Raw genomic sequence first — 72089 nt, forward strand, 5'->3', positions numbered from 1 at the left:
GTGAGATAGTACTTTTGCACATATAACACACTGTGGCTGAGGAAAGGCACTACTCCCAATATAAGTGAATCCAAAATCAATGTAGTTCTCATATTTGCGCCTCTTCGATGGTCCAACATCCCTGTCTGTTGTTCGGTGCTTTACCCGGTAAGGGGGCAGTAGCTTTTCTGCTGCATCAGATTCACAACTGTCAGTGTCCATGTTAGCTGGGCTAACAACAAATGTAGAATTACTGACGCTAGCATTGAATGGGCTCGTGGAAGCAACACAACTTGTGTAGTCGACAGGTGCAGGTGTAGTACTGCTGGTAGTAGCAGTACTACCAGTAGAGCTGGTATGTGTCTCTATGGACGCAGAACAGATTGTGTCGTCGACAGGTGCAGGTGTAGTACTGCTGGTAGTAGCAGTACTACCAGTAGAGCTGGTATGTGTCTCTATGGACGCAGAACAGATTGTGTCGTCGACAGGTGCAGGTGTAGTACTGCTGGTAGTAGCAGTACTACCAGTAGAGCTGGTATGTGTCTCTATGGACGCAAGCCTTACTTTTTTTTAACCATTTATAAATGTTCGAGCAAACGGAAAGTTTGGCCACATATGGACCGTTAGTGGAATTCCAGCGAGAGAGTAACAGTTAATGTGGTTGGATGTTAATTATTTGATGAGGCTACCTGTATTTGACATTGTGTTGTTATTTTGCTGAATACTAGATGGTTGAATTTTTTGGGGGACAGTGAAATGAGGCTACTCAGGCGAGAAGGAAATCTCACCCAAATGTATAACCCCGTTGGAAAATATAAATGGACTATTTTAAAATGTGAAGATTTTTTTAATGATTATTATTATTTAAAAAAATATATGTGAATCACATTTTTATTTGGAGTACCCTCGACGTCAGTTTGGGAATACCTGTTCTATTGCAAACTGTCTGGGACTCATTGTTGTTTACCTGTTTATACTCAAATACACTCACAGACATTTTACTTACTAATTCAAAGACTAAATTAACTGCAATACACTGGTCTCAAGTATATTAGCATAACTAGCCTACATAGAAGCACGGCCGAACCATTGTACAATTATATATTTGTATAATATTAAAATGTGTCCCAGTCCAACATGCCTAGCTCTGCCCATTGGGGCGTGGCTTACGGAGTGCTCCTCGCATCTTCGCATTCCTCCGGATCAAGTTCACCACACCTTCTTCTATGATATCATGGTTGTCCGCAAACAAGCGTTTAAAGTGCATAGCGCCACTTACTGTGCTGGAATGTATGATCAATTATGTTCTCCCCAATTCTGTACTACCATTAAAATAAAATTTAAAAAACAAACAAATCCATACTAACTTCTACCACAACCTCCCCCTTCCCCCAAAAAAATCCCCAGATCCCCCTATCCCATTAAACTTAATCTATATCATGCTGAAACACTCCATCCTTAGGATCGTTCAGCATGTCAACAACCATTTCAACAGTAACATCTGTCACTCCCAATATCTCTTTTGGCATCTCCACAATAACCTTCAACCTGGCATTTCTGCTTTTTACAACCTGAGTCGTATTGATAGCCTTACCAATAAAAGCTATGAAGTCGATTTTATTTATTATCAAAGAGTCCATTGAGAAATATTTCTGAACAGGCCTCGAAACCATGCCAGGACCATCAGAAACATGTGCCCCGACAGTAGACCTACTTACTACATGAACATCCATGTAAGCTCCATCCGTCCACATTGTATTTCTTCACTGCCTCAGCATGACACCTTCTGCGTTACGGTGTTTCTGGCCACCTCCACCTGCCTCTCTCGCACTGGACACTTCCGATCCCCAGCATCATGGGCACTCCTACAATTGACACACACAATTGTATCCACTGAAACTACACAATCTTCTGTCCCATACCCTCCAGCAACCCTTCCCACATCTTGAAATCTCCCTCCTACACACTGCTGGAACATGACCATAAATGATGCACCTGAAACAACACAAAAGCTCTAACAGGATAATGGATATATCCTAACATGACATTGTCAGGTGTTGTGTTCTATTTATTAGAGAAAGAACTTGACGGACACTGTGAAAGCTTAAACCAAGTTTATTCTATCCAAATGATTGAACAGCTGAATCGACAAAAACATGTTTACAATAGTGGTGGTATTTGTACCCCACTTTGGGTGGAGTCTCCTCCTTCTCGCTAAACATTGTATCTTTATTGCTCGGGAGGAAACTAAGTGATATGGCAATAAACTTTTCTTTCTCCCTTAACGTGACCTGACCTCAGCCCCCTTCATCACTAATCCATGGCTCTCTCCCGTTATCAATACCTGCCACATGTGATTGCTTTCTCTACACTCAGTACATTCCAAGCTTAATTGCACCCACCATATACCTTCCTCCTAAAGATAACCATTAACCTCTGATGTAGTCCCTTGGCTATGGCACCCCTCAGGTCTCTATTATAACTGATTATTAATAACATTTAAAGTTCAGATAATCCAAACCCATCACAGGTAAAAACTCAGACTCAAAGCTCGAAAGGACTGACAGTGACTCCTCTGTTTCACCACTCTCACCATTGAGTCTGCGTCGCACCAAACGGCAGGCATCACAAACACCAGGAATCTTCAACTTCAATTGCTCCACCTGCACACTTAACACTACCCCAGAAATCACCCCTTTCAATGGTGCCCTATTCATTACCGCAAAGCAAGAAACAGATCTTGACCCAAGTTGCGTGACACGGAGCTCCCGCTCCCTCAGGTCCAAAGAAACACAAACAAATATCACAAGTCCACTAAAGGTTACCTTCACTGATTCAACTGCACCCAACTCCTTTCCAACCTACCCTGAAACCACAAATGGATCAATTTTTCTCCAAAAGAGTCACTCCTACTGGACCAGATTATTTTTTATCATGTCCATCAATGCCAGGCTCAGGCTCAGAGCTCTTCATCACACCTTCCACCTGACATAACTCGTCCTCGTTCATTTCCATTTCACCTCCAGAACTCAGTCTGGAGCACGGTTCACTCTGTTTGCACTTGACACCAATCTTCTTTGACGACCTATCTATTTTTATCGCCATTTTCTGCAAATTCAAATCCAACCTCTACTTTCCTCACTTTTTTTGACCTCTTCTTCCTCTGTTTACCCCTACATTCCACCTCAGAAATCTACCTTTCTGTGTCCCTGTCCCAATATTCCTCTTCTACCCACGTTGCTTCAATACCGTGCTTGTCATCTCCCCCTGATAGTTCCTGAAAGTGACATTTGAAGTCATTACAGAATATAGCATTGATTACTCATAGGTGAGCTACGTCAGTAAAATACAGTTTTGTTTTCATTCTAGCAGTGGAGGCTGGTGAGGGGAGCTATAGGAGGATGGGCTCATTGTAATGGCTGGATAGGAATCAGTGGAACGGAGGTTTCCATATCTTTGATCTGTTTGATACCATTCCACTGATTCCATTCCAGACATTACAATGAGCCCATCCTACTGCAGCTCCTTCCACCAGCCTCCACTACAGGCTCGTGATATGTATGTGCATATATATGTCGTGATTTGTATGAATACTTCCCTAAAACATGTATTTTCTCTGCAAATTAAGGCTATCAAAATTACTACCAAAGGGGATTATGAAATGTAGCGTATTTCCTCATTTCTAGCTTTGGAATCTTCCGGTGTTTGTTCATGAGGGAAATGCATAACGCCAATGTGCAGATAACAGAGCAAGTCACCCATACAAACCATGATAGCTGCTCAGCTTCTTCAAATTGTAATGACCTGACTAGATCATAAATGAACAATTGTCCAGACAGAGGCTTGAGTTTGCGAATTGACGGTTTATTAAACCCACTTTACACAGGCTACTGTTTGGGCCGTAGCACACGCCAAAAAGATGACAGATAACCCACAAGCCAATCGTGACCTTCTCTTGGGAAGCCCAGATGTAAGAGAGAGAGAACAAAAAGCTGAACCTGGTCTTAACTTCCAATGCTCCACCCCCCTGCCCAACCCCCCTCCACGCCACTCCGCCAACCACCAGGATGCCCGGCATCAGAACATTCCAGGCATTCCCGTGATTGGCAGATAGCAGGTTGATTGACATGTCGGACCCCGCGAACACCGGGTACTGGTCAGTACAACACAACCACCTCCTAGCCTAACACATAACACACAGCTGTCTGTGCGGGTCGCTACACAGCCCCCCCACCACAAAGTCCCTTGTCCCCGAGGGAACAAACAAAGTCTCTGAAGCGACCCGGAGGTCTCCTTTGCCTGCGTGTCCGTGATGGTCGCAGAGTGCCCCTCTGGGAACCAGGGGATGAAGGCAGGGATATGGGGGACAAGGAAGCGGGAACGGGTAATACAGTCCGTGGCTCTGGGGAACCACGCGGTGACACAGGGGGGGAGACAGGGGGAGTGGGCTGTCTGGAGCCTTGTCTGCGGCACCTGAGGGTGGGTGCCTGGAGAATGTCATTGCCAGAGAGGGGAATTGTGGGGGTTCCTGGGGTTTGGGGAAAAGAGGCCCCTCTGTATGGGGCTAAACTGTCCCTGTGCAGTGCTACCTTTCTCCCCCTGGGAGGAAGCTGCACCCGGTACACAACCTCCCCTACCCTCTCCAGGACACTGCAGGGTCCCACCCAGTGACTGTCCAACTTGGGGCATCTGCCTTTTTTCCTTAGGGGGCTGTAGACCCAGACCAGCTCCCCAGCCACAAAGTGCCTTCCCCGGGTGTGCACGTCATACTTCCTTTTCTGCCTCACACCTGCATTCACCAGCTGCTCTCTGGCGAAGGTGTGGGCTGTCTCCAGGCGGTCCTGGAGTCTCCGGGCATACTCCGGCCCCGGAGGAACATGAGGGCTATCCAGGGGCCGACCAAACGCCATCTCCGCAGGGGTGCGGATCTCTCCCCAGCATGAGGAGGGCAGGCGTGCAGGAGGTGGAGTCTTGGACAGTGGAGCGGCATGCCATGAGGACCATAGGCAGGTGCTTGTCCCAGTCACGCTGGTGTTTGGAAGAGACGATGGCCAGCTGCTGTCCAAGCGTTTTGTTGAAGCGCTCCACAAGGCCATCACTTTGAGGATGGAGAGGAGTAGTGCGGGTCTTGTGCATACCCAGCCTCTCACACATGGTGGCGAACACACGGGACTCAAAGTTTCTGCCTTGGTCGCTGTGGATGGACTCTGCAGCTCCAAACCTGCTGAACATCCCCGCTGTCAGGGCGTCGACGATGGTCTCTGCCTCCTGGTCAGGCAGAGCATAGGCCTCGGGCCATTTTGTGAAATAGTCCATGGCCGTGAGCACCCAGCGGTTTCCACTGTCTGTGGTGGGGAACGGCCCAACTACATCCACTCCCACCCTCTCCATGGGAGCCCCCACTGGGAACTGTTGGAGCTGAGCATGAGAGCGGCCTGGGGGGCCCTTTCTCGCTGTGCAGTTGTCACAGCGGCGACAAAAGTCCTCCACATCCCTCTTGTGCTGCCCCCAGTAGAAGCCCTGACGGAGACGGCGCAGTGTTTTTGTGAACCCAAAGTGTCCAGTCCCCACCCCCCCATGAGAACTCTGGAGCACAGCCTCCCACAATGCTTTTGGGACCACCACCTGCCACCTCTCCTCTCCCGTAGCTGACTCCTTCCATACACAAAATTATTACAGACTATACAAAATATTAAATATCACAATCAAATAGTGACAATTTTACATCTCGCCAACTAAAAACTTTTATTGTTGTGATGGTAATTGCAAGATTGCTTATGGAAGTTTAGTTAGCTACTACGTTACTCTGTATACAGTTAGTTCGCACTGGCTAGCTAGATAGTCAAACTGCACGTGCCACTTGATGAGGAAATGGTGCCAATTAAATGTGCTATTTTACTCAGATTGCTGCTATTGTTGAATAGCTACACACACGTAGCTTCATTGATTAGTGTTCACCCCAACTGCATTTGTGGATAGTTAGCGACATTGTAGATTACACTTTTATTTTGCTAATGTGCGCTGATTCAAGACTCCTTGTTATTGTCAAATGTTTTGTCTTTGTCTTACTTCTTGCTACACTATATATACAAAAGTAGGTGGACGCCCCTTCAAATTAGTGTATGAGGCCACACCAGTTGCTGACAGGTGTATAAAATCGAGCACTGTCACATTGGTATGAAGGATCGGGAGACAGGCTCATGAATGCGTAATAGGATTTTTTATTATACCCCAAATTACGGCGTGCTATGAAAGGGCACGGGACGAAGGCCAAACAAACACGTAACAAAACACACAGGGTAGAAACCCAAAACAAAAGAGCGAGGAGTACCTCAATTAAATAACAAACAAACACAATGATTAACACAAGGGACGAGACCTGTAATCATCTGCGCAATCCAGAAGGGCACGAAAGCCCAAAACACACAGCACAGGTACTCACACGCACCAACAGACATTGTAACAATAATCGACCCCCAATGGAAACCAATGGGCACATATATACAAATACTAATCCGTGGGAATAGGGGACTGGTGTGCGTGATAAAAGTTCCGGAGGGATCCGTGACAAGCACAGGGACATGCAATGTTCATATACAAACATTAGCAGTAGAATGGCCTTACTGAAGAGCTCAGTGACTTTCAACGTGGGCACAGTCATAGGATGCCACTTTTCCAACAAGTCAGTTAGTCAAATTTGTGCGCTGCTCGAGCTGCCCCGGTCAACTGTAAAATCCCTAACAGGGATTTTTCAGCCTGTATGTGGGTGTCTGAAGAAGGATGTTTTTATTGTGCTATTGCACTGTGTGCATGAGCCACATTTGTAGATCCCATTTGGAGTGAGTGTCTGAGTGGGCTCAGGAGGCAGGTCAAAGCTCACCAAGCTATCTCCAATATTGTGACCAGCTTATAGACCACCAGTGGGGGTTCCTTGAAGAGGTGTGCAATTTTTTTTTGTCTGATTGCAGAATATGCCAGTGCTTTTTAATTAAGGATTGCTTTCATTTTCTCTGAACCCTTGGTGTACTTGGTGCAAAAGATGGTTTCGTTGTTTTTCTTCTTTTATTGGGTTTTTAGTAACTTCACTCTTGGTTTTTGAGATATTTTCATAATTGCAGCATCAAGAGTTTTGTCCTTGTAGCCTCTCATTTTTAATTTATCTGTCATTTTTTTTGCATCGCTGTCAAAATCTGTCTGGTGGCCACAGATTCATTGAACCATGCATAACTGGCTATATGGTATACCATTCTTGAGGGGAAGGGGATGCATACTATCCACACATAGCAAGTATAGTATAACAATAATAACAACATAACAATAATAGTATTGTGTCTGTAAGTCTGTGTGTAATGCATCATTCTCTTTGATGATCCAGGTAGTTTATTTTTCTCTCATCAGTCTGCATGGTGAATTTGAGGTATTCAGAGCCCTTGTTTACTATAGTTTGGAATTAATTTAGTTCCTGCTGACTTCCTTCCCAGAGCACAAAGACATCATCTATGTATCTCTTCCATAGGAGGATTTGAGAAAGTAGGGGTTTAGAAAGTAGGAGTGCTTCCTCAAATTGTCCCACATACATGTTTGCATAGTTGGGGAAAAAAGGGGAGCCCATGGCTACACCCTGAATTTAAAGGAAAAAGTCGGACTCAAATACAAAGTAGTTATTGGATAATATCAGTTCAGTAATTTGTAAGACGCAATCATTGGATGGAGCAAGAGTAGAGTCTCTCTGCTGAAGGACGTGTTGTAGCACCTGCAAGCCTCCCGTGTGTGGGATGTTAGTTTACAAGCTCTCCACATCAAAAGTGGACAGCAGGGTGCCCTTTGGTATCCTTCCTAAGCCCTCTATCAATGAGATCATGTGACTAGTGTCTTTGACATAAGATGGGAGATTCTCAACCATCGGTTTAATGTGGTAATCCACAAATGTAGAAATGTTGGATGTCAGAGAGTCGATTGGGGCTACAATGGGTCTACCTGGAGGAGGAGATACTTATTTGTGTATTTTAGAGGCTGTATAAAAAGTTGGAAATTTGACACAGAAATTCCACTTCTTTTTTGGTGATTTGTCCTGATTCCAAACAACTTTCCACTGTGGATGTGATATTAATGAATGCTGGAATTCTAGGGTATGGTCTTAATTCAGTTTGCGATAAAAGTTACCTTTAGATGGTTGTCGGCGACATTCATTCACATAGTAACATTTGTTTTGTATACAAAATGACACCCATTTCAAATGGGTCTACAAATGTGGCTCATGCGCACAGTGTAATAGCGCTATTAAAAACATCAGACAACTGCACACAGGTAGAAAAATCCCTGTTAGGGGTATCATCTCATGCAAGACCAAGGGAGTAATCTATCTCATCACCAGGTTCATGTGGAAACGCCTAAGTAGTGTTGAAATGTTGAAATGGTTGTTGACATGCTGAACAATTCTAAGGATGGAGCATTTCAGCGTGATATAGTTTAATGGGGTAGGGGGATTGGGGAGGGTTTTTTGGGGAAGGGGGAGAGTGTGGTAGAAGTCAGTACAGATTTTTTGGGTATTTTATTTTAATGGGAGTACAGAATTGAGAAGAACGTTTTAATGGGAGTACAGAATTGAGCAGTACATTCCAGCACGGTAAGTGGCACCATGCACTTTAAACGTTTGTTTTCAGAACGCCATGATATCATAGAAGAAAGTGTGGTGATATATTGTAACTCGATCTGGAGGAATACGAAGATGTGAGGAGAATTTATTTCAAGGAGCACTCCATGAGCCACGCCCCAATGGGCAGAGCTAGGCATGTTGGAATGGGACAAGTTATACAATTATAAAAACATATAATTGTACAATGGGTCGGCCGTGGGTTCTGTGTAACCTAGTTAGGCTAATATATTTGAGACCAGTGTATTGCAGTTAATTTAGTCTTTGACTTAGTAAGTCAAATATTTTTGAGTGTATTTGAGTATTAACAGGTTAACAACAATGAGTCCCAGACAGTTTGCAATAGGACATACCAGAGGGGGGCATCGTTTACTAAGCGGCCTATATTATTGGGATCATCTGGTTACCACCAGCGTTTGTAATACATTGAGTTTGTTGACCAGTGGACGCCTTTTCATAAGGAGATGTATTTAGAGCATTCATGTATTTGTTAGTAGCAGCTATATCAGCCAGGGAAACTAATTGTTCTCACTTTGATACAACATTCAGATTTTTCTGCCTGACTGTGGTGCTCTTCACCACTGGTGGTAACCAGTTGCACGACTGAGTAACAGCTGCTATGTTATTCTAGCTGACATACTAATGTTGTGTTGATGTGTCTTTGTCAGATGTTCTTCACACTCTCAATTTTGGATTAATTTATAAGTGCCCTCTCAGAGAATCTTGTTAGACATTTCTCTTGGCTTCTACTCTGGAGATGTTCTCCCTGAATTCTTGTAATAAAATGAAATGATTTAAATTCATATTTTATATCTCCCTTTTGTTCACCTGGAAAATCCCCTTTACAACCATTAATGTTATGGTTAATGTTCCGCTAGCGGAACCCCTCGACAACATCCACTGAAATGGCAGAGCACAAAATTATTATTATTTTTATTTTTAAATATTTAACTTTCATACAAGTATAACACAACAAATTAAAGCTTAACTTCTTGTTAATCTAGCCATCATGTCAGATTTCAAAAAGGCTTGACAGCGAAAGCACACCATACGATTATGTTAGGTTAGCGCCGAGTCACAAAAAAAACATACAGCCATTTTCCAGCCAAAGAGAGGAGTCACAAAAAGCAGAAATAGAGATAAAATGAATCACTAACCTTTGATGATCTTCATCAGATGGCACTCATAGGACTTCATGTTACACAATACATGTATGTTTTGTTCAATAAATTTCATATTTATATCCAAAAATCTCAGTTTACATTGGAGCGTTTTGTTCAGTAGTTCCAAAAACATTTGGTGATTTTGCAGAGAGCCACATCAATTTACATAAATACTCATCTTAAATGTTGAAGGAATATGTTTGAGGAATTTTAATACGAGATTTCTGTTGTTTGAATTTGGCGCCCTGAAATTTCACTGGCTGTTGTCATATCGATCCCGTTAGCGGGATCTCAGCCCAAAGAGGATTTATTAACCAAGTGGTCACCCGGTCTATTTACATTGACCCCCCCCTACACCCTTCGTTTTTACACTGCTACTACTCGCTGTTTATTATCCATGCATAGTCCCTTTACAAATTACCTCGACTAACCTGTAAACCAGCACATTTACTCAGTACCGGTACCCTCAGTATATAGCTTCGTTATTGTTACCTCATTTTCATGTCTTACATTTTGATATATATATTTTTTTACTTTAGTTTATTTAGTAAATATTTTCTTAACTCTATTTCTTTAAACCTCTTGAAACTCCCCATCCCGGATCCGGGATTGTGACTAAGCCTCAGGCTCATTAGCATAACGCAACGTTAACGATTTCTGAAAATCGCAAATAAAATTAAAATAATGCGTTTGCTCTCAAGCTTAGCCTTTTCTTAACAACACTGTCATCTCAGATTTTCAAAATATGCTTTTGAACCATAGAAATTGACTAATTTGTGTAAGAGTATGCAAAGCTAGCATAGCATTTTGTGTAGCATGTAGCACGCAACATTTTCACAAAAGCCAGATAACCAAATAAATAAAATCATTTACCTTTGAAGAGCTTCTGATGTTTTCAATGAGGAGACTCCCAGCCACATACCAAATGCGCAGTGTTTCCTGAAAGCGTCTGTGTGTAGGAGAAATCGTTCCGTTTTCTACATTGCGCCTGGCTACCGAAACGAACCGAAAATGCAGTCACCTACAACGTGAAACTTTTTCCGGATTAACTACATAATATCGACCGAAACATGGCAAACGTTGTTTGGAATCAATCCTCAAGGTGTTTTTTCACATATCTCTTCATTGACATGCAGTTCATGGAAGCTTGCTTCTCTCTCTGTGCCCCATGGAAAAATAGTGGCAGGTGACTTTTGCGCACCAATTTCGGCGCAGGACACCGGGCGGACACGTGGTAAATGTGGTCTCTTATGGTCAATCTTCCAACGATCTGCCTACAAATACGTCACAATGCTGCAGACACCTTGGGGAAACGACAGAAAGGGCAGACTCATTCCTCTTGCGTTCACAGCCATATAAGGAGATCATGAAAGACAGAGCCTCAAAAATCCTTGTCATTTCCTGGATGCCAAGTCATCTTGGTTTTGCCTGAAGCTCACGTTAAAGGGCACGCACAGAGAAGATATTTGTATTTCTGGACACGTCAGAGTGTTTTCTTTCGAACAGTAGCAATTATATGCATAGTCGAGCATCTTTTTGTGACAAAATATCTTGTTTAAAACGGGAACGTTTTTCTTCCAAAAATGAAATAGCGCCACCATAAGTGTAAGAGGTTAAGTACAGTGTCTTGCGAAAGTATTCACCCCCTTGGTATTTTTCCTATTTTTTTCTCTTACAACCTTGAATTAAAATAGATTTTTTGGGGGGGTTGTATCATTTGATTTACACAACATACCTACCACTTTGAAGATGCAAAATATTTTTTCTTGTGAAACAAATAAGAAATATGACAAAAAAAAACGGAAAACTTGAGCATGCATAACTATTCACCCCCCAAAGGCAATACTTTGTGGAGCCACCTTTTGCAGCAATTACAGCTGCAAGTATCTTGGGGTATGTCTCTATAAGCTTGGCACATCTAGCCTCTGGGATTTCTTCCCATTATTCAAGGCAAAACTGCTCCAACTCCTTCAAATTGGATGGGTTCCGCTGGTGTACAGCAATCTTTAAGTCATATCACAGATTCTCCATTGGATTGAGGTCTGGGCTTTGACTAAGCCATTCCAAGATATTTAAATATTTTCCCTTAAACCATTCGAGTGTTGCTTTAGCAGTATGCTTAGGGTCATTGTCCTGCTGGATTGTGAACCTCCGTCCCAGTCTCAAATCTCTGGAAGGCTGAAACAGGTTTCCCTCAAGAATTTCCCTGTATTTAGCCCCATCCATCATTCCTTCAATTCTGACCAGTTTCCCAGTCCCAGCCGATGAAAACATCCCCACAGCATGATGCTGCCACCACCATGCTTCACTGTGGGGATGAGGTTCTTGGGGTGTTGAGAGGTGTTGGGTTTGTGCCAGACATAACGTTTTCCTTGATGGCCAAAAAGCTCAATTTTAGTCTCATCTGACCAGAGTACCTTTTTCCATATGTTTGGGGAGTCTCACACATGCCTTTTGACAAACACCAAAAGTGTTTGCTTAATTTTTTCTTTAAGCAATCTTCTGGCCACACTTCCGTTGTCATGTCTTATTATGTCTGTTCCTGTCCTTTCTCTTCACTCTGTCTCTCTCTGCTGGTCTTATTAGGTTACCTTCTCTTTCTCTCCTTCTCTAGCTGTTCCTCATCTCCCCTAACTAGCTCATTCACCCTTTCCCCACCTGTTCCCTTTTTTCCCTCTGATTAGGTCTCTATTTCTCTCTCTGTTCCTGCTACTTTCGGTGCCAGATTCTCGTTTGTGTTTCTCATGCCAGAAGCAAGCTATCGTCTCGTTTGCTTCCTCCTAGTCCTATCCTGTCGGAGTCTGCCTGGCAGGTGCATCCTGCACTCTACTAACTATCTTTTGTTTGCACCGTGTCCAGTTCATCATATGCTACGTGTGATCAGCTACCACCGTTCCTCTGTGACCCGCACCGACCCAGAGCGACCTGCAGCCTGTCGCCGCTACCCAGCTATTCATCAGAGGGACTTTATGTTTCATTTGTCACCCTCTCTGCGGGTATTCTATTGTGCCATTGACAACGTCGGAAGAGGATCTATGCCATTCCTGTTTTTTCATTAAAAGAACTCTGTTTCTGTTAAAACCACTTTTGGGTCTTCACTCAAGTACATAACAGAAGAATCTGACCAAGAATGGACCCAGCGGCTCCGGACCCTTTTCACTCCGCCGTCGAGATCCAGGGAGCGATGCTAGGCAGACACGAGGAGGAATTGTCTGCTGCTCGACATGCCGTTGAGACCCTGGCCGTCCAAGTCTCCGACCTCACAAGACAGGTTCACCAACTCCACCTCGATCCACCGCCCACTTCCAGGGTTTCCGAGTCTCCGGAGCCCAGGATCAATAACCCGCCGTGTTACTCTGGGGAGCCCACTGAGTGCCGCTCATTCCTCACTCAGTGTGATGTGGTGTTCTCTCTCCAGCCCAACACTTACTCCAGGAGCACAGCCCGCATCGCCTACGTCATTTCTCTCCTTACCGGACGGGCGCGTGAGTGGGGCACGGCAATCTGGGAGGCGAGGGCTGAGTGTATTAACCAGTATCAGGACTTTAAGGAGGAGATGATACGGGTTTTTGACCGTTCTGTTTTTGGGGAGGAGGCTTCCAGGGCCCTGTCTTCCCTATGTCAGGGGAATCGATCCATAACGGATTATTCTATTGAGTTTCGCACTCTCGCTGCCTCTAGTGACTGGAACGAGCCGGCTTTGCTCGCTCGTTTTCTGGAGGGTCTCCTCGCCGAGGTTAAGGATGAGATTCTCTCCCGGGAGGTTCCTTCCAGCCTGGACTCCTTAATAGCTCTCGCTATTCGCATAGAGCGACGGTTTGATCTTCGTCGCGGAGCTCGTGGAAGGGAGCGCGCGTTCTCCGTTGCCCCCCTCTCCGCATCACTGCCACCTGCCACATCACTGCCACCCTCCTCCGCCGGCTCGGATGCTGAGCCTATGCAGCTGGGGGTATCCGCATCTCGGCCAAAGAGAAGGAACGGAGAATCACCAACCGCCTCTGTCTCTACTGCGGCTCCGCTGGTCATTTTGTCACCTCATGCCCAGTAAAAGCCAGAGCTCATCAGTAAGAGGAGGGCTACTGGTGAGCGCAACTACTCAGGTCTCTCCTTCAAGATCCTGCACTACCTTTCCGGTCCATCTCCGCTGGACTGGTTCATCTGCTTCCTGCAGTGCCTTGATAGACTCTGGGGCGGAGGGCTGTTTTATGGACGAGACCTGGGCTCGGGAACATGACATTCCTCTCAGACAGTTAAGGGATCCCACGGCCTTGTTCGCTTTAGATGGTAGTTCTCTCCCCAAGATTCAGCGTGAAACGCTGCCTTTAACCCTCACTGTCTCTGGTAATCATAGCGAAACCATTTCTTTTTTAATTTTTCGTTCACCTTTTACACCTGTTGTTTTGGGTCATCCCTGGCTAGTTCGCCATAACCCTTCTATTAATTGGTCTAGTAATACTATCCTATCCTGGAATGTTTCTTGTCATGTGACCTGTTTAATGTCTGCTATCCCTCCTGTTTCCTCTGTCTCTTCTTCACAGGAGGAGCCTGGTGATTTGACAGGGGTGCCGGAGGAGTATCACGATCTGCGCACGGTGTTCAGTCGTTCCAAGGCCACTTCTCTCCCTCCACACCGGTCGTATGACTGTAGTATTGATCTCCTTCCGGGAACTACTCCCCCGGGTAGATTATACTCTCTGTCGGCTCCCGAACGTAAGGCTCTCGAGGATTATTTGTCTGTATCGCTTGACGCCGGTACCATAGTCTCCTCCTCCTCTCCCGCCGGAGCGGGGTTTTTTTTTGTTCAGAAGAAGGACGGGTCCCTGCGCCCATGCGTGGATTATCGAGGGCTGAATGACATAACAGTTAAGAATCGTTATCCGCTTCCTCTTATGTCTTCAGCCTTCGAGATCCTGCAGGGAGCCAGGTTTTTCACCAAATTGGACCTTCGTAACGCCTACCATCTCGTGCGCATCAGGGAGGGGGACGAGTGGAAGACGGCGTTTAACACTCCGTTAGGGCACTTTGAATACCGGGTTCTTCCTTTCAGCCTCGTTAACGCTCCAGCTGTCTTTCAGGCACTAGTTAACGACGTCCTGAGAGACATGCTGAACATTTTTGTTTTCGTTTACATGGACGATATCCTGATTTTTTCACCGTCTCTCTCGATTCATGTTCAGCACGTGCGACGCGTCCTCCAGCGCCTTTTGGAGAACTGTCTTTATGTGAAGGCTGAGAAGTGCACTTTTCATGCCTCCTCTGTCCCTTTTCTCGGTTCCGTTATTTCCGCTGAGGGCATTAAGATGGATCCCGCTAAGGTCCAGGCTGTCATTGATTGGCCCGTTCCTAAGTCACGCGTCGAGCTGCAGCGCTTTCTTGGCTTCGCGAATTTCTATCGTCGTTTCATCCGTAATTTCGGTCAGGTGGCAGCTCCCCTCACTGCCCTTACTTCTGTTACGACGTGCTTTAAGTGGTCCGTTTCCGCCCAGGGAGCTTTTGATCTTCTCAAGAATCGTTTTACATCCGCACCTATTCTTGTTACACCTGACATCTCTAGACAGTTTGTTGTTGAGGTTGACGCGTCAGAGGTGGGCGTGGGAGCCATTCTTTCTCAGCGCTCCCTCTCTGACGGCAAGGTCCATCCTTGCGCGTTTTTTTCTCATCGCTTATCGCCGTCAGAACGTAATTATGATGTTGGTAATCGCGAACTGCTCGCCATCCGCTTAGCCCTAGGCGAATGGCGACAGTGGTTGGAGGGGGCGACCGTTCCTTTTGTCGTTTGGACTGACCATAGGAATCTTGAGTACATCCGTTCAGCCAAACGACTTAATGCGCGTCAGGCTCGTTGGGCTCTGTTTTTCGCTCGTTTCGAGTTCGTTATTTCTTATCGTCCGGGCTCAAAAACACCAAGCCTGATGCTTTATCTCGTCTCTTCAGTTCTTCTGAGGTCTCCACCGACCCCGAGGGATTCCCCCTGAGGGGCGTGTTGTCGGGTTGACTGTCTGGGGAATTGAGAGGCAGGTAAAGCAAGCACTCACTCACACTCCGTCGCCGCGAGCTTGTCCTAGGAACCTTCTGTTCGTTCCCGTTCCTACTCGTCTGGCCGTTCTTCAGTGGGCTCACTCTGCCAAGTTAGCCGGCCACCCCGGCGTTCGGGGTACGCTCGCTTCCATTCGCCAGCGTTTCTGGTGGCCCACTCGGGAACGTGACGCGCGTCGATTTGTCGCTGCTTGTTCGGTCTGCGCGCAGACTAAATCTGGGAACTCTCCTCCTGCCGGCCGTCTCAGACCGCTTCCCATTCCCTCTCGACCGTGGTCTCACATCGCTTTAGATTTTATCACCGGACTGCCTTCATCAGCGGGGAAGACAGTTATTCTTACGGTTGTCGATAGATTCTCTAAGGCGGCTCATTTCATTCCTCTCGCTAAGCTCCCTTCTGCTAAGGAGGCTCAGATCATTATCGAGAATGTTTTCCGAATTCATGGCCTTCCGTCAGACGTCGTTTCGGACAGAGGCCCGCAGTTCACGTCTCAATTTTGGAGGGAGTTTTGCCGTTTGATTGGGGCTTCCGTCAGTCTCTCGTCCGGCTTCCATCCCCAGTCTAACGGTCAAGCCGAACGGGCCAATCAGACTGTTGGTCGCATCTTACGCAGTCTTTCTTTTCGTAACCCTGCGTCTTGGTCAGAACAGCTCCCCTGGGCAGAGTACGCCCACAACTCGCTTCCTTCGTCTGCTACCGGTCTATCTCCTTTTCAGAGTAGCCTCGGGTACCAACCTCCGCTGTTCTCTTCTCAGCTCGCCGAGTCCTGCGTTCCCTCCGCTCAGGCTTTTGTCCAGCGTTGCGAGCGCACCTGGAAGGGGGTCAGGTCGGCACTTTGCCGTTATAGGGCGCAGACTGTGAGGGCCGCTAATAAGCGTAGAACTAAGAGTCCTAGATATTGTTGCGGTCAGAGAGTATGGCTCTCCACTCAGAACCTTCCCCTTAAGACAGCTTCTCGCAAGTTGACCCCGCGGTTCATTGGTCCGTTCCGTATTTCTCAAGTCATTAATCCTGTCACAGTGCGACTTCTTCTCCCGCGATATCTTCGTCGCGTTCACCCGGTCTTCCATGTCTCCTGTGTTAAGCCCGTTCTTCGCGCCCCCGCTCGTCCCTCCCCCCATCCTTGTCGAGGGCGCACCTATCTACAGGGTTCGTAAGATTTTGGACATGCGTCCTCGGGGCCGTGGTCATCAGTACCTAGTGGATTGGGAGGGGTACGGTCCTGAGGAGAGGAGTTGGGTTCCCTCTCGGGACGTGCTGGACCGTTCGCTGATCGAGGATTTCCTCCGTTGCCGCCAGGTTTCCTCCTCGAGTGCGCCAGGAGGCGCTCGGTGAGTGGGGGGTTACTGTCATGTCTTATTATGTCTGTTCCTGTCCTTTCTCTTCACTCTGTCTCTCTCTGCTGGTCTTATTAGGTTACCTTCTCTTTCTCTCCTTCTCCAGCTGTTCCTCATCTCCCCTAACTAGCTCATTCACCCTTTCCCCACCTGTTCCCTTTTTTCCCTCTGATTAGGTCTCTATTTCTCTCTCTGTTCCTGCTACTTTCGGTGTCAGATTCTCGTTTGTGTTTCTCATGCCAGAAGCAAGCTATCGTCTCGTTTGCTTCCTCCTAGTCCTATCCTGTCGGAGTCTGCCTGGCAGGTGCATCCTGCACTCTACTAACTATCTTTTGTTTGCACCGTGTCCAGTTCATCATATGCTACGTGTGATCAGCTACCACCGTTCCTCTGTGACCCGCACCGACCCAGAGCGACCTGCAGCCTGTCGCCGCTACCCAGCTATTCATCAGAGGGACTTTATGTTTCATTTGTCACCCTCTCTGCGGGTATTCTATTGTGCCATTGACAACGTCGGAAGAGGATCTATGCCATTCCTGTTTTTTCATTAAAAGAACTCTGTTTCTGTTAAAACCGCTTTTGGGTCTTCACTCAAGTACATAACATCCGTAAAGCCCAGCTCTGTGGAATGTACGGCTTTAAGTGGTCCTATGGACAGATACTCCAATCTCCGCTGTGGAGCTTTGCAGCTCCTTCAGGGTTATCTTTGGTCTCCTTGTTGCCTCTCGGATTAATGCCCTCCTTACCTGGTCCATGAGTTTTTTTAGGCAGTCCTCTCCCTTTTTTGGGGTTTCCATATTCTTTCCAATTTTTAATAATGGATATAATGGTGCTCCGTGGGATGTTCAAAGTTTCTGATATTTCTATAACCAACCCTGATATGAACTTCTCCACAACTTTTCCCTGACCTATTTGGAGAGCTCCTTGGTCTTCATGGTGCTGCTTGCTTGGTGGTACCCCTTGCTTAGTGTTGTTGCAGACTCGGGGGCCTTTCAAAACAGGTGTATATATACTGAGATCAGGTGACAGATCATGTGACACTTAAATAAAGTACACCTGTGTGCAATCTAACTAATTATGTGACTTATGAAGGTAATTGGTTGTACCAGATCCTATTTAGGGGCTTCATAGCAAAAGGGGTGGATACACATGCACGCACCACTTTTCCGTTTTTAATTTTTGTAATTTCTGAAACAAGTAATTTTTTAAAATTTCACTTTTAAATTTGGACTATTTTGTGTATGTCCATTACATGAAATCCAAATAAAAATCTATTTAAATTACAGGTTGTAATGCAACAAAATAGGAAAAATGTCAAGGGGGATGAATACTTTTGCAATGCACTGTATATTGTTGGCTTGTAAGTAAGCCTTTCACGGTAAGGTCTACACCTGTTGTTTTTGGCATGTGACAAATTGCATTTGATTTGATTTGTTCCCATTGATCACCCTTGACATGTTTCTACAACTTGATTTGAGTTCACCTGTGGTAAATTCAATTGATTGGACATGATTTGGAAAGGCACACATCAGTCTATATAAGGTCCCACAGTTGACAATGCATATCAGAGCAAAAACCAAGCCATGAGGTTGAAATAATTGTCCGTAGAGTTCGGAGACAGGATTGTGTCAAAGCACAGATCTGGGCAAGGGTACCAAAAATGTCTGCAGCATTGAAGGTCCACAAGAACACAGTGGCCTCCATCATTGTTAAATTGAAGATGTTTGGAACCACCAAGACTCTTCCTAGAGCTGGCCGCCCGGCCAAACTGAGCAATCAGGGGAAAGGGCCTTGGTCAGGGAGGTGACCAGAACCCGATGGTCTCTGACTGTCAGAGTCGTGTGTGTATAGGTGGCAGGAGAGTCAAACAGAGTGTAAATGGAGTCTTTTAATATAATACATGCTCCAAATACTAAATATGTACATTCATAAACGAACATGGGTACGAGGACCCGTCGCGCACCTATACTACATAAAACAACACTTGACATAAAACAATATCTGACAAAGACATGAGGGGAAACAGAGGGTTAAATACACAACAGGTAATGAATGGGATTGAAAACAGGTGTGTGGGAAGACAAGACAAAACCAATTGAAAATGAAAAATGGATCAATGATGGCTAGAAAGCCGGTGACGTCAACCGCCGAGCACCGCCCGAACAAGGAGAGGCAACGACTTCGGCAGAAGTCGTGACACCGACAGAGCTCCAGAGTTCCTCTGTGGAGATGGGAGAACCTTCCAGAAGGACAACCATCTCTGCAGCACTCCACCAATCATGCCCATATGGTAGTAGCCAGACAGAAGCCACTCCTCAGTAAAAAGCACATGACAGCCCACTTGGAGTTTGCCAAAAAGCACATAAAGGACTTTCAGTCCATGAGAAACAAGATTATCTGGTCTCATGAATCCAAGATTGAAATCTTTGGGCTGAATGCCTAGCGTCACATGTGGATGAAACCTGGCACCATCTCTATGGTGAAGCATGGGGGTGGCAGCATCATGCTTTGGGGATGTTTTTCAGCAGCAGGGACTGGGAGACTAGTCAGGATCGAGGGAAAGATGAACGGAGCAAAGTACAGAGAGATCCTTGATGAAAACTTGCCCCAGAGTGCTCAGGAACTTAGACTGGGGCAAAGGTTCACCTTCCAACAGGACAACGACCGTAAGCACACAGCCAAGATAATGTCGAAGTTGCTTTGGGACAAGTCTCTGAATGTCCTTGAGTGGCCCAGCCAGAGCCCGGACTTGAACCTGATCAAACATCTCTGGAGAGACCTGAAAATAGCTGTGCAGTGACGCTCCCCATCCAACCTGACAGAGCTTGATGATCTGCAGAAAAGAATGGGAGAAACTCCCCACATACAGCTGTGCCAAGATTGCAGCGTCATACCCAACCAGATTCAAGGCTGCAATCGCTGCCAAAGCTGCTTCAACAAATGACTGAGTAAATGGTTTGAATTCTTATGTAAATGTGATATTTAAATTGTTTTTTTATACATTTGCAAACAAATCTTTAAAAAACAGTTTTGTCATTATGGAGTATTGTGTGCAGATTGATGAGGGAAAAAAAATATTGAATCCATTTTAGAATATGGCTGTAACGTAACAAAATGTCAAAAATGTCAAGGGGTCTGAATACTTTAAGTGCACTGTACATATCCATTCTGATCAACCTTTCTCTCTCTTATCCTCTCTATCAAGGGGTTCCTGAACTGATGCACAAAGTTCAGGTGTCAGTGCCACTACAGTGGAGGACCCAGGGAGAGTTGGAGACCAGATCAACCCCCCCACAGACACCATGACAGACTGTGTGACTGTAAGGGTGCGTTATTAGGAAGTCATTGCTATTTGTCCAGTAAGTGGATACAATCCTAGCCTGCTTGTCAGTCTGTTTCTGACCGCCCATGATAGTAATATTTTTGGATGTCAATTAGTTTGCAGAAACTGAATGGCACTCAGACGAATACAGCAGTTTACTTTGTGTCACTCAGGGAGGAGGAGAGAGGGTTTGAGTGGAGGCTGCCTCTGCCAGGAGTCTGCCAAATCCTACCGCAAGCCCAGGAAGGCCTGTAAGTAGTCCTGTGTTTCTGTAACACTAACAGCAGTACATTGAAGAGTTTCTACAATGCCTGTTACAGTGGAATCTCTCAAAGTCACCAATCTGTGTATCTCTCTCCCATCCCATTCTCTCCGACCTATACACAATCCAGTTGTGGAAATGTGCCTAAGGAAAGGATTCCAGAATCAGTGGAAATGCCAGAAGATCATGGAAAGAGTAGAGAGGTCAAAGGGTGATCAAGGCAAAAAGAGTTGACCTTTAATCTCATGTTGCTTGCTCAAGAACCATGACTCGTTTTTAATAAAAATGTATTATATAATTATACTCCTTTGTAATACACATTTTTTATAAACAGTTTCAATATGTGTGTGGAGTGATATCCAATGTATTATTTCAGCGTTTTATCATCCCTCTGCTTCTACTTTACTAGATCCACATATTTTTTTGCATTTTACCCCTTTTTCAATCTTGCCTCATCGCTGCAATTCCCCAAAGGAGGCAAAGTTCGAATCATGCGTTCTCCAAAACATGACCTGCTAGATCACGCTTCTTAACACCTGCCCGCTTAACCCGGAAGCCAGCCACAGCAATATGTCAGAGGTAACACACATTTAACCTGACAACCAAGGTCAGACTACAGGCGGCCGGCCTGCACAAGGAGTCGCTAGAGCACGATGAGCCTCCCCCTCTGGCCAAACCCTCCCCTAACCCGGACGACGCTGGGACAATTGTACAGCTGCGCCACATTGGAGGCCCAAGAACCACATTTATTCACAGCGATTCTGACAATAAAGAAATCACCCAAGATTGCACCATTTAGTAATACAGGTGTGAAAAGACAGCACTTTATTTAAGACAATAATTAATGAAGAGGAAATATAAATATAAGACAATAGCACAAGCCTGCATCTCCTCTGAGGATTTACAAGCTTATACATTTAATGTGAATAACAATAATGTTAAACATAAACACCAGCTAAATGTATTATCGTTTGAAACATTTAACTTTAAGGTATTTATAAGTTAAATAAACCAGAATTTGTACTTGAACAGAGTTTACATACATCATCAAACACAGAAAGGGCAATAGTCACAGTCACAAGGGCAGTGAATATCTAAGAACATTTCATTAGAAACAGAAATAGGCAGCGCAGCTGAGCAGTAGATGTTTGCCCATTCAATGACCATGTTGAAGACCAGTTTCAAGATTTTGGTTGTTATTTATAGATATGATTGACATATAAACACACTGTAGAGGTGGGTTCTATTCTAAGGGGATAGACCTCTCCCATCTGACCTCTTGTTGACTCTCTCCTCACAATCTAAAAGCATTGGAAAGGAGCTGAGCATACTAAATCCAGCCCTTTGGTGACAAGATGGGGCAATTACAATATCAACAATACCACTTATTCCTATCTAGTCCTTTTTCAGATCAACAATGTGAGTCAGTGAGGGTAGAGGGAAGGGAGTTATTGGCTCCCAACCAGCAGACAGACATGCAGTGTGCTTACTGTGGTGGTCTCAGTGCTTGATCAGAGGCAGAGAGAGAGAGCTATCAGGGCTGTTAGCATCAGACCAACTCTGGCCTGGAATGGAGGGGCATTCGAGTGGCCTGGGAGAGAAAGGAGAAGTTTAAAAAAAAATGTAAATGGTTTTTATTCCTGTCTGTACCCCCCAGTTCACCAGATGTCTTTATTGCATTTTCATGATGCATGAAAATGATCATTGCACAAACAAGTACACAAACTAGAACCAAATTAAATTCAACATAATAAAAACAACTTTGTGACATTTAATTATTCAGTACGTCCCACCTAGGTCTTACTGCAACAGCCCACCCACTTACCAGTAACATCCAGACTAATGGTCTTGGACATTGAGATGTTGGTCACAGGGTTCTTGGCCACACAAGTGTAGTCCCCTGCATTCTCCAAGGAGGCAATAACAGCGATCATAGGTCCAGTCCCAAGCACTGATTGACTGTTGAATTTCCACCCGTACTCGCTGATTGGCCGGGAGTCGGCAGAGCACTTCAGTGTAACTGTGGTTACTGAGCCAATCACCACTGAGACTGGGCCAGTGATATTCACACTCTTAGGGCCATCTACAGAAGAGGTTTAGAAAGGGGGGTCATAATTGGGAAAAGTCTAAATTGGGTACTTGGGACATCCAAATTTACGTCACCCATTGAAGTTGAAATGTAAAATGGCTAAGGTAAGGGTTAAGGTTAGGGCTAGGTAAAGGTTAAGGTAGGGATAGGGATTAAGGTTAGGGTTTAAGCTAGGGACATCCCAAGTATACCGGATAACATTAACCATCATACCAGTGGTGGGTTTCTGACTGCTTCTACATAATATAAAGGTGTATCTTTTAAAATATTACTAAAACGCTAGTACTTACAGTTCACCAGTAGCTGGTATTTAGGGCTGGTGTTTGGACCAAAGAGGTTGGTGGCAACGCACTGATAGTTTCCATCGTTAGACAACTTGACTGGACTGAAGTGCAGAGAGTTGTTAGAGATGGTGATGTCAGAGTTCAAGGTGTTGTTCAGGACCAGAGACAGGTTGTCCTTCATCCAGTAGATGGTGTCATAGCGCCCGGTGACGTCACAGGTCAGGGTTAGGTTGTCAGATGCTATTGGTAATTTGTTTTGTTTCACCGTCACCGACGTTATAGCCTCTGTGAGGAGAGAGGATGAGTATTGCTTTATGTACAGTATCAAGATTTGTCATTTGATCAAATGGTTAGTTCCAGCAACGCAATAGTTGGATATATAAAACAAATGGTTGTACGATCTGATTGATTGTAAATTACTGTTTTATGTTACTGTTTTAGATATTTCCTGTTTTATATAATTATTTCCTGTTGGTATGCATAGATTGTTTTTACATCTTTAGAGATTGAAAGTAGTGTTAGGTTCAAACTCTGTGTATGAGAAGAGTTGAATTATTTAGTGGACTGCAGTGGACTGTAGAAATGTGTACTCCCAAGCCCTCTCCTGACTGAGGAGCACAGATAAATCCAGGCAGATGGAAAAGTACATCTTTGTGGAAGGAGGGGGTGAGAGCTCAAGGTTTAAGTGGACACTGCACTGAATTGCATTGATGTATTTAGCTGTACTCTTCACTGAGTAAAGATTTTAAATGTTTGGGCTCTTTTGTATGATAAGTATGTCTATTGTAATTCTTACTAGATTGTAAATTAACACAACAGAGAAAAGAATCTGAGGTCTGACTTACCAATGATGGTGAGCATCTTGGAGACAGTGCTGTTTCTGACAGTGATGTTGTTGAAGGCCACACAGGTGTACTCCCCATGACTGGCTAAGGTCAGTGGGCCAGTCTTATACACTGAGCCAGTTGCCACCTGGGAGCCATTGAAGAACCAGCTGAACTGACTGGGAGGCTGAGAGGAGGCAGTGCAGTTGAAGGTCACTGTGTATCCTGTCATTGCTATATCCGGACTCATGATAACAGGTCTCTCTGGGCCATCTGGGAAACACAAGACAATGAAGATATTGAATGATATTAGCTACTAGAACTGACATTAGGATATTTACCGTGGCTTGACCCATGCAACACCCAACCATCCCCTTGGCTTTATTACATTGGTGCCAGAAGCGAGATTAAAACCTACCCAAATTCCATTACTATGAATTCCATCTTGCACTCATTATACAGTGCCTTGCGAAAGTATTCGGCCCCCTTGAACTTTGCGACATTTTGCCACATTTCAGGCTTCAAACATAAAGATATAAAACTGTATTTTTTTGTGAAGAATCAACAACAAGTGGGACACAATCATGAAGTGGACCGACATTTATTGAAATATCCAAACTTTTTTAACAAATCAAAAACTGAAAAATTGGGCGTGCAAAATTATTCAGCCCCTTTACTTTCAGTGCAGCAAACTCTCTCCAGAAGTTCAGTGAGGATCTCTGAATGATCCAATGTTGACCTAAATGACTAATGATGATAAATACAATCCACCTGTGTGTAATCAAGTCTCCGTATAAATGCACCTGCACTGTGATAGTCTCAGAGGTCCGTTAAAAGCGCAGAGAGCATCATGAAGAACAAGGGACACACCAGGCAGGTCCGAGATACTGTTGTGAAGAAGTTTAAAGCCGGATTTGGATACAAAAAGATTTCCCAAGCTTTAAACATCCCAAGGAGCACTGTGCAAGCGATAATATTGAAATGGAAGGAGTATCAGACCACTGCAAATCTACCAAGACCTGGCCGTCCCTCTAAACTTTCAGCTCATACAAGGAGAAGACTGATCAGAGATGCAGCCAAGAGGCCCAAGATCACTCTGGATGAACTGCAGAGATCTACAGCTGAGGTGGGAGACTCTGTCCATAGGACAACAATCAGTCGTATATTGCACAAATCTGGACTTTATGGAAGAGTGGCAAGAAGAAAGACATTTCTTAAAGATATCCATAAAAGGTGTTGTTTAAAGTTTGCCACAAGCCACCAGGGAGACACACCAAACATGTGGAAGAAGGTGCTCTGGTCAGATGAAACCAAAATTGAACTTTTTGGCAACAATGCAAAACGTTATGTTTGGCGTAAAAGCAACACAGCTCATCACCCTGAACACCATCCCCACTGTCAAACATGGTGGTGGCAGCATCATGGTTTGGGCCTGCTTTTCTTCAGCAGGGACAGGGAAGATGGTTAAAATTGATGGGAAGATGGATGGAGCCAAATACAGGACCATTCTGGAAGAAAACCTGATGGAGTCTGCAAAAGACCTGAGACTGGGACGGAGATTTGTCTTCCAACAAGATAATGATCCAAAACATAAAGCAAAATCTACAATGGAATGGTTCAAAAATAAACATATCCAGGTGTTAGAATGGCCAAGTCAAAGTCCAGACCTGAATCCAATCGAGAATCTGTGGAAAGAACTGAAAACTGCTGTTCACAAATGCTCTCCATGCTCTCACTGAGCTCGAGCTGTTTTGCAAGGAGGAATGGGAAAAAATTTCAGTCTCTCGATGTGCAAAACTGATAGAGACATACCCCAAGCGACTTACAGCTGTAATCGCAGCAAAAGGTGGCGCTACAAAGTATTAACTTAAGGGGGCTGAATAATTTTGCACACCCAATTTTTCAGTTTTTGATTTGTTAAAAAAGTTTGAAATATCCAATAAATGTCGTTCCACTTCATGATTGTGTCCCACTTGTTGTTGATTTTTCACAAAAAAATACAGTTTTATATCTTTATGTTTGAAGCCTGAAATGTGGCAAAAGGTTGCAAAGTTCAAGGGGGCCGAATACTTTCGCAAGGCACTGTAGGTCAAAATTAGAATTAAATTGGCAGATATCAATTTTGGATTTTGTGCCATAATAACCACTCACAGTTAACGATCAGTCTGTATTCTGTGCTGGTCATGTTGCTGAGGGGGTTGGAGGCAGAACACTTATAGTCTCCGTTGTCAGAATGCTGGACAGAGTTGAAGGTCAGTGTATTATTGTCAATAGAGAAGTGTATTCGGTTGTCAGCATACAGAGGCCAGCCGTTCCTCATCCACTGAATGGAGTAAATGGTTCCAGTGGTCTCACAGGTCAGAGAGAATGTCTGGTTCAGTATTGGCTGGGACCCCATGGCTTTCACCATGGTGATGGTGACTGGTTCTGTGAAGAAAACGTCAGAGTATCACAAGAATGTTGACTTCAATCACTGTAAGTTGAATGGCTTATATCTACAAGTTAAACAGTTTAGATGTATCTTTCGTCTTACCAATAACAGTGAGAATCTTGGAGACAGTTCTGTTTCTGCCAGTGACGTTGTTGAAGGCCATACAGGTGTACTCCCCATGACTGGCTAAGGTCAGTGGGCCAGTCTTATACACTGAGCCAGCCGCCACCTGAAAGCCATTGAAGAACCAGCTGAACTGGCTGGGAGGCTGAGAGGAGGCAGTGCAGTTGAAGGTCACGATGTATCCTGTCATCGCTATGTCCGGACTCATGATAACAGGTCTCTCTGGACCATCTGGGAAACACAAGACAATGAAGATATTGAATGATATTAGCTACTAGAACTGCCATTAGGATATTTACCTTGGTTTGACCCATGCAACACCCAACCATCCCCTTGGCTTTATTACATTGGTGCCAGAAGCGAGATTAAAACCTACCCGAATTCCATTACTATGAATTCCATCTTGCCCTCATTATAGGTCAAAATTAGAATTAAATTGGCAGATATCAATTTTGGATTTTGTGCCATAATAACCACTCACAGTTGACGATCAGTCTGTATTCTGTGCTGGTCATGTTGCTGAGGGGGTTGGAGGCAGAACACTTATAGTCTCCGTTGTCAGAATGCTGGACAGAGTTGAAGGTCAGTGTATTATTGTCAATAGAGAAGTGTATTCGGTTGTCAGCATACAGAGGCCAGCCGTTCCTCATCCACTGAATGGAGTAAATGGTTCCAGTGGTCTCACAGGTCAGAGAGAATGTCTGGTTCAGTATTGGCTGGGACCCCATGGCTTTCACCATGGTGATGGTGACTGGTTCTGTGAAGAAAACGTCAGAGTATCACAAGAATGTTGACTTCAATCACTGTAAGTTGAATGGCTTATATCTACAAGTTAAACAGTTTAGATGTATCTTTCGTCTTACCAACAACAGTGAGCATCTTGGAGACAGTGCTGTTTCTGCCAGTGACGTTGTTGAAGGCCATACAGGTGTACTCCCCATGACTGGCTAAGGTCAGTGGGCCAGTCTCATATACTGAGCCAGTCACCACCTGGGAGCCATTGAAGAACCAGCTGAACTGGCTGGGAGGCTGAGAGGAGGCAGAGCAGTTGAAGGTCAGGTTGTGTCCTGTTTCTCCTAATGCTGGTCCTGTTATAACAGGAGCTTCTGGTCCATCTATAATACAAATGACAATCAGCTAGACCCAACATTCCAACAGCATACCACCCTGCATACCACTGCTGGCTTGCTTCTGATGCTAAGCAGGGTTGGTACTGGTCAGTCCCTGGATGGGAGACCAGATGCTGTTGGAAGTGGTGTTGGAGGGCCAGTAGGAGGCATTCTTTCCTCTGGTCTAAAAAAATATTTCCTAATGCCCCAGGGCAGTGATTGGGGACACTGGCCTGTGTAGGGTGCCATCTTTCAGATGGAACGTTAAACAGGTGTCCTGACTCTCTGAGGTCATTAAAGATCCCATGGCACTTATCGTAAAAGTAGGGGTGTTAACCCCGGTGTCCTGACTAAATTCCCAATCTGGCCATCAAACCATCACGGTCACCTAATAATCCCCAGTTTACAATTGGCTCATTCATCCCCCTCCTCTCCCCTGTAACTATTCCTCAGGTCGTTGCTGTAAACGAGGATGCGTTCTCAGTCAATCTACCTGGTAAAATAATTCAGTAGAGGTTATTGGCGAGAAATTCAAAGGTTATCAAAATAAGATAATAGTGTTAGAGGTAGGATTGAAACGTTGACTTTACTACAATATTAATAAGGAAGTTCTCAAAGATTCCACATTAAGCCGTGGGGTTAAAGTTGAACTTTATAGCATTTGTGAACTACACTCTTAGAAATAAAGGTGCTATCTAAAACCATAAATGGGTTCTTTGGCTGTTCCAATAGAAGAACCCTTTGAAGAACCCCTTTTGGTTCTAGGTAGAACTGTTTTGGATTCCATGTCGAACCCTTTCCACAGAGGGTTCTACATGGAACCCAAAAGGGTTATCGTATGGGGACAGCCGCAGAACCCTTTTGGAACCCTTTTTTCTATGAGTGTACTCACAGTTGACGATCAGTCTGTATTCTGTGCTGGTCATGTTGCTGAGGGGGTTGGAAGCAGAACATTGATAGTCTCCGATGTCAGAATCCTGGACATAGTTGAAGGTCAGTGTATTGTTGTTCATAGAGAAGTCTGTTCTGTTGTCAGCATACAGAGGCCAGCCGTTCCTCATCCAGTGAATGGAGAAAACCGTTCCAGCGGTCTCACAGGTCAGAGAGAATCTCTCGTTCAGTATTGGCTGGGCTCCAATGACTTTCACCATGGTCATGGTCACAGGTGCTGTGGAAAGCAGATCAAATGTTTTTTCAGCACTTTATATCTCAACTTCCATCTCATTATTCTGTAGGTTCAACAGCACTCGGGCTGTGTCTAAAACCAAATTAACACAAAGTAAAGCAAGTTTTAGTCCCTTGATTTTAAGAAGCAGTTACTGACTCACCAATGATGGTGAGCATCTTGGAGGCAGTGCTGTTTCTGTCAGTGATGTTGTTGAAGGCCACACAGGTGTACTCCCCATGACTGGCTAAGGTCAGTCGGTCAGTCTTATACACTGAGCCAGTCTCCACCTGGGAGCCATTGAAGAACCAGCTGAACTGGCTGGGAGGCTGAGAAGAGGCAGAGCAGTTGAAGGTCACGATGTATCCTGTCATCGCTATGTCCGGACTCATGATAACAGGTCTCTCTGGACCATCTGGGAAACACAAGACAATGAAGATATTGAATGACATTAGCTATTGGAAATGCCATTAGTGCATTTACCATGGTTTGACCCCTGCAATACCCAACCATCCCCTTGGCTTTATTACATTGGTGCCAGAAGTGGGATCAAAACCTACCCCTATTCCATTATTATAAATTCTATCCTGCCTTCATTATAGTTCAAATTTAGAATTACATTTGCCGATACGTTTGGTTTTGGGCAATAATAACTACTCACAGTTGACGATCAGTCTGTATTCTGTGCTGGTCATGTTGCTGAGGGGGTTGTAGGCAGAACACTGATAGTCTCCGTTGTCAGAATCCTGGACAGTGTTGAAGGTCAGTGTATTGTTGTCCATAGAGAAGTCTGTTCTGTTATCAGCATACAGAGGCCAGCCATTTTTCATCCAGTGAATGGAGTAAATGGTTCCAGTGGTCTCACATGTCAGAGTAAACATGTTGTCTGCTATTGGTTGGGCACCCATGACTTTTACCATGGCCATGGTTACTGGTTCTGTGAAGAAAACATCAGTGTCACAATAATATTGACTAAAATCATTGTATGTTGAATGGCCTATATCTACATGTACAAGTTACATTTGGATGACTCCTCAGTCTTACCAATGACAATGAGCATCTTGGAGACAGTGCTGTTTCTGCCAGTGATGTTGTTGAAGGCCATACAGGTGTACTCCCCATGACTGGCTAAGGTCAGTGGGTCAGTCTCATACACTGAGCCAGTCTCCACCTGGGAGCCATTGAAGAACCAGCTGAACTGGCTGGGAGGCTGAGAGGAGGCAGTGCAGTTGAAGGTCACGATGTATCCTGTCATCGCTATGTCCGGACTCATGATAACAGGTCTCTCTGGACCATCTGGGAAACACAAGACAATGAAGATATAGAATGACATTAGCTATTGGAACTGCCATTAGTGCATTTACTGTGGTTTGACCCCTGCAATACCCAACCATCCCCTTGGCTTTATTACATTGGTGCCAGAAGTGGGATCAAAACCTACCCCTATTCCATTATTATAAATTCTATCCTGCCTTCATTATAGTTCAAATTTAGAATTACATTTGCCGATACGTTTGGTTTTGGGCAATAATAACTACTCACAGTTGACGATCAGTCTGTATTCTGTGCTGGTCATGTTGCTGAGGGGGTTGTAGGCAGAACACTGATAGTCTCCGTTGTCAGAATCCTGGACAGTGTTGAAGGTCAGTGTATTGTTGTCCATAGAGAAGTCTGTTCTGTTATCAGCATACAGAGGCCAGCCATTTTTCATCCAGTGAATGGAGTAAATGGTTCCAGTGGTCTCACACATCAGAGTAAACACGTTGTCTGCTATTGGTTGGGCACCCATGACTTTTACCATGGCCATGGTTACTGGTTCTGTGAAGAAAACATCAGTGTCACAATAATATTAACTAAAATCATATTCACTGTATGTTGAATGGCCTATATCTACATGTACAAGTTACATTTGGATGACTCCTCAGTCTTACCAATGACAATGAGCATCTTGGAGACAGTGCTGTTTCTGTCAGTGATGTTGTTGAAGGCCATACAGGTGTACTCCCCATGACTGGCTAAGGTCAGTGGGCCAGTCTTATACACTGAGCCAGCCGCCACCTGAAAGCCATTGAAGAACCAGCTGAACTGGCTGGGAGGCTGAGAGGAGGCAGTGCAGTTGAAGGTCACTGTGTATCCTGTCATCGCTATGTCCGGACTCATGATAACAGGTCTCTCTGGACCATCTGGGAAACACAAGATAATGAAGATATTGAATGACATTAGCTATTGGAACTGCCATTAGTGCATTTACTGTGGTTTGACCCCTGCAATACCCAACCATCCCCTTGGCTTTATTACATTGGTGCCAGAAGTGGGATCAAAACCTACCCCTATTCCATTATTATAAATTCTATCCTGCCTTCATTATAGTTAATATTTAGAATTACATTTGCCGATACGTTCACTGTACTACATTAAGCCTTGGGGTTAAAGTTGAACTTTATAGCGTTTGTGAACTACATTCTTAGACAAAAATGTGCTATCTAAAACCATAAATGGGTTCTTTGGCTGTTCCAATAGAAGAACCCTTTGAAGAACCCCTTTTGGTTCTAGGTAGAACCGTTTTGGATTCCATGTCGAACCCTTTCCACAGAGGGTTCTACATGGAACCCAAAAGGGTTATAAATCTTCATAGGGCTAGGCCCCTTTTTTGTCAATTTCCACCTGAATGATCTGCCCAGAGTAAACTGCCTGTTGCTCAGGCGCTGAAGCCAGGATACGCATAGAATAGGTACCATTGGAAAGAAAACACTTTGAAGTGTTTGCAAATGCGAAACTAATGTAGGAAAATATAATACAATAGATATGGTAGGAGAAAAGACAAAGAAAAACCAACCAGATTTTCTTTATTTTTTAGAGACCATCCTTTTAGAATGGCAAGTAAAAGGTCATATTGACAATTAGCTCCCTGGATGCAATTACTATGGCGTCCACAGGGTGTCAGCAGTGTATGTTCAAGGTTTCAGACTTGTAATTTAAAAAACAAATAAGAAATATCAGTTTTAGTACAGGGACACAGTCTTGGAAATTCGTGTTTGCGCGTGCCATGAAGACAGGATGCACCTGCTAAAATCGATTTCCTATTGAACATTCTTCTTTTCGTAAGATATATTATAGTTTGATTACTTTCTAGGGTATCTGAGGAGTGAATATAAATGTATTTTGACTTGTTGAAACAAAGTTTAGGGGTAGATTTTTGGATTATTTTCTCTGCATGTGGAACGAGTGGATTACTCAAATCGATGGCGCCAACTAAACTGACTTTTTTGGATATAAAGAAGGAATTTTATCTAACAAAACAACACTACGTTAACACTGCTAACACTACTATGTTATAGCTAGGACCCTTTGGATGACAAATCAGAGGATGATTTTCAAAAAGTAAGTAAATTTTTAATCGCTATTTGTGAATTTCTGAAACCTGTGCTGTGGAAAATGTTTTTTTGTGGGGCGCCGTCCTCAAACAATTGCATTTCATGTTTTTGCTGTAAAAGCTACTGTAAATCGGACAGTGCAGTTAGATTAACAAGAATTAAAGCTTTCAACCGATGGAAGAGACGTATATGTTAACAAACCAGACGGGACGATTTTCTTGTTTAAAAATATTGCAGATAGCCAGGGGCAAACTCAAACATCATGTACAAACCAGGCATTTGTGTTTAGTGAGTCCGCCAGATCAGTGGCAGTAGGGATAACCAGGCATGTTCTGTTGATAAGTACATGAATTGTACCATTTCTCTGTCCTGCTTAGCATTCAAAATGTAACAAGTACTTTCGGGTGTCAGGGAAAATGTAAGGAGTAAAAAGTACATCATTCTATTTAGGATTGTAGTGGAGTAAAAGTTGTCCAAAATATAAATAGTAAAGTAAAGTACAGATACCCCCAAAAAATACATAAGTACTACTTTCAAGTATTTTTACTTAAGTATTTTACACCTCTGCAAGCTCCCAACCTTCTAATCTCAGGGCGGATACTCTAACTACAAGGCCACTAAATTGGTTTTATCAGACAAAGATGACCAGCTCTTGTAATACTCACAGTTCACCACAAGCGTGTATGTCATGCTGGTCTTGTTACTGACAGCATTAAAGGCCTCACAGAGATATTCTCCACTGTCAGAAAACTGGATTGGGTTGATAACCATTGTCTTGTTGTCCGTAGAGAAGAATGTTCTGTTGTTTAGGGAGATGAGCTGGCCGTTCATCAGCCAGTGAATGTAGTCTACAGGTCCAGTCACCTCACACCGCAGAGTGAACGACTGATCCAGTATTGGTGGCTTCCCATCACGGTTCAACGACACCGCTGATATTGGCTCTATGGTGAAAAGAAGAGGAAGTGTACATCACTCGATCGGTGGAAAAAATACCATTATATAACTTTGTATTCATAACCATCAATAATCAAATATTCACTACCAACTATACGACATTTCGTAACGATGAATGTTGCCTCACCCACGATCTTTATCATTGTGGTCATGGTGGCGTATCGGAGTGTGACATCGTTGTGGGCTAAGCAGGTGTAACTTCCTGTCTGGTTCTCCCTGGTGTTCTGCAGGCTCAGCTGTGGACTTTGCTCGTTGAGGAACACCCCATTAAACCTCCACTTGTAGGACACAGCGGGTTTGGACTGAGCGGAGCAGGACAGAGTGATGACAGAGCCCATCATGTAGGCTGTATGTCCTATGATCATCTCAGGAACTACCATCATGGTGAGTTTACTTGGGCCATCTATGGGAGGAACGAATAACAATGAAGTGTTGGGTAAACATTACCTAGAATATGTTTCCGTCCTGCTCTATTGTGCAGGCTGAGGAACTAAACACAGTGTACTCATGATCCATGCAAATAATGACCTGGATCATGTGGACACGGAGGAATGATTTGGGATGAAAATAGGCATATTACATCATTGCATAGAATGCTGGCTCTCAATGACAAGGTACAATCCATGTCTGTTGTGTATGACTCATGTGTACTGCATACTCTGACACTCACATCTAACATTGAGGCCAATGGGCTGGCTAATGCCATTGCTGATTCCATTAATGACCTCACAACTGAACGGCCCTTCATCGTATCGTGTCACACTGACTATGAAGAGAGTGCTGTTCCCAACACCAAGCCGAACTCGGTCACTGGCTGCAACCTCTGAGCTGCCATTCATCCAGCGGTAGGAGAGGGAGGTGCCAGAGGAGACGGAGCAGGTGAAAATGGCAGTGTCGTTTAATTCCACTAGATCAGTGGCGTTGGCTCTGAGAGTCACGTTTGAAATGGGCTCTGTGGGTGAGAGAGTAGATGGCAGTCAAGATAAGATGGATGTGTCTCAAGAAAGGTTTTTGTGTGTGTCACTGAATTACAACCATATAGTGGCTATTTCTTTCACAGTGTAAGACTTGTTTTGGAAATCAATCTAAATATGCTATTTTGTTTACTTATCATAAAGACCAGGTTTCGTGATTGAGCCCTGTTAAGCCCTTAGTGTCTTTGAAAACGTAAAACGTAAAATGTCTTGTGTACCTCTTATCTGAAATTGAAAAGAACAGTTTGCTCATACTCTGTGATTTGTATCAGGTATTAATTATGAAGGTCAACTTCACTATAGGTTCAGAAAACATTTTTAAGAGTTAGCTTTCCATGTCAGGAAAATTACTTGTATTATTAGAGATTAAACATTGATAGATAATGTATTTGCATCAGTGGAGGCTGCTGAGCGGAGAACGGCTCATAATAATGGCTGGAATGGAATGGTATCAAAAACATGGTTTTCATATGTTTGATACCATTCCATTCACTTCATTACACTCAATTCCAGCCATTATTATTAGCTGTCCTTCCCTCGTCAGCCTCCTCTGATGTGCAAGCATGTTTGCATGTGGACCTGCGTGCAAGTAAGTATGTGAATGGTAAGTAAGTGTGCAGCTGAGCATGTGTGCAAGGAAGTGACCGTGTGTGCCAATGAGAGGGAGTCTACCATCATAGAAAGATAAACAGACAGGCGGAGGTCAGCTCCTTACCCTGGACAGACAAGGTCACCACAGCGTTCAGGACTGGCTCCATTCCCTGCACGGTATACAGACCTGAGTCGTTGAGTTGGAGAGAGCTTATGGACAGCTCTGCGGAGGATTGGTTGAATGAGACTCTGCCTTGATAACTTGTACTCACAATACTGCCACCAGGATAGAAAAGTACAATGGTTGTAGTTTCATATGACCAGGTCCCTATGTTGATGGGGCTTTCAGGAACTAGGTTCAGGGTGACATTACTGCCCACAGCTAAGGGGTTCATCGAGGGAACCATCACCTGGCCAGAGACATCTAGAAGAGGATGGATTGATGAGTTTAGTTCATATTTAGATATATTATTAATCAGTACAAAAGTCTTTAAAGTCCTTTAAATATTTTAATTGAAATGAATCAAATCTTCAGACTATGTCACTTTAACAGAAATATAAGCTTTTGTTTTCAAATTAGTGTCTTCAAGTTGAACGCACAATTTACAACATGACCTAGTATCTATGTCTAATGTTTACTCTAGACATTGGTTGGTTTTCAATGTCAGATAAATAGAAACCTCCATCTTTCTGACTTGATACTGTTTGACTGAAGTGCATCAACCAAACAGAGACATTTGAATAACCTGTTACTTATCTAACAAAGCGTGTGTGACTTATTGCACAAATAAGCATCAATATATTTCCAGAACGAGCTTATCGTCCAACGTACCTGTATTGAAGTTGAGCAGCACCAGGATGAGAACCAACACCAGAGGATGGTCCATAGTTCTGCCACTTATCAAACACCACAGATCAGAAATGGGACACTTTCCTATGAACCAAATGACTGTCCAGACGTCTTGATAAATCCAAACATGTCGATACTGCACAGTCACAGTCTCCTCTCAATGAGCAAATATTTATTCAGGGTCATGTAATGGTGCTGGAGTCAGGTGGTGCAAATGTACCTACCCACCCTACCTGTCACCAGAACACACACACACACCTACCCAACTACCCACGCCCTGGTATGCCCACATACATTTTTCCCACTGTGTTTTTTGTTGACACACAGGGGTGTTTTCATGGTTTACTGTAAATCTGATCAACTCTGTCTTTCCTATACAGGTCCTGGGAGAAGGCTTGATGGTACATGGCCAATGAGGCCGGGGATAGGTCCTCTGATGCTGTCGAAACTCATGATCCATCCACAGCGGCCAAGGCAATGTGTGCTCATAAGACTGTTCCCATTGAACCTGTCAAGAAAACACTTTTACAGCGCCGTGAAAAGTATTTGCCCCCTTTCTGATTTTCTATATTTTTGCATAGTTTTGATATTGAATGTTATCAGATCTTCAACCGAAACCCAATTTTAGAAAAAGGGAACCCGAGTTTACAAATAACAAAATAAATGTATACTTATTTTATTTATTTAATTTTAAAAGATATGCAGCACCCAATTCCCCTGTGTGAAAATGTAATTGCTCCTTTACACTCAGTAACTGGTTGTGCCACCTTTGGCTGCAATGACTCCAACCAAACGCTTCCTGTAGTTGTTGATCAGTCTCTCACCTCATTTTGGAGGAATTTTGGCCCACTCTTCCATCCAGAACTGCTTTAACTCAGAGACCTTTTGGAGTTTTCAAGCATGAACTGCTCGTTTCAAGTCCTGCCACAGCATCTCAATTGGGATTAGGTCTGGACTTTGACTAGGTCGTTCCAAAACATCAAATTGTGTTCTGCAACATTGTCTTGCAACATGACCCAGCTGCGCTTCAGCTTCAGCTCACAGCCAGATGCCCTGATATTCTCCTGTAGAATTCTCTGATACAGAGCAGAATTCATGGTTCCCTCTGTTAAGGCAAGTCGTCCAGATCCTGAGGCACCAAAGCATCTCCAAAGCATCACACTACCGCTATCATGCTTGACCGTTGGTATGAGGATCTTACTGTGGAATGCAGTGTTTGGTTTTCGCCAGGCATAATGGGACCCATGTCGTCCAAAAAGGTATACATTAGAACATTCTTCCAAAATCTTGATGATCATTCAGATGTATCCAAATGATTGTTGGCCAACTTGAATCGACGTTTTGGATGACATGGGTCCCATTATGCCTGGTGAACCATCAAGACTCTTTCTGGGCAATCGGGGTAGAAGGGCCTTGGTCAGTGAGGTGACCAAGAACCCGATGGTCACTCTGTCAGAGCTCCAGAGTTCCTCAGTGTAGATTGGTAGAACCTTTGCAAAAGGCACCTAAAATGTCTCAGACCATAAGATACAAGATTCTCTGGTCTGATGAAACCAAGACTGAACTCTTTGGCCTGAATGCCAAGCGTCACGTCTGGAGGAAACCTGGCACCATCCTTACTGTGAAGCATGGTGGAGGTAACATCATGCTGTGGGGATGTTTTTCAGTGGCAAGGACTGGAAGACTAGTCAGGAAAGGGAAAGATGAACGGCGCAAAGTACAGAGAGATCCTTGATGAAAACCTGCTCCAGAGTGCTCAGGGCCTCCGACTGGGGCAACAGTTTAACTTCCAACAAGACAATGTGTCATGTCCTGACCTTAGTTCCTTTTTATGTCTCTATTTTAGGTTGGTCAGGGCGTGAGTTGGGGTGGGCATTCTGTTTTGTTCTATGTTTGTATTTCTATGTGTTTGGCCTGGTATGGTTCCCAATCAGAGGCAGCTGTCAATCGTTGTCTCTGATTGAGAATCGTACTTAGGCAGCCTGGTTTCGCCCTTGAGTTGGGGGTAGTTGTTTTCTGTCTCTGTATCTGTACCAGACAGGACTGTTTGTTCCGTTTTGTTCTTTTTGTTCTAGTGTTCAGTGTAAATAAAAGATCATGAACACGTACCACGCTGCACCTTGATCCTCTCCTTCTTCCACCAATGACAACCGTTACACAATGACCCTAAGTAAACAGCGAAGACAACACAGGAGTAGCTTCGGGACAAGTCTCTGAATGTTCTTGAGTGGCCCCGCCAGAGCCCAGACTTGAACCTGATCGAACATCTCTGGAGAGACCTGAAAATAGCTGTGCACCGACGCTCCCCATCCAACTTGACAGAACCTCATCGGATCTGCAGAGAAGAAGGGGACAAACTCCCCAAGTACAGGTGTGCCAAGCTTGTAGCGTCATACCCAAGAAGAATCGAGGCTGAAATCACTGCAAAAGGTGCTTCAACAAAGTATTGAGAAAAGGGTCTGAATACTTACTGTATGTAAATGTCTTTGTCATTATGGGGTATTGTGTGTAGATTGAGGGGAAAACATTTTTTTAAATACATTTTTGAATAGGGCGGTAACGTAACAAAATGTGTAAAAGGTCAAGGGGTCTGAATACTTTTTCAATGCACTGTACATGTACAAATAAATACTGTACATGTACAAATATTCCCATATAGGTACAATTTCCATATAGATATTCATATATAGTTAAAGGCACTATTCAATTCAATTCAAATGGGTTTTATTGGCATGGGAAACATGTTTACATAGCCAAATCAAATCAAATAAACAATAAACAATAGTGAGAAGACACAAAACATTAAAAAAAATTGAAATTAACTTTAAATATTGCACTCACAAAAGTTTTAAAAATATAGAAATTTCAAGTCCTATTTCACCATTTAATAGAAATAGAAAAATATTATAAAACAGCTTTTTCTTCTAGAATCCTTCTTGAATTCCAAAGAATCATCAGAACCCTTTGAAGGATGGTGAAAAGGTTTTCGGGAACCCTTTGCCTTACAAAGAACCCTTTGAAGGATGGTGAAAAGGTTTTCGGTAGAACCCTTTGCCTTACAAAGAACACTCGTCTTCCAAAAATGGTTCTTCAGATGAAAATGGTTATTGGCAGAACCATATCCCTTAGTAAAGAACCCTTTTGGAACGTGTATACTGTATGCCATCTACATCAAAGCTTGTTGCAGTCTTTTTATTACTGCATGTTTGCTCATGGACTGCTTCACACTCAGTAATATTGACTGGGATTTAATAGAGACATGAATCCATCTGTCACTCTGTTTACCGTTTATTATACAAACCCACTAACCACAGGATCTGCCTCCACACACATCACACTAGTCACTGTTTACTGTATCTACACGGTCCAGCAGTAAATAACTTTTCTAAGGTCAGACATACATACCGTAACCATCTAGGTCTGGAGAGATGAAGAGGGTAGCGATACAAGGAAGTTGGAAATTTGCCAATTTCAATACTAATCTCCGGGCTTCCATAGTGGCTTGGGGTTTTGACGTAAATGTACATTACAGTGCCTTGCAAAATTATTCATCCTTTTTGCCGTTTTTCCTGTTATGTTGCATTTCAACCTGTAATTTATGTCACGACAGATTTCCTCTTCATCTGAAGAGGAGTAACAGGGATCGGACCAAAACGCAGCGTCGTGAATTTAATAAACAGAGAACACTTGAACAAACTATACAAAACAATAAACAAATAATAACAAACAACGACCGTGAAGCTATATACGAAATGTGCTGACACAAGCAACTAACATAGACAATCACCCACAACCCACAATGACAAAACAGGCTACGTAAATATGGTTTCCAATCAGAGACAATGACTAACACCTGCCTCTGATTGAGAACCATATCAGGCCAAACACAGAAACAGACAAACTAGACAAACAACATAGAACTCCCACTCAGATCACACCCTGACCAAACAAAACATATAAACATACAAAGCAAACTATGGTCAGGGCATGACAGTACCCCCCCCGGCCGCAAAACCTGAACCTATAGGGGAGGGTCTATGGTGGACCCCACTCCACCATATTCTTAGCCCGCTTATGTGGCCCCCTAGGAACGGCGACCCTCGCCGCCAACCTAGGACTGGCAACCCTACTATAGGGCCCCACTGGACTGAGGGGCAGCTCCGGACTGAGGGGCAGCTCCGGACTGAAGGGTAGCTCAGGACTGCTGATGGCTCTGGCGACTCCTGGCTGGCTGGCGGCTCTGGCAGCTCCTGGCTGGCAGCTCTGGCAGCTCCTGGCTGGCTGGCGGCTCTGGCAGCTCCTGGCTGGCTGACGGGCTCTGGCAGCTCCTGGCTGGCTGACGGCTCTGGCAGCTCCTGGCTGACTGGCAGCTCCGGACAGACGGGAGACTCTGGCAGCTCCGGAAAGATGGGAGACTTTGGCAGCTACGGACAGATGGGAGACTCTGGCGGCTCGAGCAGCTCTGGACAGGAGGAAGCACCTGTAGGCAGAAGATGGAGAGACAGCCTGGTGCTGGGAGCTGCCGCTGGAGGGCTGGTGCATGGAGGTGGCACTGGATAGACCGGACCGTGCAGGCGCACTGGAGCTCTTGAGCACCGAGCCTGCCCAACCTTACCTGGTTGTAAGCTCCCAGTAGCCAGGCCAGTGCGGCGAGGTGGAATAGCCCGCACTGGGCTGTGCTGGTGAACCGGGGACACCATGCGTAAGGCTGGTGCCATGTACGCTGGCCCAAGGAGATGCACTGGAGACCTGATGCATAGAGCCGGCTTCATGGCACCTGGCTCGATGCCCACTCTAGCCCGGACGATACGAGGAGCTGGAATGTACCGCACCGGGCTATGCACACGCACCGGGGACACTGTGCGCTCCACAGCATAACACGGTGCCTGCCCGGTCCCTCTCGCTCTCTGGTAAGCACAGGAAGTTGGAGCAGGTCTTCTACCTGGTTTCGCCTCACTCTCTGTGTGCCACCCCCCAATACATTTTTGGGGCTGCCTCTCGGGCTTCCTTGCCAGCCGTGTTCCCTCGTATCGCTGGCTCCTCTCTCTGGCTGCCTCTGCTCTCCTAGCTGCCTCCACCTGTTCCCATGGGAGGTGATCCCTTCCAGCCAGGATCTCCTCCCATGTGTAGCAACCCTTGCCGTCCAAAACGTCCTCCCATGTCCAGGAGTCCTGACATCGCTGCTGCTTCTGCTGCCCGTTACCACGCCGCTTGGTCCTTTTGTGGTGGGTGATTCTGTCACAACAGATTTCCTCTTCGTCTGAAGAGGACATACAACATAGACATACAACATAGAATATACAACATAGAATGCCCACTCAGATCACACCCTGACTAAACAAAACATATAAACATACAAAGCAAACTATGGTCAGGGCGTGACAATTTAGATGGATTTTGATTTCATGTAATGGACATACACAAAATAGTCAGATTATTTCACTTCTAATTCACTGTATCACAATTCCAGTGGGTCAGAAGTTTACATACACTAAGTTGACTGTGCCACTAAACAGCTTGGAAAATTCCTGAAAATAATGTCATGGCTTTAGAAGCTTCTGATTGGCTAATTGAAATCATTTGAGTCAAATGGAGGTGTACCTGTGGATGTATTTCAAGGCCGACCTTCAAACTCTGTGCCTCATTGCTTGACATCATGGGAAAATCAAGAGAAATGAGGCCCAAAAATTGTAGACCTCCACAAGTCTGGTTCATCCTTGGGAGCAATTTCCAAACATTTGAAGGTACCACGTTCAACTGTACAAACAATAGTACGCAAGTATAAACACCATGAGCGTTATGACCGCGACCATGATGGCTGCGACGCAACTGCACATGGTGACAAAGATTATACTTTTTGGAGAAATGTACTCTGGTCTGACAAAACTAAAATAGAACTATTTGGCCATAATGACCATCTTCATGTTTGGAGGAAAAAGTGGAAGAGTGGCCAGAAGAATGCCATCCCAACCGTGAAGCACGGGGGTGGCAGCAGGGGTGGCAGCATCATGTTGTGGGGGTGCTTTGCTGCAGTAGGGACTGGTGCACTTCACAAAATAAATGACATCATGAGGTAGGAAAATTATGTGAAGCAAGGAGGCCTACAAACGTGACTCAGTTACACCAGTACTGTAAGGAGGAATGTGCCAAAATTAACCAAACTTATTGTGGGATGCTTGTGGAAGGCTACCCAAATCGTTTGACCCAAGTTTAAACAAGTTAAAGGCAATGCTACCAAATACTAATTGAGTGTATGTAAACTTCTGACCCACTGGGAATGTGATGAAAGAAATACAATCTGAAATAAATCCTTCTCTCTACTATTATTCTGACATTTCACATTCTTAAAATAAAGTTGTGATCCTAACTGACCTAAAACAGGGAATTGTTACAAGGATTAAATGTCAGGAATAGTGAAAAACTGAGTTTAAATGTAGTTGGCTAAGGTGTATGTAAACTTCCTACTCCAACTGTATATACACCTAATCTGAAAGGCCCCAGAGTCTGCTGCACCACTAAGCAAGGCACACCACTAAGCAAACGGCACCATGAAGACCAAAGAGCTCTCCAAACAGGTCAGGGAAAATGTTTTGGAGAAGTACAGATCAGGGTTGGGCTATACAAAAATATCAGAAACTTTGAACATCTCATGGAGCACCATTAAATCATTATTAAAAATGGAAAGACTATGGCACCACAACAAACATGCCAACAATTGGCATCTCACCAAGACTTACAGACCAGGCAATGAGGGCATGAATCAGAGAGGCAACAAAGAGACCGAAGATATCCCCGAAGAAGCTGCATAGCTCCACAGCGGAGATTGGAGTATCTGTCTACTTTAAGCCGCTCTACAGAGCTGGGCTTAATGGAAGAGTGGTGAGAAAAAAGCCATTGCTTAAAAGAAAAAATAAGCAAACACCACTTTGTTGTTTGTCAAAAGGCATGTGGGAGACTCACCAAACACATGGAAGAAGGTTCTCGGGTCAGACGAGACTAAAAATGAGCTTTTTGGCCATCAAGGAAAACTGGGAAACTGATCAGAATTGAAGGAACGATGGATGGGGCTAAATACAGGGAAATTATTGAGGAAAACCTATTTCAGTCTTCCAAAGATTTCAGACTGGGACGGAGGTTCACCTTCCAGCAGGACAATGACCCTAAGCATACTGCTAAAGCAACACCTGAGTGGTTTAAAGGGAAACATTTAAATGTCTTGGAATGGCCTAGTCAAAGCCCAGACCTCAATCCAATTAAGAATATGTGGTATGACTTAAAGATTGCTGTACACCAGCGGAACCCATCCAACTTGAAGGAGCTGGAGCAGTTTTGCCTTGAAGGATGGGCAAAAATCCGAGTGGCTAGATGTGCCAAGCTTATAGATACATACCCCAAGACACTTGCAGCTGTAATTGCTGCAAAAGGTGTCTCCACACAGTATTGACTTTGGGGGGTGAATAGTTATGCATGCTGAAGTTTGTTTCACAAGAAAAAATCTTCAAGTGGTAGGCATGTTGTGTAAATCAAATGATACAAACACCCCAAAAACTATTTTAATTTCAATTCCAGGTTGTAAGGCAACAAAATTGGAAAAATGCCAAAGGGGGTGAATACTTTCGCAGGCCACTGTAATACATCACAGGTGTCAGACACGATAGATGTGTTAAATTGTATCTGGGACTAGAACCCACAACCCACTCGAAAGAGAGTAACACACCTCAAAACACACAAGGTCACGCACTGACTATTGCACCACAGGAAATGAAGGACTCACAGTGTAAACTTTGATTATGCTCTTTATGCAGGATACAGTGAACTCCAAAAATATTGGGACAATGACAAATGTTTTGTTGTTTTGGCTCTGTACTACAGCACTTTGGATTTTAAATGATACCCTCATAGTCATTGTATTTTTTCTATTGGGCACAAAATAATCTAAAACACAACCAAAACAAACAGCAAATGCATCCAACAAGTTTGTAGTGTCACACGATTGATGTAATCATTGCATGCTAGGAATATTGGACCAAATACTCAACTTTTGACTACTTTTAAATACTCATAGGTGAATTTGTCCCAATACTTTTGGTCCCCTAAAATGGAGGGGACTATTTACAAAAAGTGCTGTAATTTCTAAACGATGTACCCTATATGGAAACGTGCTGGAGTACAGAGCCAGAACAACAACAAATGTGTCACTGTCCAAATACTCTTGCAGCTTACTGTATATCTCACTATCTAACCAAACACAGACTATATTTAGCAGTAGTATCGGGTGTCTGTGTGTTACTACTGGGTATGAGGGCCAAAAACAAGATAACTACCACATATAATTATTGTAATTCTTTGGATAATCATTAGAGCTATAATTTGAAGGTATTTAATAGTTGCTTCCAAGAATACTATGTCATGAGTTGTTGTTTGTCTGTAAAGCTAAAAACATCCATAACTTGGTGACCATCTTTGTGTTCCTGACAGGTAAATGGCATTAGTCTGAATAATGGTATAGTGGTCCCACCCCCAGCAGATTCAGCTCACATGCAGTGTTGTTGTGATGGGTCATTCCTTGTGAATGTCACCAACACGGCATATAGAACACTGATTTATATCTGTGGGTTTATATTATGGGTTTGAAGTGTGTGATGCTTGGAACTTATTTTATCATCATCTATACTGTCTCAAATGAGGCATGCTTATGACTTGTTTTCAGTCAGCACAAAACAATAAGGAGTAGTAGTGATGTGTTAGTATTGTTCTGTTGAATCAGCACATACCTTTCCTTTCCATATACTGTAGAACATGTTGAATGAATGCACTGTGTACCATTATTGAACATTCAGATTTATTGAAAATAATAGTTTGTTTAAAACAACTTTATCAAAGCAATTAAGAACTTTATATTCAAATCAGAGTCATATTCCAACAAGAATGCTTGATATACTTTGGTTATTCCACAAGGTCTCGAGCAACTTACAGTACAGAGAGGTGTTGAAATACTGTACATGATATATGATTCTTCATTGTGATACTAATCTGGAAGAATAAATCTTCAATAATGAAAAAAGACAATGAAAGATGTTTTACTATAATGTTCAGAGAAATAATTCCATCAACAGCATGATAGTGGAATGAGAGATATATTCTGTATCAGGATGCAATTACAGCAGAAATGTTCCTTCTCGGGATGACAGGTCCAGAAATCTGTGGAAAATATTTGTAAGACATTGTGAAAGAGTCATGTGTCAGTTTCACTCCTGTAAATACCATGGTATTCTTCTCTGTTAATGTTTGACAAGATACAGTTGAAGCAGGAAGTTTACATTAACCTGAGCATTTTAGCCTTTTCAAGATAATCCATCCACCTGACAGGTGCGGCATATTAAGAAAATGCTTTAACAGCATGATCATTGTGTTTCCCTAAGTTTTACTCCTGTAAATACCATCGTGATGATGAGTGATGCCTTGTTTTAAATAACATCATAGTGGTTAAATATATTTCTACACATTTTTCATTCTTCTCTGTAAATATTTGAATAGATAGATATTTGACTAGATTAATACAATGTATTCTCTCGTTCTAAATACAGTGAGTGTACAAAACATCAGGAACACCTTCCTAATATTGAATTGCACCCTCAAACTGTTGGCCTGGCAGCTACTACCATACCCCATTCAAAGGCACTTAAATATTGTCTCTTACCCATTGACCCTCTGAATGGCACACATGCACAATATATGTCTCAATTGTCTCAAGGCTTAAAAATCCTTCTATAACCTGTCTCTTCCCCTTCATTCTATACTGATTGAAGTGGATTTAACAAGTAACATCAATAAGGGATCATAGCTTTCACCTGGATTCACCTGGTAAGTCTATGTCATGGAAAGAGCAGTTCTTACTGTTTTGTATACTCAGTTGATTACAAGCCAGTGGGGACACACACCCTCCTGATATCATAGCCATTATACTTCATCACAAGAAGCACACTGTGGTCTGACATTGAACAAGAGTGACCATGTTCGGTTATATCAATATCTATGACATTATTTCACCATATTATAAAACTCTTTCAGTCAATGACATCATTTTATTCACATTGCCCTGGCCCATGGAACTACGTAAGTTAAATGCGTGTTTGAATAATTATATTTTATGGGTTCACTTAACTAAATAATTTTTTGGTCTGTGTGTTATTTTTCAGTCAGTGAGACTTGCTTGTTCAGATGAGGACCCTGGCCAATGAGGAGAGGAGGAGAAGGAGCCAGACACTGACCCACAGCTGATGGTGATCTGTCTAGTGATGTTGCTGTAGCTCATGGTCCTGTTGTTGAAGGCCAGGCAGGAGCTTAGGTCACTCTGGCTCTCCACAGCACTGTATAGCTTCAGATCTGGATTTGTCCCATTCAGATGGTTCCAAATTAAAAACCCATTGAAACTCAGCCTGAGGGTTGGACTGGGCAGAGCAGGACATGGTCAGAGTAGTCCTGATTAGGAAAGAGGTAGTGGTGTGTCAGGAGATATGCATTACTGTCATGACTCGGCAAACAGTGTCTATGGAAATGTAGTAGATACCCAATGAGGCCTGGTGGTAGAGAGGAACCAGACGCTTAAAGGGATATTCAGGGAGCCGATGTGTTATAGAACAAAATCAATTGATCCTGATAAATCATACATCATTGGCCATTTGATTGTAGTGTGTCACGAGAATTTTCAATCCCAATGATGATAACAATCACTATAGCTTTGACCAATTCCCCATAGGTTGTAAAGCTAGGGTAAATAAGAATTAGGCAAAGACTCAGATTCTGCAAATGGTTTGTTGTAGTTTATTCATGAGAGCTCTAAAAATCATATAATGCACATAGCCTTTTATATAACTCCTACAAGCGCCTACAAGTCTACAAGCACATCTGTTCCTCCCTGGGTGGAGGAACTTTATCTCCTGTCCTTGGTCTCACAGTACCAAAACATGTCTGTTTTCAGTTCCTCTTTATCACACACAAACACAATGTTCCCACTGTCTCACAATATTCTAGTATTATGTCTAAACACATTGTCTAAGCTTCTGTAACTATTAGGGTGAAATACTTTAGTAATTTACTCTTAATGTCATTCAGATTCTCTTATTATTAATTTAAACATATAAATTCCCTTATCATAGTGTCAATCCCAAATCACTGTAAAGAGTCAAAGCTTGACATGCGGACTGCAGCCAAAATATGTGAATTCATCAAGTAGACTTAGTGTGCATACTCTCATACTCACAGCTGATACTGAGATGTAGAGGCTCAGTGGTTCCATTACTGACGGTGTTGAAAGCATTACAGCCAAACGGCCCATCGTTGTATCGAGTCACACTGACTATGGTGAGAGTACTGTTCCCATCACTAAGCTGAATTCCATTACTGGCTGTGACTTCGGAGTTGCCATTCAGCCAGCGGTAAGAGAGGGAGGAGCCAGAGAAAGAGCAAAACAGACTGACAGAGCTTTTGAATTCCAAAAGTTGTTGGCCACCAGTCTCACAGCAGAAACAGGTTCTGAGAGGGAGATAGAGAGTGATTGTTACAGGGAAAGAAAGAGAGGGAAAACACATAACAGAAACCAGAGGGAACACCATGCGGGAAAAGGGACAGAGACAACCTGTTTCCATTACGCCCATTATTTAGAGTTTGTTGGCGTCAGCCCATGTTTAGGCCAGACTTGTCTGTAGCTATGATGACTTGCAGAATCCTATCTAAATGTGTTATAGCCCTTTAAGTAGTGGTGGAAAAAGTATTTCTGTCTGTAATAAAGCCCTTTTGTTGGGAAAACCTCAATCTGACTGGCTGGGCCTTGCCCCCAAGTAGGTAGGCCTGTGCCCCTCCCAGGCCTAGTAATGGCTGTGCCACTGCCAATTCATTAGGGCCTCAATTTACTGATTTCCTTATATGATCTGTAACTCAGTAAAATTGTTGAAATTGTTGCATGTAGCGTTTATATTTTTGTTCATGGTAGATTGAAACGTTCAATCTATGAGTTGAGTTGAGTTTATTTTTATTTTTACAGGGACAGTGCACATTAATCAACGTTTCAGTAAAAGTGCCGGTTTTAGCCAGCCGGCTAATTTTCAACTGCAGTCCCTGGGCAGGTTATTAAAAACAATTACAATATAGACAATAGCAACATAGAACAAGCAAGACATAGCAACATAGGACAAGCAAGACGTAGCATACAGACAGAGCAACATAGAGCCAAAAGCAGCAAGACAAAATTCATAAAAGCAACAAAGTGTTTCCACACCTCACAAGTTACAGACAACAGACAACATGGAAAGCGGCAACACACAGCTAGGGACCATGTTCACAAATCTGATTGACCTTTAGCCATGTCTTCAAGCATTTTGTGAAAGTGTTATGTACTTGAGTGAAGACCCAAAAGCGGTTTTAACAGAAAACAGAGTACTTTAATGAAAAACAGGAATGGCATAAATCCTCTTCCAACGTTGACAATGGAACAAAAAGAACGTAGTATAGTGCAGGATGCACCTGCCAGGCAGACTCCGACAGGATAGGACAAGGTGGAAGCAAACGAGACGACAGCTTGCTTCTGGCATCAAAAACACAAACAAGAATCAGACACTGAAAGTAGCAGGAACAGAGAGAGAAATAGAGACCTAATCAGAGGGGGAAGAGAGAACAGGTGTGAAAGAGTGAATGAGCTAGTTAGGGGAGATGTAGAACAGCTGAAGAATGAGAGACAGAGAAGGTAACCTAAAAAGACCAGCAGAGAGAGACAGAGTGAAGAGAAAGGACAGGAACAGACATAACAAGACATGACAGAAAGTGTGATATGTGGTGCAGTTATGTGTGTCTGATGGCAGTGTATTCCAGACATGGGAAGCTCTCACAGAAAATGCAGACTTACTAAAGGTGCTTTTTCTTAGGGGAACTATACAGTCACCTCTCATGGCAGACCTTGTGGATCTGCTGCCATATGTCTGGGTTTTCTGTTTAACAAAAATATTGAGTGGAGGGGGAGCCAGGCCATTAAGGATCTTGAATACAAGACATGCGTCGGTGTATTGCACAATATTTTCCCAACTCAAGAGCTCATGCTTTCTAAGGATGTGACAATGATGATGGCTATTGGGCTTCCTATCAAGCACTTTGAGAGCCTGTTTGTAGACAGACTGAATAGGTTTTAATGTTGTACAGCAAGCTTGGGCCCAACTAGTCAAGCAGTATGTTAAGTGGGGAGTATCATAGAGTTGAAGTACAGTTTTGCTACCTCTGTAGTCAAACAATTTCGTATAAATCGGAAATTAGCTAGGTTGAATTTAGTTATTTGAATTACCTTTTTCACATGCTTTTTAAAAGAGAGGTTGGAATCAAGTATGATGCCAAGGTACTTAAAATCGGATACCACCTGGAGCTTCTCCCCTGACACATAGACATCTGGCTCAGTAGCATCTGTTGCCCTCTTTGTGAAGAACATGCAAACAGTTTTTTTCACATTGAGATGCAAACACGAGTCACTGAGCCACTTTGTAACCTGGACCATTACAGTAGTGAGTTCTTGTGCAGCTTGTTGTTTGCTCTTTGCATGCACATATATCACTGTATCATCTGCATACATTTGAACTTCAGACCCAGTACAGACAGAAGGCAGATCATTAATGTACAGGCTGAACAGGAGGGGCCCTAGTATTGACCCTTGGGGCACGCCCACATCATAGCTACAATAGGGCGACAGCTCATTGCTCACTCTGACACACTGAGTTCTGCCTTCAAGGTATGATTTCATCCATCTCAAGGCATCAGGGGAAAAGTTGAACTTTGACAATTTTGTGATGAGAATCTCATGGTTAACAGTATCAAAAGCCTTCCTTAGGTCCAGAAACACAGCCCCAACAGCACCCCCTTTGTCCATCTTGGACTTCACATTTTCCAGAAGAAAGCAGTTGGCCGTTTCTGTGGAGTGTTTCTCTCTGAAGCCAAACTGCATGGAGTGTAATGTGAAGGGGCTGTTGTTGAGGTGGGCAATCAGTTGTTCTGCTACACACTTTTCAACAACCTTTGACACCACAGGTAGTATACTAATGGGCCTGTAGTTACTCACGTCAGCAGGGTCGCCTGATTTAAAGATGGCCGTTATTATGGCCGACTTCCATACCCTTGGAAACACACCGAGACCAATAGATGTGTTGGTGACCTTAGTAATGGGGCCAATGAGTGACTCTTTGTAGTTTTTAAGAAAGGTAGAGTCCATCCCAAACACATCTTTGGCTTTAGAGTTCTATCAATCTATTTTATTATTTTGTTGAGCAAGGGTTTTTAACATACTGTCTAATGACAAAAGAGAAGCTGCATGTATCTAATTATAGACAAGTTGACTGACTAACAAATAGCCTACCAAAATGTCAGAAATTATAAGCAGAAACATACTGTATATAAATCAGGCAACAAAAATATCCTGCACCCTCTGTCAAAAATCATTCCTCCATCTTTGACTGTAGCCTACAGTGCATTTTCTATATTTGCGGGTTAGGGTTGGGTGTGGGCCTCAGATTTTCCCTTCATCACATATAGTCGGGCGGTTACGAATATTTATTAGTGCATTCGGAAAAACCATTCAGACCCCTTGACTTTTTCCACATTTAGTTACATTACAGCCATTTTCTAAAATTTATGAATTAAATAAAAAATTAATCAATCTACACACAATACCTCATAATGACAAAGCGACAACAGTTTTTTAGATGTTTTTGCTTATTTATAAAAAATAAAAACAGAAATACCTTATTTATGTAAGTATTCAGACCCTTTCCTCTGAGACTCAAATCAAATCAAATTGTATTTGTCACATAGACATGGTTAGCAGATGTTAATGCGAGTGTAGTGAAATGCTTCTGTAAACATTATTAAAATGACACTATATAGAGTGGCATTGTATAAAGTGACTAGTGATCCATTTATTAAAGTGACCAGTGATTGGGTCTTAATGTAGGCAGCAGCCTCTCTTAGTTAGTGATCGCTGTTTAGCAGGCTGATGGCCTTGAGATAGAAGCTGTTTTTCAGTCTCTCGGTCACAGCTTTGATGCACCTGTCTGACCTCACCTTCTGGATGATAGCGGTGTGAGCAGGCAGTTGATCGGGTGGTTGATGTCCTTGATGATCTTTTTTGGCCTTCCTGTGACATCGGTGTTGTAGGTGTCATGGAGGGCAGGTAGTTTGCCCCTCAGTGATGCACTGTGCAGACCCCACCACGGTTGAGTGAGGTGCAGTTGCCATACCAGGCTGTGACACAACCCGACAGGACGCTCTCGATTGTGCATCTGTAAAACTTTGTCAGGGTTTTGGGTGACAAGCCAAATTTCTTCAGCCTCCTGTGGTGGACCATTTCAGTTTGTCTGTGATGTGTACGCTGAGGAACTTAAAACGTACTACCTTCTCCACTGCTGTCCCTTCAATGTGGAAAGGGGGGTGCTCCCTCTGCTGTTTCCTGAAGTTTTTTTTTCCTGACACCACACTCCGAGTGCCTTCACTTCCTTCCTGTAGGCTGTCTCGTTGTTGTTGGTAATCAAGCCCATTACTGTTGTGTTGTCTGCAAACATGATGATTGAGTTGGCATACATGGCCACGCAGTTGTGGGTGAACAGGGAGTACAGGAGGTGGCTGAGAACGCATCATTGTGGGGCCCCAGTGTTGAGGGTTGTTTCCTACCTTCGCCAGCTGGAGGCGATTTGTCAAGTCCAGGACACAATTGCACAGGGTGGGGTTGAGACCCAGGGTCTCCAGGTTGATGATGAGCTTGGAGGGTACTATGGTGTAGAATGCTGAGCTGTAGTCAATGAACGACATTCTTACACAGGTATTCCTTTTGTCCAGATGGGATAGGGCAGTGTGCAGTGTGCAGTGTGATGGCGATTGCGTCATCTGTGGACCTGTTTGGGCGGTATACAAACTGATGTGGGTCTAGGGTGGCTGGTAAGGTGGAGGTGATATGATCCTTGACTAGTCTCTCAAAGCACTTCATGATGACAGAAGTGAGTGCTATGGGGCGGTAGTCATTTAGTTTAGTTATCTTTGCATTCTTGCGAACAGGAACATTGGTATCCATCTTGATGCATGTGGGGACAGCAGACTGGGATAGGGAGCGATTGAATATGTCCGTAAACACACCAGCCAGCTGGTCTGTCATTGCTGGGATGCCGTAGAAGGGATGTCGCCTGGGCCAACTCTTGTCAGCCACAGAGAAGCAGGGTGGGTGCAGTCCTTGTTTGGGGGCCGCGGCGGTGGCACTGCATTAACCTGAAAGCTGGCAAAGAAGGTGTTTAGTTTGTCTGGAAGCGTGACGTCGTTGTCCGTTACGTGGTTGGATTTCTTTTTGTAGTCTTGATTTCCTGTAGACCCTGCCACATACAGTTGAAGTCGGAAGTTTACATACACTAGGTTGGAGTCATTAACTTGTTATGGCTGCAATACCCCTGTCGGGATAAGTGTCATCAACAACTGCTGAATAGCATAGCGCTACATACAATAAATATTACTATAAATATTTATATTAATGAAATCACAAGTGCAATATAGGAAAACACAGTTTAGCCTTTTGTTAATCCACCTGTCGTGTCAGATTTTGAAATTTTGCTTTACAGCGAAAGCAATCTAAGCATTAGTGTAAGTTTTCCGATCGAACGATAAAACATTAAGTACACTTAGCATCAGGTAGCTCGGTCACAAAAATCAGAAAAGCAATCAAATAATCATTTACCTTTGATGACCTTTGGATGTTTTCACTCACGAGACTCCCAGTTACATAACTAATGTTCCGTTTGTTCCATAAAGATGATTTATATATGCAAAATACCTGTTTGTTTGTCGCATTATGTTCAGAAGTCCACAGGAAAGAGAGGTCACGACAACGCAGATGAAAATTCGAAATTGTTTCCATAATGTCCACAGAAACATGTCAAACGTTTTTTATAATCAATCCTCAGGTTGTTTTTAAAATATATAATCGTTAATATATCAACCGCAAATGTCTTTCACAGTAGGAGAGGGGAATACAATGGCTGTCCAAATTCTGTTGCGCAAGCAAATCTCATGTGACCACTTGACGCGATGTTATCGTTCTGGCTCATTTTTCAAAATAAAAGCTTGAAACTATGTCTGAAGACTGTTGACACCTTGAGGAAGCGATAGGAAAATGAATCTGGTTCATATCCCTTTAAATCCAGCAAAGGGATGCCACTTCCTGTTTTGATTTTCCTCAGGGTTTCGCCTGCAATATCAGTTCTGTTATACTCACAGACAATATTTTGACAGTTTTGGAAACTTTAGATTGTTTTCTATCCAATACTATTAATAATATGCATATATTAGGAACTGAGACTGAGGAGCTGGCCGTTTATAATGGTACCTTTTCATCCAAGCTACTCAATACTGCCCCTGCAGCCATATAAAGTTAAAACTAATTTTTCAACCACAAATTTCTTGTTAACAAATTATAGTTTTGGCAAGTCAGTTAAGACATCTACTTTGTGCATGACACAAGTCATTTTTCCAACAATTGTTTACAGACAGATTATTTCACTGTATCACAATTCCAGTGGGTCAGTGGAGTTTACATACACTATGTTGACTGTGCCTTTAAACAGCTTGGAAAATTCCAGAATATGAAGTCATGGCTTTAGAAGTTTCTGATAGGCTAATTGACATAATTTGAGTTAATTGGAGGTGTATCTGTGGATGTATTTCAAGGCCTACCTTCAAACTCAGTGCCTCTTTGCTTGACGTCATGGGAAAATCAAAAGAAATCAGCCAAGACCTCCTTCATCCTTGGGAGCAATTTCCAAACGCCTGAAGGTATTACATTCATATGTACAAACAATAGTATGCATGACCCCAAGCATACTTCCAAAGTTGTGGAAAAATGGCTTATTAAGGACAACAAAGTCAATGAATTGGAGTGACCATCACAAAGCCCCGACCTCAATCCTATAGAAAATGTGTGGGCAGAACTGAAAAAGTGTGTGCGAGCAAGGAGGCCTACAAACCTGTCTCAGTTACACCAGCTCTGTCAGGAGGAATGGGCCAAAATTAACCAAACTTATTATGGGAAGCTTGTGGAAGGCTATCCGAAATGTTTGACCCAAGTTAAACAATTTAAAGGCAATGATACCAAATAATTGAGTGTATGTAAGAGAGAATACAGTAGACGGCACACATCAAACATGTGATTTATGACCCTTTATGGGTCAGGTGTGTATGACCATATATGAGCATACTGCAGGATATCCTGTCAGGAAGTTCTCACGCTCTCTAGGGAGTGCCCATAAATGTACATCCTGTCAGGAAGTTCTCACGCTTTAGATTGAGTGTTTATTTAACCAGATAGTGCATATGTTCCCTGAAGCTGTCATGATGATTGATGTGTAGGGACCTCGTTGAACTGGGGGATGTGTTTGAACATTTCAAAGAGCATGGAACCCCTTGTTGTAATAACCTGTTGTCTGTTGGCTGTTGTCTGTGAAACAGGAATGTCCGGGGTTATTGTGGGCAGCCGCATTAAAAATAAGAGCTGAACACTACAAGCAACCTCGATAAACCCCAGAACACTAAACAAGAAATTAAACATGGATTTTGTGATCAGTGACACATACATGATGACCGTAACAACGGAAGCAGGACCTCGGTGGAAACATAGATAAGGGCTGAGTAATAAGCATCAATATATGATGCGCCAAAAATGTATAGAACCCAAATACCCTCAGCAACTTCGCTGAAAGATCAAGTGTTGATGTCTAATGGACAGTGTCATGATGTTGGCCTGTGGGTAAGGTTTATGACCCCCCCCCATAAATACCTTTCTCCCTTCCCTCTCTCTTGACTCCACAGAGGGACTCTTGAATAGCCTTTGTTAAACAGAGAGTCTGGGAACATCAAACAAGTGGAGGGAAAGGAACCATATTTCGGGAATAGGACAAGTTGAAAATATGCGTTGGTACTTGAATATGATGTCAGTTCGGTTGTCATTTGAGACATTATGACTGATGACAGGATGACCTAAACTGTATCTGGGAAAGTCTACACATTATAGTTATCAGATTCACATGGAATTGTTGTGCAATTCAAATGTTTAAATATACAATTATTGGTGAAAAGATTAAATGTAATTTTAGCTTCCAAATTAGAGATTTGTTTTCATAAGGTTAGGGCTCTGCTCAATCTGTGGCCCGCCCCTGTGAAGAGACATGGACTATAAACTATGAAACACACCCTTCTACCTCCACTATATAAGCCCTTGACGAAAATGTAACCTCCTGTTCTGCGTACATTAGGATGCCGGTCCGATGTCAGAAGGATTCAGATAATAACTACAGAACGAAGCCAACCTCAGCGTGAGCTTTGGTTGTGAATTTTTTATTTTTTTTACCATTATTTTACTAGGCAAGTCAGTTAAGAACAAATTCTTATTTTCAATGACGGCCTAGGAACAGTGGGTTAACTGCCTGTTCAGGGGCAGAACGACAGATTTTGTACCTTGTCAGCTTGGGGATTTGAACTTGCTAACCTTTTAGTTACTAGGCCAATGCTCTAACCACTAGGCTACACTGCCGCCATGTGAATGGTATGAACTTTGAACTCTTATTCGCTACAGAAGTGATACCTCCTAGCCGTTGAGTTATCAGCGGCCGCTGTAAACGTGGGCTAGGAGAGGACAGACAGAGTATCCCGTCCACCACCAAATGACGACACTACAACATTTCCCGTTCACCACCAGAGACACTCTTCAAAGGACAAAGGACACTGTTGGGCAACACGGCCATCCATCTACCACCAACCTATTGAAGCGCAGCTCAGAGTAAATATTTATTGCATTTTTCGTTTCCAAATGGGCAGTAATTTAGAATGCATAGGATATTGTATTTACGATAGCACATCTTCTCCCTTTGTTCCTCAGGCTTTCTGCTCTTTCACTCAAACCCAACCCACTTTCCGTTGTGTAACCAGCTGTCATATCTGCTCCGTCCGCCAGGGAAGTTTTCCTTTATGACGTTATTTGTAATCAATGTATGGTTCATTCTGTGTATTTGTAATTCTGTGTGATTAGTTAGGTATTTAGTAAATAAATAATTAAACCCAATTTTGTATTGCTGATTCAACTTGTTAGCCAGGGTTCGTGATCAAGAATTTACAACTTTCAGATGAGACTGAAATTAGGTGACGATTAATATTGACTGCTATTGATGTAAAATATTACTAGGTCTTTAAGAGTTTATTCGTAAGATCTATAAATATTATTTTGTGGTGCCCCGACTCTCTAGTTAATTACATTTACATGATTAGCTCAATCAGGTAATATTAATTACAGAGAAAGGATTTTATAGAATAGCTGTCACGTTCTGACCTTAGTTCTTTTGTTATGTCTTTGTTTAGTATGGACAGGGCGTGAGTTGGGTTGGTTGTCTATGTTCCTTTTTCTATGTTTGGCCTGATATGGTTCTCAATCAGAGGCAGGTGTTAGTCATTGTCTCTGTTTGGGAACCATATTTAGGTAGCCTGTTTTCTGTTGGGGTTTGTGGGTGGTTGTTTTCAGTCTTTGTGTGTCTGCACCAGATAGAACTGTTTCGGTTGTCACTTTTGTTGTTTTGTAATTTGAAGTGTTCAGTTTTTTGATTATTATTAAATTAAGATGAACACTAACCACGCTGCGCTTCGGTCCTCTCCTCTATCTCTAGACCACAACCGTTACAGAACCACCCACCAAAAAAGGACCAAGCAGTGTGGTAATGGTCAGCAGCAGCAGCAACAGCTGCAGGAGAATCAATGATACTTGGAGAGATGGACTTGGGAGGAGATTCTGGACGGCAAAGGACCCTGGACTCAGCCAGGGGAATATTGCCGTCCCAAAGCAGAGCTGGAGGCAGTGAAAGCAGAGAGGCGCCGGTATGAGGAGGCAGCACGGCAGCGTGGCTGGAATCCCGAGAGGCAGCCCCAAACATTTCTTGGGGGGGGTACACAGGGAGTGTGGCGAAGCCAGGTAGGAGACCTGCACCAACTTCCTGTGCTTACCGGAGAGAGAGAGGAACCGGGCAGGCACCGTGTTATGCGATGGAGCGCACTGTGTCCCCGGTGCGTGTGCATAGCCCAGTTCGGTAAATTCCAGCGCCTCGTATCGGTCGGGCTAGAGTGGGCATCAAGCCAGGTGCCATGAAGCCGGCTCTACGCATCTGGTCTCCAGTGCGTCTCCTCGGGCTGGCGTACATGGTACCGGCCTTACGCATGGTGTCCCCGGTTCGCCAGCACAGCCCAAGTGTGGGCTATTCCAACTCGCCGCACTGGCCTGGCTACGGGGAGCATTCAACCAGGTAAGGTTGGGCAGGCTCGGTGCTCAAGCTCACCAGTGCGGCATCACGGTCCGATCTATCCGGTGCCACCTCCACGCACCAGCCCTCCGGTGGCAGCCCCCCGCACCAGACTGTCTCTCCATCTCATCCCTACAGGTGCTCCCGCCTGTCCAGCGCTGCCAGAGTCTTCCTCCTGCCCAGCTCTGCCAGAGTCTCCCGTCTGTCCTGAGCCGCCAGTCAGCCAGGAACTGCCAGAGCCGCCAGTCAGCCAGGAGCCGCAAGAGCCGCCAGCCAGCCAGGAGCCGCCAGAGCCGCCAGTCAGCCAGGAGTTGCCAGAGCCGCCAGTCAGCCAGGAGCCGCCAGAGCCGCCAGCCAGCCATGAGCTGCCAGAGCCGCCAGTCAGCCAGGAGTCGCCAGAGCCGCCAGTCAGCCAGGACCTGCCAGAGCCGTCAGCCAGCCAGGAGCTGCCAGAGCCGTCAGCCAGCCAGGACCTGCCAGATCCGTCAGCCAGCCAGGTGCTGCCAGCGCTGTCAGCCAGCCAGGAGCTGCCAGAGCCGTCAGCCAGTCCGGAGCTGCTCCTCAGTCCGGAGCTGCCACTCAGACCAGAGCTGCCCATCAGTCCGGAGCTGTCCCTCAGTCCGGAGCTGCCCCTAGTCCAGAGGTGCTCCTCAGTCCAGTGGGGCCTTTAATTAGGGTCTTAGACCCAAGGTCGGAGGTGAGGGTCGCCACTCTAAAGAGGCCCTTGAAGAGGGAAATGACTATAGTGGAGTGGGGTCCATGCCAGGTTTAGGATTTGCGGCCGGAGTCCGCACCTTAGGGGGGCTACTGTCACACTCTGACCATTATTTGCGTTGTTTGTTTGGTCAGGGTGTGATATGAGTGGGCATTCTATGTTGCATGTCTAGTTAGTCTGTTTCTATGTTTTTTGTTCTGATATGGTTCTCAATCAGGTGTTTGTCGTTGTCTCTGATTGGGAAACATATTTAGGTAGCCTGTTTTGTATTGTGGTTCGTGGGTTATTGTCTATGTTATGTTGCATGTTAGCACAGTGTTTCGATAGCAGTCACATTCGTCTTGTTAGTTTGGTTTGTTTGTTTAGTGTACTTCGTGTTTTTCTTCAATCATTAAAGTATACATTCACACCATGCTGCGCTTCGTTCTACTCTATACAGCGATCGTGACAGTAAGGCATGAATTATATTTTTATTTCTGTGTTTTGTGTCCCGTCTGCAGGGTTGAAATATGGTTTCTCTCTTTGTTTACGGAGGTGTTATCCTCAGATAATAGCATCGTTTGCTTTCGCTGAAAAGCCTTTTTGAAAACTGACATGTTGGCTGGATTCATAACAAGTGTCGCTTTAATTTGTTATCTTGCATGTGTGATTTAATGAAAGTTTGATTTTTATAGTAATGTATTTGAATTTGGCGCTCTGCATAGCGTCCCACATATCCTAGAGAGGTTAACATCCCCAGCTACAATAAATGCAGCCTCAGGGTGTATGGTTTTCAGTTCGCATACAATCCAGTGAAGTTCCTTGATGGCCATCTTGGTGTCTGCTTGAGGGGGAATGTACACAGCTGTGACTATAACTGACGAGAATTCTCTTGGTAGGTAAAATGGCCGGCATTTGATTGTATGGAATTCTAGATCGGGTGTGTCACATCTTCCGCCGAAGACGGTTCCTCTCCTTGTTCGGGCTGAGTTCGGCGATTGACGTCACCGGCTTTCTATCCATCGCTGCTCCATTTTTCATATATCCATTTGTCTTGTCTTGTTTTCATACACACCTGGTTTTCATTTCCCCAATCAATCTACTTGTATTTAACCCACTGTTTCCCAACATGTTTTGTGTGTAATTGTTTTCATGTCAAGTGATGTTCGTTAAGCGCTTTACTATATTGTTCCTTTTTTTGAGCGTGTTTGTTTTGTTGTGCTCCCTGTTTGGAACTATAATAAAGTGTGCTTTATTTAATCATACTCTGCTCTCCTGCACCTCACTTTGCCTTCATACACATCCTGACAGAGTGAGCAGAAGGACATGAGTTCCTGTATGTTGTTTTGATAACACCATGATTCCTTAATCCTAAAGCATACACCCCCACCCTACCTCTTCCCAGAGAGATGTTTATCTCTGTCAGCGCGATGCATGGAGAAGCCTGGTGGCTGAACCAATTCCGACAACATATCCCGAGAGAGCCGTGTTTCCATGAAACAGAGAATCTTGCAATCTCTGATGTCTCTCTGGAAGACAACCCTATAATTTCGTCTACCTTGTTGTCAAGAGACTGGACATTGGCTTGTGATATACTCGGGAGCGGTGGGCGATGTGCACGTCTACGGAGCCTGGTCAGGTGGCCGCCTCGTCAGCCCCTTCTGTGACTTTGTTGTTTTTGGTCGACTACTGGAATTAGATTCATTGTCCTGGGTGGTGGTCCAAACTGTCACGCCCTGGTCAAAATATATTATGTTTATTCTTCATTTATTCGGTCAGGCCAGGGTGTGACATGGGTTATTGTGGTGTGTTTTTGTCTTGGGGTTTTGTGGGATGTCTAGCGTTAGTCTATGGCTGCCTGAGGTGGTTCTCAATCAGAGTCAGGTGATTATCGTTGTCTCTGATTGGGAACCATATTTAGGCAGCCATATTCTTTGTGTGTTTCGTGGGTGATTGTCCTTAGTGTCCTTGTTCCTGTCTCTGTGTTAGTTTACACAAGTATAGGCTGTTTCGGTTTTCATTACGTTCATTACGTTCTTTGTTTTGTAGTATTTGTATTGATTCGTGTTTACGTTTGTTGATTAAACATGGATCGCAATCTACACGCTGCATTTTGGGCCGACTCTCCTTCACCGCATGAAAACCGTTACAGAATCACCCACCACAAACGGACCAAGCAGCGTGTCAACAGGCAGGAGCCACAGGAGAAACAGCAAAGGCAGCAACAGTGGCGCAATGAGGATTGGACATGGGACGATATATTGGATGGCAAGGGTTGCTACACATGGGAGGAGATCCTAGCGGGAAGGGATCGCCTTCCATGGGAACAGGTGGAGGCAGCGAGGAGAGCAGAGGCAGCCGGAGAGAGGAGCCGGTGATATGAGGGAACATGGTTGGCTAGGAAGCCCGAGAGTCAGCCCCCAAAAATTTATTGGGGGGAGGCTCACAGGGAGTAGTGCTATGCCAGGTAGGAGACCTGTGCAAACTCCCTGTGCTTACCGGGGGCTAGAGAAACCGGGCAGGCACCGTGTTATGCAGTGGTGCGCACGGTGTCCCCAGTGCGGGTGCATAGCCCGGTGCAGTATATTCCAGCTCCTCGTATTGGCCGGGCTAGAGTGGGCATCGAGCCAGGTAAGGTTGGGCAGGCTCGGTGATCAAGAGCTCCAGTGCGCCTGCACGGTCCGGTCTACCCAGTACTACCTCCACACCCCAGCCCTCCGGTGGCAGCTCCCCGCACCAGGCTTCCTGTGCGTGTCCATCAGACCTACTGTGCGCCTCGCCTGTTCAGCGCAGCCAGAGCCTTCCTCCTCTCCTGCGCTGCTGGAGTCTCCTGCCTGTTCTGCGCAGCCAGAGCTGCCAGCCTGCATGGAGCAGCCAGAGCTGCCAGCCTGCATGGAGCAGCCAGAGCTGCCAGCCTGCATGGAGCAGCCAGAGCTGTCAGTCTGCATGAAGCAGCCAGAGCTGTCAGTCTGTATGGAGCAGCCAGAGCGGCCAGTCTGCTTGAAGCAGCCAGAGCTGCCAGTCTGCAAGGAGCCGCCAGTCTGCCCAGCGTCGTCAGTGCCACCAGTCTGCCCAGCGCCGCCAGTGCCGCCAGTCTGCCCAGCGCCGCCAGTGCCGCCAGTCTGCCCAGCGCCACCAGTGCCGCCATTCTGCCCAGTGCCGCCAGTCTGCCCAGCGCCGCCAGTCTGCCCAGCGCCGCCAGTCTGCCCAGAACCGCCAGTCAGCCAGGATCTGCCGGAACCGCCAGACTCTTACAGATCTGCTAGTCAACCAGACTCTTCCAGATCTGCCAGTCAACCAGACTCTTCCAGATCCGCCAGCCAGCCAGGATCTGCCGGAGCCAACTACCTGCCTGAGCTTCCTCTCAGTGCTGAGCTTCCTCTCAGTGCTGAGCTTCCTCTCAGTGCTGGGCTTCCTCTCAGTGCTGTGCTTCCTCTCAGTCCCGAGCTTCCCCTCAGTGCTGAGCTTCCCCTCAGTGCTGAGCTGCCCCTGTCCCGAGCTGCCCCTCTGTCCCGAGCTGCCCCTCTGTCCCGAGCTGCCCCTCTGTCCCGAGCTGACCCTCAGTCCAGTGGGGTTCTGGGTGAGGACTACTAGGCCATGGTCGGCGGCGAAGGTGGAATATCCTAGGACGCGAGGAGGGGGGACTAAGACATTTATAGAGTGGGTTCCACGTCCCGCGCCGGAGCCGGAGCCGCCACCATGGACAGACGCCCACCGTGACCCTCTCCAATGGTTTTGAGGTGCGTCTGGGAGTCCGCACCTTAGGGGGGTTCTGTCACGCCCTGGTCGAAATATATTATGTTTATTCTTCATTTATTCGGTCAGGCCAGGGTGTGACATGGGTTATTGTGGTGTGTTTTTGTCTTGGGGTTTTGTGGGATGTCTAGCATTAGTCTATGGCTGCCTGAGGCGGTTCTCAATCAGAGTCAGGTGATTATCGTTGTCTCTGATTGGGAACCATATTTAGGCAGCCATATTCTTTGTGTGTTTCGTGGGTGATTGTCCTTAGTGTCCTTGTTCCTGTCTCTGTGTTAGTTTACACAAGTATAGGCTGTTTCGGTTTTCGTTACGTTCATTACGTTCTTTGTTTTTGTAGTATTTGTATTTGATTCGTGTTTACGTTTGTTCATTAAACATGGATCGCAATCTACACGCTGCATTTTGGTCCGACTCTCTTTCACCGCATGAAAACCGTTACACAAACAGAGGATCCGCTTCAGGAAAGTCATATTCCTGGTCGTAATGTTGATTATGCACTTAAATCCAATAGTTCTTCCCGGCTGTATGTAATAAGACTTAAGATTTCCTGGGGTAAAAATGTAAGAAATAATACATTAAAAAAACTAAATACTACATAGTTTGCCTAGGAACTCAAAGTGAGGCGACCATCTCTGTTGGCGCCATGAGGAGAGAAAATTGAGCTCAGGTGCATCCTGTTTCCATTGATCATCGTTGAGCTGTTTCTACAACTTGATTGGAGTCCACCTGTGGTAAATTCAATTGATTGGACACACATCTCGCTATAAGGTCCAACAGTTGACAGTGCATGTCAGAGTAAAAACCAAGTCAGGTCGAAGGAATTGTCCGTAGAGCGCCAAGATAGATCTGGTGAAGGGTACCAAAAAATGTTTGCAGCACTGAAGATCCCCAAGAACACAGAGCCTCCTTCATTCTTAAATGGAAGAAGTTTGGAAACACCAAGACTCATCCTAGAGCTGGCTGTCAAGCCAAACTGAGCAATTGGGGGAGAAGTGCCTTGGTCATGGAGGTAACCAAGAACCCAATGATCACTCTGACAGAGCTTCAGAGTTCTTCTGTGGAGATGGGAGAACCTTCCAGAAGGACAACCAAGGTTGAATTCTTTGGCCTGAATGCCAAGCATTGTTCCCGATCCAACCTGTCAGCGCTTGAGAGGATCTGCAGAGAAGAATGGGAGAAACTCCACAAATACAGGTGTGCCAAGCTTGTAAAGCCATCCCCAAGAACAATGGAGGCTGTAATCGCTGCCAGTGGTGCTTCAAAAAAGTACTGAGTAAAGGGTCTGAATTGTCATATTTCAGTTTTTTATTTTTAATACATTTGCAAAAGTTTTTGCTTTGTCATTATGGTGTATTGTGTGTAGATTGATGAACAAAAACTATGTAATACAATTTAGTATAAGACTGTAACGTAACAAAATGTGGAAAAAGTCAAGCATTCTATATACTTTCCGAACACACACAGGTGCACACTCAAACTGAACCAGTATTTCTAGACTGGCAGAATTGTTGTATTACACTTCAAGTCATGGTGGAAGCTAGGTTATCTCAACAGTAGTTGCAGTATAGACCCACAGGGCCTTCAGTAGTTGACTAATCTAATTTTAACAATGAGCTGGGCTGATGTCTCTGATTCACCTATCACAGTGAGGGTTGAGGTAGCTGTGAGCTGAGGGCTGGTGCTCTGGACCACATAGACCCCTGAGTAGACCACCGTGATGGAGGTCAGGGTCAGAGTCCCCATGCTGATGTCCACCGATGCCCTGCCATTGTGGCTTGGGAACATGGCCTGCTGGGCCCCGACCAGGTCAGGATCTGAGGGTCCCCCACAGTCCATCTGCCGCTTTGCAACTGAGTGACTGGAAGCTGAAGCTCAGCACACCTGGAGAAGAGTGGAAAGATGGGTCTTTAGCATCCAGTGGTCAACAATCCTGGTCCTTGAACACAACAGGGTGTACCCACTTTTGTTCCTCTTCCAGCTAAACAGTTGCTGATTAAGACAGACATGAGTTTAATTCACAGTTTCTAGTAATTTTGAAGTCATATTATCACAATCAAATATGAACTTGAGGTTACTAGTCTTTAACATGCAATATTTTGGGGCCATTTGTTAGAGTCTACCTGGTAAATACAACTTTGTAATTTATTTGGTAATGATATAATACAAATACAATAAACAGGTACTCAATCAAAAAAAGTTTTCACAAACTATCTAGTATAAAACTGTATCCACTTTAGAACAAGTTGTGATTTCTAAATTCCCATTTTACTGTAAATGTCTCTATTTTACACTTTAATTTCTCCATCTTCTTCACAGTAAATGAAACTGAAACTTACCTCCCTGAGTTACTTGTATTATTGAAAAATAAGACATGTTACCTTGTATCAAAGCCAGTAAAAGAACATGTGGGACTCTTCCTCTTATCTCCCACATTGTGTTTAGGTGGTCAATGAGTGCTCCTACTCTTTTATATTAGTATTTTGGGGTCCAGCCCCCTACCCAAATACCTCAGGTAACAAGCTAATGTATCTTTTTATGCCAGTGTCCATCATATAGTACTCATTCTTGTCAAACTACAAAAGCTGTTCCACATTTTGTAGTTTTCTTTCTACAAACATTTTCCTTGGTGGCATTGTGTGAATGACCAATTAGGGTAATCTGATTGACAATGGTGACAGAGAATATGTGTGATCTCCGAGTCACCTATCTCCCTTTCATCCCTCCTGTCTGTCTCCTTCACACTTTGATACAGTAGGTAGCCTTATTGTGGCAATGGCATTGTAGTAAAGAATCATTACAAATATTTTCACCGATCAAATAGACATAAAAATATATATAAATAGTATTACTTCTATACTATTTAATTGTGTGTAGTTAAAGTCTATATTTTCTGACTACAGCTTTACTGGTTTGGAACAGAGCTAAAGTCTCTTTGCAAAACACCATGACAACAAAATGTGTTAAATGTTTATAATGTAGTCAGTAAGTACAGAATAGAACTGTACATACTGTACATCAAGTACCATATTGGGGTGGCAGGTAGCCTAGAGGTAAGAGCGTTGGACTGGTAACTGAAAGGTTACAAGATCGAATCCCCAAGCTGACAAGGTACAAATCTGTCGCTCTGCCCCTGAACAAGGCAGCTAACCCACTGTTCCTAGGCCGTCATTGAAGAATTTGTTCTTAACTGACTTGCCTAGATTATATATATATATATATATATATATATATATATATATATATTGTGTCTGTGATATTGTAACATCATACAGTACATAATTTACATCCCCATTTCACAACTTTCTCAAATATTGAGAAATCTCCCTCTGTTATTCCTGGCAGTGTTTGTGCAACAAGGCAAAACACATGCCTTTCACTTCTCCCATGTCAACACCTGTAGAATTGTGGGGGCAGGTTCCAATCAGGGAACACCTGGGCACACCTATGTGAGTCTATGCCAGATCAGGTTTGATTTATGAACAGTGGAGGAAATGTTATGCTGCCTGTCATTATCTCACTGTTCAACCAAGGAGCATGAATAGAGGAACAAACTGGTCATGCGAAAGACACTCAGCTATTCTATGAAACCATCATAAGTACCCACATGCTGTATTACAAAGCTCTCAGGTTGAGGGTAAGAGGTCAACATAGAGCCCTGAGAGAGTGAACAAGCACCCTATCATAACACCATCAAAACATGAGAGCTGAGTTGAACAGTGGGATATTGTACTAATCTCTATTCCGAGCCTGAATGTTCTGCCTGCTCATGTAACAAGTATTGCATTCCCTGTTATATATTTACACAACATCAGAACAGTTCCCATGTCTGATATTAGTGTACATTCCTTTTGGTGGTGTAAGTGCACTTTTTAATGTCGCACACTTCCTTCTCTTGTGTTCCCCCCCATAAGCATCCCCTGCCTTCTTACATCTTCCCTGTCTACCCTGTCTACTCTACACATGTAGAAGAGGTAGGTTACAGTGAAATTGTCCCATGGAAATCATAATCATCCTTCCTAATATTGAGTAGCACCCAGTTTTGCCCTCAGAACAGTCTCAAATCGTCGGGGCATGGACTCTACAAGGTATCGAAAGCATTCCACAGGCCCATGTTGACTCCAATGCTTCCCACAGTTGTGTCAAGTTGTCATGATGTCCTTTAGGTGGGTACTATTCTTGATACACACAGGAAACTGTTGAGCACGAAAAACCCAGCAGCGTTGCAGTTCTTGACACACTCATACCGATGCGTCTGGCACCTACTACCGTACCCCGTTAGTAGGTGTCCCTGTACCCCGGCATTTAAATATTTTCTCTTGTCCATTCACCCTCTGAATGGCACACATACACAATCCATGTCTTAATTGTCTGAAGGCTTAAACATCCTCCTTTAACCTGCCCCCCCTTCATCTACACTGATTGAAGTGGATATAGCAAGTTACATCAAAAAGGAACCATAGCTTTCACCTGGATTCACCTATTCAGTCTATGTTATCCTTTTTGGGATAAGGGGCAGCGAGATTGAGATTGAAATGACCTTATCACACAGAAATGGATTTGCCAGCAAATACATTTGAATGTGTGCGATTGTGTTGGACATGGTGCTAGGACTGGCGTAAAGAGTTGTACAACTTGTACATCAGGTTAGCCTTTGCAATAAGTAGGCTACATTAGCTATATAAGCCTACACACTGACAGCCTACAGTATACTATCATGTTATGAAACAAATTCTGTGTATGTAGGTCAGGCTTGTCTCATAATATCACTCTCACATAAACAAGTGATGTTATGGTGTGAAGATAGTGTGATTATAACACCAGCTTTTCATAGGACTTTTCCTTGAAGACAGCAGGGTTGTCTCTGCTCCCTAGTGAGGGGAGGGACAGTACAGTGTACTCTGCTGGTATGTCTGGCAGTGGATCTGGAGGTATGCTGGCTACGCCAATCAAAGACCAAAGTTGACAACTCCATACAGAGACAGCTATCTATTACCACACTGATTTGGAGTTTATTTTATCATCTCAACAACAACAAAGATAATAATAATACAGTACGTATTGCAAATAAGAAAATATTACATAGATAACATCAATATGTTATTTTCTCATCGTTACCCACTGCATGTGGATGATAAACACAATTCACTGGAAACTTCCAATGACTCAACTATCATTATCCCACAACAGAGGAAACATTCTTATATCCTTATATTCTTACTCTGAGAAATTAGCATTCTTATATCCTTATATTCTTACTCTGAGAAATTAGCATTCTTATTGGACAGGATTAAGAGTTTCAAAACGTTCCTGTTTTATTATTCATTCTGAAGGTGAACCTGAACTCATTCAATGTTCTCCTCTGTCCTTCCCATCGTCTGCAGTCTTATAGCGCCCCTCCTAGGGATCCAGGAGGAACAGCAGTCCCATACAGAGGACCAGTCCTAAAACTCCACTCAGCCTCACTGTTTCAGATCCTGATACTGTGGGTCCTGCATGAGGGAACAATAACATGACTTCAGTCTGGGATTTTGGAGATGAGTATTTTACCACGTAGTACGCAGGTATTCTAGCTAGGTTAAAAAACAAAGCATTTAGATTTAAATATTTAGATTTAACAGTACCTACAACTGGGTTTAAGCATGAGTTAATACATTTTGTATCAAGATAACTTGGTGATAATAGTGTAGGAATATTTTATGAGGGATATTATTATATAAGGTGAAGTGTAGTGTAGTTTTACAGTATGGTGAATCAGTTTGTTGGAATTGTGATAATCAATTACTATCTACCTTTATGCATGGCTGAATGAATGTGGTCAGTTCACCATTAAATCTGCCAAAGAGTAATCAGTCTCCATCCTGGGTTTGTCTAGAGAGTCATTTCTTTACAATCTAAAGAACCCTCAAACAATCACAAAACTGCCATTGCAAGAATTGATTCTGCAGTGAAGCTTAATTTGATCAACATTAAAACGGGAGTGACTACCTGTGACCTTCACTGTCTTGGTGGCCTCTGCAGAGCGTCCAGCTGCTGTGTTTTCCACCACACAGGTGAAGTTCTGGACCGTACCAGGTACCGACGGGATCCATTTCAGGATATTCTTCCTCACGGAGAAGTAGGCGCTAGTAAGGATACCCCCCCTCAATGGCCAGCGGATGGAGCAGTCCAGGTCGACAGTGCAGTTCACCTGGCAGGTAAAGGTGTATTCCCTCCCAGGCAACACTGTGTCAGGGCCACTGATACTAACACTCCAATGATCAACTGTCAGTCAGCAAAGGAAGAAAATGTACATTTTGTTGAAGGAAAATTGGACAGGATCACCCATATTCACTGATTCTCTCAAATGAAGCGTAGGCGTTACATCTTATACTCACAATTTAGCAGGTAGCCCAAGCTTATGACCTTGCTTTCAGCCATGTTTACCATGGTCACCTCGCACTGATAGAAGCCACCATCAGATGACAGCAGGGAGTTGAAGTGGAGGGAGGTGTTGTGTTCCAACAGGTTTATCCTGGCGTCTGGAGCTACAACCTGGCCGTCTTTGTACCAAAGCACTGGCAGGCCTGTGAAGGAGCCGTTACAGTTCAGGCTGAAGGACTGGTTGAGGATGGGGAGAGAGAGCTGTGGGCTGGGCCTCACGGACACTGAGCCTGGAACACACAGAAGGGAGATCCAGAGGTGTGATTGGTGGGACGGTTAGGGTTAGGAATCTGAGGCATACGGCAGGGTAGCCTAGTGGTTAGAGTGGTGGACTAGTAACCGGAAGGCTGCAAGTTCAAAAACCTGAGCTGCCCCTGAACAGGCAGTTAACCCACTGTTCCTAGGCCGTCATTGAAAATAAGAATTTGTTCTTAACTGACTTGCCTAGTTAAATAAAGGTAAAATTAAAATTCAATCCAAGCAGAAAGCTGGTTTTCCATATTGTCACGGCCCCTCCTCTGCATTGCAGGGGCGGTTCCTCCTGAAGGCAGAGGAGGGTCTTTTGTGATTGGGAGCCACCTGGGCTCAGGGTATTTAAACTGCTTCACTAACCACTCTTGTCTCTCTCTGCTCCTCCAGGTATGATCCTGTTTTGTTTGTTCCTTTGTAGTTTTACTTAGTTTTCACTCAGTCAAATTCACACACACAGATTCATGCATCCCTGCACTTCACATACACACTACATTATGATACTTTCACACCTCATTCCTTTTTCTTTAAAGTTAATAGTTTTGGTTTATAATAAAGAACCTTTTTGACTGGCCTATACCTGTTCGTGTCCCCTCATTGTTGCCACAGGCTATGAGCCGGCCTGTGACAATATGAACTGAGTTCGGTCGGTCATTGTGGTAAATAAAGTTAGATGCCAATCGCCATTTAAAGACCAAAGAGGAAAAAGCCTGGAAGGTGGAGAGATGACTAGAAATGATTCAGTTGATAATTTTATGTGTGTATTAATTGTAGAGGACCTTGTGCATTTCAGGTAAAATAACAACTCAACATTTATATCCCAGGACAAATTAGCTGGAAAAAGCAAGCTAGCTAAATAGGGCAAATTAGCTAGCAACTCCAAGTTAGCTAGCTAAATTGACATAAATGTTTAATGCTTTTCGACCTGTCACCAAATTAATATAATTGGTTCAGAGTTCGTTTTGATACTTCAACCTGCGTGTCGTGATTGTGTTCAGTGTGGGGGGACAAAATCAATTTGTGCACTATGGCGCACGTGCACGGCCAAGATTGTGGTTATGCTCTTTGAGCTCACACTCCCTGTGTTGACCGCAGTACGCTGCAGCTCCACAATGCGATTCAGACCTTCTCGGGTCCAGGTAAACTCACTCCCATTGAAAGTGCGCCCCTTCAGCAGCCAGGTGTAGGTGCATCCTGGGATGCAGTTGGAGGTACAGGTGAAGGTCGTCTTGTATCCATCTCTCACCCGACCCAAGCCCATGTCGCAATATTATAACAAAATAACAAACACAATGCCAAACACTATGATACTAAACATATAGTAAAATGTGTCTCTATATAATTGTGAGTTAACATAATTCCTTTGGTGGTAATGGTAAGATATTAAAGGTAGTCTTTGATGGTTTCAGATAGTTTGATACTCACTAGGATTAGGAGATGCTGCTGAGACACTGGTAGGATCAAGGCCTCCTGGAGATATATATGAGAGAGAGAGAGAGAGAGAGAGAGAGAGAGAGAGAGAGAGAGAGAGAGAGAGAGAGAGAGAGAGAGAGAGAGAGAGAGACAGAGACAGAGAGGACGCGGAAAGATGGAGACTTCATTAAAGCGGCAATCAGCAGTAAAAACAATAACAAAGCTGAAGCCCCACCCCTGGATCGGTAAAAATCAGAGGGACAGGGCTGGAGATATCAAACCACTCAAATTCATAGACAGAGCTATGGATGTAAGGCCTGATAATCCAATATATCAAAATTATAGTTGTGACAATGTTGTGAGGCTATACAGTTTGTTAGCATTTGCTTTTTTTTTTAACATTGGATTAAAACAAGCTTATTTTGGGGGTTCTGACTGGGAACGACAGCTGAACTAAGCTCATGAAGCATTTTTAAGTTATATTCTTCAAGAATCAATGGGTACATATCATTCATTCATTTACATTCAAGTCCAAAAATGGTGTAGCAGCTGCTGACTGCCACTTTAAGGGCATCATACAACTTGATGAGCTGTATCTGAATAATGTTGTTTGACTCATGTGAGTGGCTAACAATTTGCCCTATATGTTGTACAATGATCACACTGAAATTGTGACTTTGTGTGTGAATTACTTTATTCTTATTTTTGTGTCAAATCGACATTTGCCGGCTTATCCGTTATGGAATTAATTGACTGAATGATTCAGTCATTTGTATATATATATATATATGTGTGTGTGTGTGTGTGTGTGTGTGTGTGTGTGTGTGTGTGTGTGTGTGTGCGTGCGTGCGTGTGCGTGCGTGTGTGTGTGTGTGAGAGAGAGAGAGACCCCTTACCTGTCAGTGTCAGTACCAACACAGTGTAGAAAGTCTTCAAATAGAATGCCATAGTATTACCCCCCGAGTCTTCTACCACTCTCTGTGGCCACCCAAAATATGTGGACACCTTTAGACCTTCATTAGAACAGGAAGTATTGTGTTGTTGACATAGTGTAATGTCTTGGATTTCAACATTTGAGTCACAAAATTGGGATTTATTCAAACATTCTTTAGTCACGTCTCAGCCATCTTGTGCTAAGAAACCTTGAGTAGAGATTCCAGGTTGCTAAAACATTTTTGTTTTTATTTCCTTACCTTACTCAAAGAGTAGGCTGGTTTAAATGATAGTGTGTACAGTAGTAAGTATTGGCAGAGTTCAGACTTGTGTAAAATGCCTTCCTTTGTCCTTCATGACTACTGCTGATTCCAAAATGTCCTGTTGCCCCAAAGCAGAATGTTTCAGTTGACGACCAACAATAGTTGATTATATTGAATCATGTGTGTTAGAGTTGGGCTGGAACAAAAGCCTACACACTACCCTGTAGTCAACCCCTGTGGTTTGTGTATGATATCCAGCCTGGTTAACTGGGTCACTGGAGTTCTTTACTGATCAAGTTCCCTGACTTCTTGGCAATACTGTGGTCGTCAGTGACAAAACTGAGTGGACGTTACCGTCACTGTAATCTAGTTCCCCTGCTGTGTGCAGTAGCCCGGGGATGAGGTTACCGTCACTGTAATCTCGTTCCCCTGCTGTGTGCAGTAGCATGGGGAAGAGGTTACCGTCAATGTAATCTAGTTCCCTTGCTGTGTGCAGTAGCCCGGGGATGAGGTTACCTTCACTGTAATATAGTTCCCCTGCTGTGCCCAGTAGCCCGAGGACGAGGTTACCGTCACTGTAATCTAGTTACCCTGCTGTGCCCAGTAGCCCGGGGATGAGGTTACCGTCACTGTAATATAGTTACCCTGCTGTGCCCAGTAGCCCGGGGACGAGGTTACCGTCACTGTAATCTAGTTACCCTGCTGTGCCCAGTAGCCCGGGGATGAGGTTACCATCACTGTAATCTAGTTCCCCTGCTGTGTGCAGTAGCCCGGGGATGAGGTTACCGTCACTGTAATCTAGTTACCCTGCTGTGCCCAGTAGCCCGGGGATGAGGTTACCGTCACTGTAATCTAGTTCCCATGCTGTGTGCAGTAGCATGGGGACGAGGTTACTGTCACTGTAATCGAGTTCCCCTGCTGTGCCCAGTAGTCCGGGGATGAGGTTACCGTCACTGTAATCTAGTTACCCTGCTGTGCCCAGTAGTCCGGGGACGAGGTTACCGTCACTGTAATCTAGTTCCCCTGCTGTGCCCAGTAGCCCGGGGATGAGGTTACCGTCACTGTAATCTAGTTCCCCTGCTGTGCCCAGTAGCCTGGGGACGAGGTTACCGTCACTGTAATCTAGTTCCCTGTTGTGTGCAGTAGGCCGGGGATGAGGTTACCGTCACTGTAATCTCGTTCCCCTGCTGAGTGCAGTAGCATGGGGACGAGGTTACCGTCAATGTAATCTAGTTCCATTGCTGTGTGCAGTAGCCCGGGGATGAGGTTACCGTCACTGTAATATAGTTACCCTGCTGTGCCCAGTAGCCCGGGGACGAGGTTACCGTCACTGTAATCTAGTTACCCTGCTGTGCCCAGTAGCCCGGGGATGAGATACCGTCACTGTAATCTTATTCCCCTGCTGTGCCCAGTAGCCCTTGGATGAGGTTACCGTCACTGTAATCTCGTTCCCCTGCTGTGCCCAGTAGCCCGGGGATGAGGTTACCGTCACT

At 44.1% G+C, this 72089-nt stretch overlaps 2 protein-coding genes and 1 long non-coding RNA gene across 3 annotated transcripts; all 3 read right to left on the minus strand.

Annotated features, from left to right (window-relative positions):
* Positions 1–21547: 21547 nt before the first annotated feature.
* On the minus strand, positions 21548–35704 carry LOC135520551 (hemicentin-1-like). The gene is made up of 19 exons (XM_064946190.1): positions 35504–35704; positions 34796–35095; positions 33777–34058; positions 33234–33509; positions 32818–33093; positions 30710–30961; positions 30321–30596; positions 29823–30074; positions 29440–29715; positions 28942–29193; positions 28506–28781; positions 27368–27619; positions 26986–27261; positions 26484–26735; positions 26102–26377; positions 23972–24223; positions 23133–23411; positions 22579–22836; positions 21548–22344 (listed from the first exon to the last, which is right to left on the minus strand). The coding sequence occupies exons 1-19, from the start codon at positions 35556–35558 to the stop codon at positions 22265–22267; spliced, it is 4698 nt and encodes a 1565-aa protein (XP_064802262.1). The 5' UTR covers positions 35559–35704; the 3' UTR covers positions 21548–22264.
* Positions 35705–44341: 8637 nt separating this feature from the next.
* On the minus strand, positions 44342–47074 carry LOC135520553 (uncharacterized). Its single transcript, XR_010452401.1, has 3 exons — positions 46785–47074; positions 45793–46003; positions 44342–44722 (listed from the first exon to the last, which is right to left on the minus strand). It is a non-coding gene; the product is annotated as an uncharacterized LOC135520553 (long non-coding RNA).
* A 19229-nt stretch (positions 47075–66303) lies between these two features.
* On the minus strand, positions 66304–70405 carry LOC135520554 (uncharacterized). Its single transcript, XM_064946191.1, has 5 exons — positions 70297–70405; positions 69413–69457; positions 67693–67968; positions 67304–67579; positions 66304–66807 (listed from the first exon to the last, which is right to left on the minus strand). The coding sequence occupies exons 1-5, from the start codon at positions 70346–70348 to the stop codon at positions 66716–66718; spliced, it is 741 nt and encodes a 246-aa protein (XP_064802263.1). The 5' UTR covers positions 70349–70405; the 3' UTR covers positions 66304–66715.
* Positions 70406–72089: the final 1684 nt, after the last annotated feature.

The sequence above is a fragment of the Oncorhynchus masou genome, chromosome 29 (genome assembly GCF_036934945.1).
Source record: "Oncorhynchus masou masou isolate Uvic2021 chromosome 29, UVic_Omas_1.1, whole genome shotgun sequence".
NCBI classification, from domain to species: Eukaryota; Metazoa; Chordata; class Actinopteri; order Salmoniformes; family Salmonidae; genus Oncorhynchus; species Oncorhynchus masou.

Coding starts and splice junctions, on each gene's coding strand:
- LOC135520551 (XM_064946190.1), bottom strand. CDS start 35,558: ATGGACCATCCTCTGGTGTTGGTTCTCATCCTGGTGCTGCTCAACTTC. Junction 30,597..30,709: donor CAAGATGCTCATTGTCATTG/GTAAGACTGAGG, acceptor TTTTCTTCACAG/AACCAGTAACCATGGCCATG. Junction 27,620..28,505: donor ATACAGACTGATCGTCAACT/GTGAGTACACTC, acceptor TTTGTATTATAG/ATGGACCAGAAGCTCCTGTT.
- LOC135520554 (XM_064946191.1), bottom strand. CDS start 70,348: ATGGCATTCTATTTGAAGACTTTCTACACTGTGTTGGTACTGACACTG. Junction 67,969..69,412: donor AGCAGCATCTCCTAATCCTA/GTGAGTATCAAA, acceptor TGTGTGTTCCAG/GCTCAGTGTCCGTGAGGCCC. Junction 66,808..67,303: donor CAAGACAGTGAAGGTCACAG/GTAGTCACTCCC, acceptor TCCCTCATGCAG/GACCCACAGTATCAGGATCT.